A 72,089-nucleotide genomic window follows, 5' to 3' on the forward strand; every position below is an offset into this window, starting at 1 on the left:
TTTGGTAGTAGAGCTGTTGGATGGTGACAGGTATCTGCTGAAGGCTCTTAACTCTAATAGAACATACAAATACGCACATGATCGCGTGCGGGCCATGCCTGAGTGCTATGTTCCTTTAGAGTTAAACGCTGGGTTAGAAATCCCTATTGACCAAGTTGAGACAGAATGTGCCGATGACGGCGATGGTGAGTAACTTTATTACGTACAATATCTTTGCTTACTATGATTTCACTAATGGTCTCTGTAATGACAATGACTCGCCTGTGTGGCATTGGTGCGCCTGTGTGGCATTGACGAGCCTGTGTGGCATTGACGAGCCTGTGTGGCATTGACGAGCCTGTGTGGCATTGACGAGCCTGTGTGGCAATGGTTCGCCTTTGTGGTACTGACTACTTAGCCTGTGTGGCATTAATGACCCTATACTGTGTGTATGCTTATAACTGTGTGTGTCATCCTGATCTCTATATGGTACTCATGATATATGGTACTCATGACCTTGTGTAATGACGGGCCTGTGTGGCACGAGTTTAACTTTATTTCTTGTGTGGCATATGATGGTCAGGGTGACCGAGTAGATCGTAGTGTAAACCACTATTTATTACTCGTTTGCAGATACTGAAGATGAGACAGCTGCAGCACACGAGGACGTGTGAATATGCAGGACGGCCGTGACGGCGCGCCGTTTGATATTGCGCCAGCACTTGTCCCTATCTTTGAATTACTTGCAAATGATTGTTATTTAGTTGTTTGTTTTGATTAATAATAGCACGTAAAATCATGGTAAACGATGTTAGTAGTTAAATGTTGGTATTAATGGTGGGTATTCTCTAAACTAACTTGTTGTGATTGGTTAAACGTCAAAATATCGTGGTTGATTGAGTGTCATATTGACAGTTGACAGCTAATTGTTTGTTTTGATTGCTTAAACGTCAAAATGTCAAGATTGTTGATTATTATAAAAATTAGGGTACCTTTGAAATTATGTTGACATTGATAGTTATGAAAAGTTGAAGGTAGCATTAAAATAGGAGCGGGTTTCCCCCCGAATAGGGTAGCAAGATGGCGCCGACCGGTCGGCAGCCGTCATTCTGTTGATAGCTGCGCACGGCGGTGCACGTGTTCTAACCTATTGGCTCCTAATCTAATTTTATCGTGTCAATGGTATTGTAGTTTAATCTAAAGTTTATTTAAATAAAATCAGTGATCCGTAAACGTGTAGAACGTGCTTTTATTTCCGCGTTTTCTCCATCCTTATACGACAATGGCTGATAACGATGAAAGCGATGATGCCAACACTCGTGATGTGTCACTAAATGTTGACAAACGTTCCGCCGAGCCTCCTGATGCTTCTTCATATATATATAATTGGTTAATAGTACCTATGTAGTACTAGCTAGTAGCAACGCCCACAATCTTTCTGCTTTATCTTAAGGTTGACTGGCAGAGAATGCCTTTTGGCATTAAGTCCGTCTTTTGTACGATTACTTTTCCTTTGTGCAATATGGTTTAAATAAATGCCTTCCCGTTTTTTTGACAGATAGATGGACAAAGGAGTGACCCTATAAGTGTACCTTAGACTTTAGAGGTCTTTATTATTTTTGAGGTATGAACTTCAAAATAATATTTTTGAAAACCCGAATTCATTTTTAAATGCCTATCCTACGACACTGCGCGGGTTGCAGTAAAATAACTCATCTCCAAGCACGTGTACGGTGTTTTTTATTTAACAATTGTATTCACCCAACAGATTACAGCATCCAAATAACACTGAGTTAAGCCGAGGATAAACAAACAAGATTCAAGATTCAAAATGTTCTTTATTCAAGTAGGCTTAGCAGCAAGCACTTATGAATTGTCATAAATACATAAGTAAGATAAGTGAGGTATATAAGGCCCATCTTAATTTAAACTGAAATGTAAAACTTACTCAATTACCTAAATTAAGTAAGCGGAAATTTTGAAAAGTTGTACCGCTATTTTAGACCACAATACGGCTGCCAAAAATTTAGTTAGCAATCTTGAGGCCTTACTGGGACCCTATAGATGTAAATCCTGAGTGACTATCGCTCGATAGAAAAAAGCCACAAACATAGGTCTAAATTGCGCTTTAAAAATTTGTAACTAATTTGCACAGAGAAAATAAGGCTTCTAATAATCGTCAATATTAAGGGAAGGGAAGGGAATGTAGGAAAGGAATTTAAGGGAACTTATTGATTACTTTTTAGGTTTCCGTACATTAAAATGAAAAAGCGGAACCCGTATAGGATCACTTTCTTGTCCGTCCGTCCGTCTGTCTGTCTGTCAAGACCCTTTTTCTCAGGAACGCGTAGAGGTATCAAGCTGGAATTTATATCAAATACTTAGGTCTACTGTCCCTTGGAGCTGTGAAAAAATCAAACTTCTAAGCCGACGAAATCAAAAGATACAGCAGTTTATGCCACAAATTTCCGCAAATGTTCGATACTCGCAACGGAATCAAAACCTACAGGGTAATTCCCGTGAACTCAGAATCTTGAAATTTGTTACGAAGCAACGTCTTATAGCACTATATAGGATATTTACTATGTACTCGTATTCATTAAAATTGGTATAATATATGGGTCAGTTGTAATTGTTCCACAATATAACACTGAAAAACATATGACATTCATAGTAATAGAGTTTAAATAATAAAGTAAATGATTATTTCAAATTTCCGTGCCTAGAAAACGAGGAAAATATTATACCAAAAAAATAAACCGTACTATCAACTAAGTAATTTTAATTCCTCTTCCTTCACAATGACGCTCGTTTGCACAAGCAGAGCCTTAAGGTGGGATTCCACACATTATTGGCGGCTGCTCGAACAATTTTTCTTTGCATATAGCGATATTATTTTCAGGAAACAATACCTGTTGGCTATTGAAGCTATAAAAATATTTAAAAATAATGTAGTAAAGCCTATTATTGGAAAACCTGGTTGACTACGAAACCCCGTAAAATAAAAGACCTTGAGCTCTAATTTATAATTAATTGGTGCCGTTGCCACCGTGACTGTGGCCAAAAAATTATGGCGCCTGTCGTCAGTGCTGGAGATGTGGGTTTCATCTAGGAAACATGAGATTTTATTTATTTACTTATTAGAAATTCTGCCGTCTCGGACAGAATGAATAAATGTTACGAATACGACTATTATTCATTTTCTGTGCGGTGAGAGATATACTAGGTGCCTAGACCTAACGTAAAAGGGAAGTATAAAATAAAAACGCTATTCAATACTATAATTTTAATAAAGTATAAATCAAATGTACATTTGTAATGTATCATTTAAAATTTGAAAGTCTATGGGTACAACAACGTGTACTTAATGCTTATAATTTTTTTTTTACAATTAATTCTAAATATAGTAATGTACAAATTTCAAAAAGCAAGTAACTATTCATCTACTTAAATGAACTTTACTTTTATCAGGTCCTGTGAATACAAAAAAATTATAAATACAGAAAAATACTATAACCCCGTGAGATTAAAGCGATCCGATCTCCCAATACGGCAACATTGGGCAGCTACTGCATAGTTTTGCCAGTGGGGAGACACTAGAGCGTTCGGACATTCTCGGCTCTGTTCGGCTCAGCATTGCTCCGAGCAATTAAGGTTGCCACAACCACAGATAAGATAATGACTTGAATTTTAACTACCCTAAATAGCCATAAGGCATAGTGTCATATATTAGAAAGAGACAGCATGATTTGTCCCTGAATCGCTGTCAAACTTCGGTTTTTAGGAAGTGTCATCTCTGTACGGTAGTATTATTATTTATTCTGTGATTTTGCCAGAGAAACTGGGTTCCTATCCTTATTTTCTTGGATAAAAACAAAAGTGTCGGTCACTGGTGCCACTACGTTAGGTGGCAAATAAAATGGATACTTAATTAATTGCCATTATAATTAGCCTTGTTTATGGGCATTTTAAGTACCTAGATGTATGTACCTAGAGTCGAACCAACTCTGTATGATACTTGCAATGACAAAGTTAGCTCAGACCGAGTATAGATTTTTTTTCATAAATATCCACTCCTTTTGCGTTATACTCGTATTGTAGGGAAGAAAAGCTTCGCGATCCTAATGAAATAACGGTACTACCTTTCTATAAAATTTCCAATTCGGGAGAAAACGGTTTCCACTAACAAAATTTTAACAAATCACTTTTTGATTTTGATGTCGATCGCTTCAGCATAATATATTCTAGTATTATAGGTTTCGCTTTAAAAAATTACAAATTTTGAAAAAAAAAAGAAAAGTCTATAAACCTAGTGCTTCATTGTGTTAATAACATACAACAAAAAAAACATGGAGAATGGAAAATATTTAGAAGTGAAAAAACATTTTCTCTTTTTGTATAGACGAGTACGTGGTATAATTCTCTCTTACCTCAGAATCACGAGGAATACTGATATAAAAAGAAATGATAAAAATATCCAAAAAGAAATCGTTAGGCCAGACTGTCATAAAATTGATTATATTTTTGTTTGAAAAACTAGGTATATAATTTTTTATTCATTAGAACCGTGTTTTTGAGTCAAACAACCCAAAAGTTGATATTTTTGCGAAAATAGTAATTGATACAGTGTATTTGGAAATCCTCCTTATTTCGTATCAGTAACAATTAAGCGTCTAACTTAATCTTTGTTACTGAATTTTGCCACATAAATAAAAAATGGAGAATTAAAAACGCTTGCGAATAACTAAATCTTGCATTTGCAATTATTAATTACATAGATATTTGTTTCGGCTCGCGAAAGTCTATATTGATTAAAGCTCACGATTTACACATTATTACAACCCAGCGACGTAACAGCAAATGTTGCACGATATAACAAAAGTAATTCTCAAATTAATATTATATTAGACACGATTAGATGCCGTTAGTCGTAACAACCACCTACTTAAAATAGTTCTTGATTAGTGACCTTTTTGTATAATCATTACTATGTATATTAAAATCTAGTAAATGACACTTTTATGTTTATGTTTGATAATTAATAGCAGAGGTATTTCTTGTAATGAGATCCGAGGACCGAAACGGCGTCAGGGATTGTTTGCTGGATGTAACTCTGAAACAACGGATTAGTAATTTTAATACATTAGACGACCAATAGAATGTTTTATACTGTCTTGATAACTTTTTCTTTCATTCTGTCTTTACAAAAACTCTACTCGTTGTACTAACTTATGATAGTTATGATTCCTAATAAAAAAACTGTCAAAAAATATTAAAGTCTAAATCCATAGACTATATGTTTTAGTAAAGAATACTATGATAAATTGCAGGTGTATACGTGTAGAGTGAGTTGATAGATACATCATTCAGTTAAAAATAATAGATACCCTCAGGAGCAACCCTCGAGTCCTGTGAAAGTAAAATCGGTCCTAAAAGAGTCGTTAGCCCCGACCCTAAAGTCGACGTTATTAGTATTGCAATAACGATGATATTTGAATGTTGCTCCGCAATCCTCCTGTCTTGGGCGCTGCTATCCTCCCACAGAGAATCTGTAGCGACGCGAACCAATACAGCCTGAAAAAATATTATCGTTCAGGGTATATCATTAATTTACAATATTATATACATTTGAATGTATTTGAATCTTAATATTAACAGCCTGTAGGCACGGAAACGGAAGAATACAACAAGTTTTTATGACCGATTGCTGTATAGGGTCACCTGTTCAACAGTTAACCACCTAATATTCAAAGCATCACACCGCGTAATAGGTCAATCAGAGCCAACTTTTTTCTACTTTTACCGAAAGGTAAGTTATCTGACTACAATTTGGCATTTAAGAATATTTCGTATACTTAACAGTTCATGAAAAAGTCATGTTTTAAAAAAAAATGGGAAATGGCTAACTGTGTCCACCCCCTAGTACACTATTAACCGGGGGGGTATGCTACAATTAACCATGGCGTACACAGTTAATCACTCAATATGAATAATTATTTATTTTGAAATAATAACCCCATTCGTTATAATATTTGGCTTTTATTTTGAAATAAAGGGTACATTCGACAAAATCAACAAAAAAACATAATCTTCTTACGTTAGTTAGGAACAAAATAAAGTGTTTATGAATTCAACAATTTAACTTAAAGTTTTGAAACATTAATGATATCAAAAGCGTTTTTTATTATAATTATATCAATATGAGTGAGTTTTGACTTCTTAAATATAAAATTAGAACTAACTTATACGCTTAATAGGACATACGACTATGGAGATCCATTTAGTTTCATTATAATCTTCTTATTAATTATTGGCACGTAATCAGTCTCAAATCAGTGTTTTAAAACACTAATAAGCCTCATATTTATAATAATTGGCCTTTATAAACTTATTAATCAAGAAACATATAGCACTGACAGCTGAAGAGATCCAATAGTTTCATTATAATCTAACTACTAATTATTTATTGGCACAAAGTTCACTTTGATATGTCGTAATTGAATTTGCGTTAAAGATTTAGGTTGAAGTAGCCTGCAATACTATGTTTTGTTGATTCTTAAGGTCTAGTCCGTCCGTAAGTAGGACTTTTTTCTATGACACTGATTTGAGACTGACTTTGTGCCAATAAATAATTAGTAGTTAGATTATAATGAAACTATTTGGATCTCTTTAGCTGTCAGTGCTATATGTTTGTTGATTAATAAGTTTATAAAGGCCAATTATTATAAATATGAGGCTTATTAGTATTTTAAAACACTGATTTGAGACTGATTACGTGCCAATAATTAATAAGAAGATTATAATGAAACTAAATGGATTAAATGAAAAGGACATTTGTCTGCGGCTGCTGCCCATAATTTTTAGATCAGGCAATATATATTTAATATCCCGTACTCGAATACCCGCATTGTCAGGTACCAAAGGCTCGCAAAATGTTTGGTGCGTCTTATTTTTAAGCCTCAAAAAGCTTACAAAGAAATCGGAATCATCATCGTTGTCATCGATTTTTTCTAAAATTTTTGCCACGTAATAGACAAAGGTTTTCTTCAATGGAAATAAGACTAGCACGAATTCATTTTCCTTTGGATCTCGAGGTATTGGTTCAAAGTTCCCATCCAGTACTACTTCCCCCGCATTCTATAGCCTTTTTCATGTCATCTGCGGAATGGCCTCCTTTCTTTCGTTCTGGTTGCTTACTACGCCCCATCTAAAAAATAAATTAAATCAAAATTGAAAAACGCAGCAAACAAATAAAGCTTTACAAATAATTGGGGTATGGTACACAATTAATCTCATGCGGTACACAATTAACCATAGTTAGTACACAGTTAACCATGGTCAACTGTAGAACGTACCGTTTTGGTTAATTGTAGACCACCCCACTCCCGAAGCCGTTACGCAAACCTCATTTTTAAATGAGCGTCACTACGCACACAAGTACTTTACCAGATGGAACATATTTAGTTAGTCTACACAACGAACATATAAGCATCTATGTGATGCTAAGCTAAAACGAGTAAAGAGAAAAAGTACTCACGTTGTTTTTCACGTGTCTTCATTAAAAAAACACAAAATCGTTCTTCACACAACCGGCGCGCACGCTAGCTCGCGGCAAACTGGGGACGGGGGAGAGGGGCTATTCCGTCATTCATCGCGCGGCGCTGCACGAAGTGGCAACATCGCGTTTGCAAATTATAGCGATGGTTAACTGTGTCCACATGGTTAACTGTTGAACAGGAGACCCTACTTTGTATCATTGATAAGTACGGAAGTCAATCTGACAGACTATTACATTCGGGAGTAAAAAATGAGGTGATATCTTTATAGTTTATTGTTGCTTACACAATTTCTAAGATAGATAGATAGAAGATAGAATAAGTACTCTTAAAGAAAAAAAACAATTGATAAAGATATTAGTTTCTCTTAAAACATACTTTTTATTGAAAAAATAAAATTTAATGTTAATAAGATCATGTTCGTTCTTTAAAAGTGGAAGAGATTATAATCGCCTTATTTCGCTAGAGAAATATGCATTAGCAATGTGGATTCTAGATTAGGTAACTATACTAAAGTTTACTGGTCTTGGTTGGTATAAGAATAGTATATTTTCTAAAAAAAACTAAACTTTTATCTTGGGCCCAACCCCGAAATCGCGAAAAAAAATTTGTCTGTTTCATACATTTTGGCTGTCTGACCTTGGTATTTTGTATGGGAGAGTAAATTTTTTTCGCCATTTCGGGGTTGGTTCCATAGTAAAAGTTGCTCAGTATGACCTATATTCACCCCGTAAATCATTGCAGGTGACTAAATAAGCACCCTGTATATGTGGCTCTGGCAGGTTTAAAAAAGACAATTTAAAATTTGGGACTTGAAGTCGCTCAAATATTTTGTGACCAAAATTTAAGCTTGTAAGACTTATTTTATTAGACGTGTTTCGATTTTGATATCAGTTGATCGGTTAGAGAATTTATGACGGAATGGCATTTTAAGCAATATTACCATTAGTGCAGAGCTATTACAGGAAATACCTGACCACAAGCATATCAGTATGTCTCAGGCTTCTAATGCTGCATAGTTGTTATGGATTGAAAGGTCAAATTATATTATTAGCGTACTTGCAGACGTGGATAAACCGTTTTGCAAAAGGCTGAGCTCCGAGTAAGGAGCCGGTGCCGCATTTAGGGAACCGCGACGATAACGCCGAGGCGCTGTCTTAAGTCCGTCCTCAACCCTGCGCAATGCGGTTGTAGTTACGCGTCCTCATCTTTCCTTATACAATTTACACAGCTTACACTTGAGGCCTCCTATACAAAATTGGTTTTTATAGTTTAAGCGAGAAAATGAAAGATGTTATTGCTGCTGCTGCTGCATGCAGTTTTTGTTATTTCTTGCCCAACAACACCTACCGTCAAACTAGCCAGTTTTGTCTCCAGAGGTATCTTTGGCCTACATTTTTTTTAAATAGGTTTATGACAACTTTACAAATGTATAACATTATAATTATCCGTATAAAAAATATATTAGTGACATCATTTTCAACAAACATATAACTTAACTCGAGAATTTTTTGTGAGTTCAAATGAAGGGTGAATTTTGAAGCATGTATAAAAAATGGAGAACCCATTGATTAATATTTCCGGGTTTCTGTTATTTATAATACATGAAGCGTAAATTATTCATATTATGGTTTACTAAAAAGGCCTAAAATCACAACGGTGGGCAATTTAACCCAGTAATTTACAAACCAACAAACAAACATGTTTGAAGGGAACGCTAAGATTAGGAACGCGAAGATTACCCTTGTAAGGTCCGACCGAGAACGCTTTTTCTGTCTCGGCCGAGACCGAGACCGAGAGTGAGATTCAATGGGATTCTCGGTCGAGACCGAGACCGAGACCTATATTATAGAAAAAAAAATACGAATTTTGCACTAAAAATGTTTTTTATGATCAAAATTCGACGATTTATCAGAAAAAAGTTATCATAATCAATTCGTAGCGCTATTGAATAGTATTTTTAGGGTTCCGTGGCCATAATGGCAAAAATGGAACCCTTATAGTTGTGCGTTGTGCGTATGTTACAGCGATTTTACTCATAAATTATACGACATATTGGCAAATTTGGAACGTAGGTGTAGATTTATTATGCTAGTCACTTTTTAGTTTAGAAAAAAAAATGTAAAATATATTTTCAAATATAATAATATACTCCATATAAAAGTAAATAAAAGTTAAAAAAAAAAACATATGGGTCATCATTAGATAAGTCTTTAAAATGCATAAAGGTGGCTAAAAAGGTTTTATTATTAAGTAAATACTTTTGGAAATAATCGCTCCAAAAAAATAGTGTGATCCCCTCTAACTTTTGAACCGGGAGAGCAAAATCATTTAAAAATAGCTTAACAATAAAGCTTAATAAGCAAATATTTTTTCAGGATAATTATTTATTTTGAATGTGTTCAATTAAAGAGTTATAAAAAAGCTGATCTTTTTATTAAAACGACGAAAGTGCCTCTAACATACGTTATTTTGCTTGTACGGCTTTTTTGTATTATGTGAAGGTCCGGAACCTTCCATTATGCGTGGTCCATCATGCACTTAGCCGGTTTTTTCAGTAATAATCAAAATAAAGAATTCTATATTGTAACCCAAAAATCCGTCACAGGTGTCGTTTTGTACTTACCTACTGCTTTGCTTCTTTTTCCCGTTAACACAAATATATTTTTTAAACCAATTAAAATCATAAAAAACGTCACACCAACCGGGCGATGCAACCAACCAAGGCTTAAACCCCGGATTTCGTGCGCGAAAAATTCAAATTCACCAATGATAACTCATTGCCTAGTCTCGGTCTCGGCAAGAATCTCGGCCCATTTTAGCCGAGAGCCGAGACCGAGATTTCGGCTCGATTTTTGACCGAGAATGCCGAGACCGAGACCGCGACCGAGATCTCGGTCGGACCTTATACCCTTGTCTTAAAATGACTCTTGTTTCAATGTCTTACGAGTTGCATTTCCTTAGAAAATAGGAAACTTGGTTAAAAGTAGGTAAAACCCAGCAAAAGGAAGTTCGAAGTGAATTAAACTGAAGTCCGTTGGACGCTCGGCGGTTTAACCCGCACTAGTTAATGAATAAGATCGCTTAAAAGTTATATTAGGATGGTGACAAGGCCGGCGCGGCGGCGGCGGCGGCGGCGGGAGCGGGCGGGGCATCACTTGACTATGATTAATGACTTGCACATGTAACTAACGGACCGTTTACCATGCAAATATTGGCCGATCGATTTCCTGAAAACACCCGATTATTGTTAAATATTTATAGGAACATTATCCGTCATGTTTTAGAAGGAAAGTCAAAAGAACTATACTTTTTGTGTCTATTATACGAGTATTAAAGCCGCTTTTAAAAGGATAAACAACATTTTTCAATTTTTTATTAGTCTTGCACCAATACTTTTACTCAAAAATATATTAACGCGTCACGTGAAAGAGAAATAAGGACATGTAAATATATTTTTGGGACGTTGGCTTGTAAAGATGTTTGTGCTCTCAATCTCGACCGTACTGTTACTTTGTACTTCCTTATAAATTGTTAAGTTAACAGGGGTGTTAAACTAGAAGTAATTGTAGTTTAATTACATCCGACTTATATAAACCCACCTCAAAGATATCTAAAGAAATTGTACGACTTCAAATAGATGAAACATGAGAAAGCAAAGATCCTGGTTATCTCTTAATTCGTAAAACACTTAATAAATGTTAAATAAATATATATTTCAACATACATAGTATGCGGGTGGAGCGATGAGTAATAAGTACGATATTTGATAGTTATATTAATGAATATATTATATCACCTCAACGATAGCTTTGGGTATCCAAGTGACCGCCACAAACAGGCTCTCCTTCACTGACAACTCTCCGGCAAGGGCTACCAGGAATGCCGTCAGTAACCGCAAAAACAGAGCCAAGAAAATGCAGGAAACTATTCGCCCGAATTCTTCTATGGTTATTTGTGACACCTGCATCAAATATCTTAATTAGATCAAGTACAAATTTTTTTTTTGAATAACATTACTTATATGTATTATGACCGCCGTTCGAATATATGAATGTGGCAAAAAGCAAGGCCTGAAAATAACTCGACGTAATGTATTGATTAATGATTTTCACACATGGGGCGGAATGTGACCCATTAAAAGCAAAGAGAGGCAGCGCTCCATGGATGCTTTCGAGATGTGGTGTTTGAAGTGTACTTATTGCTGGAAAAACCATGTTCTAAAATAAGTACTGATAGGGCTGTCTTCAATCTACGAGCCACGTTTCTTGAGCTACTTCAGCTGTTTACTGGGAATATGAGATAAAAGTTGGAAAGTTTATTGAAGATTTATTGGAAAAAAAAGTATTAAATAACCTATATGTATGATGCTCATTTATACAACGATCACCATTATGAGTGGTGTTCTAAATAAAACAGCAAGTATTCCGTTCTATTCAAGTTACTGTTATCTAAATTTGTGTTATCCAATCAGTAAGCGTAAACTGAAAGTTTTTAGAATACTAGTTCGGAGAGAAAACTGTTATTTATTAAAATCCGGATTAAAATACGTGCTCATTCAGACCACGTGTATAAATTTTTATAAAAATTGAATTACCCTGAAACGCATACGGCTTATTCTTCGAAACGGCCCGATTCAAACATTACATATGATGTATTAAGGTACGTCAAATATAAGGTCTAAATACGATATGGATCGGATATCTTAGTGTCAAAAGTGATATTTCTTCAAACAAAAACGCCTTAAAGTGCTTAAAATAAATTAAAATTCGAATCGGGTCGTAAGTCTTTTTGGTATGGCGATGTTGGATCCTTAGAAGATTTTCATGGAATTCGTGCAGTACCCATCGAGATAAAAGTTGTAATTTTTATCGATTAACATAATATATATGTACCTAGTGCTGAATTGTCAATTGAAGATTCATAACCGTAGGTGTAATAATTAAGTAACCAATACTTGTTTTATTGTGACATTTTCGCAAATCTTTAAAAAAAAGTGTCATTTATTATTGTACGTGTGCAAGTGTTATTATATACTTCTCTTGTGTACACTTGAAATTTTATTGTATTATGAAATAGAGATGTGGCCTCGCTCTGCATTTTCTATTGCATGTACAACGGGGACTGCTCCGAGGAATTGTTCGGATTAATCCCTGCCGCTTCTTTTTGCCATCGCCTTACGCGACAACATTTCCATCAACTGTGCGTTTTTCCAGGAACTTTCTGCCTCGCACTGCTAAACTATGGAATGAACTGTCGCCTGCTGTATTTCCGGACCGATACGACCTTCAAACCTTCGAGAAAAGAGCGTACTCCCATCTTAAAACCCGGCAACGCACTTACAACCCCTCTGGTGTTGCAGGTGTCCATGGGCGGCGGTAATCGCTTACCATCAGGTGATTCGTCTGCTCGTTTGTCTCCTCTACCATAAAAAAATCATCGAGAAGTAACACACTGACTGCTTTGATTTTTTTAATGGCCAAGTTGATCAATTTACTTTTTTTGTTTGATATTTTTATTAGTTAGGTATTTTTTATGCTTATTCATGATTTTAAGACGATATGGTATTTTTAAATTCAAAAAGAAGTATGGAAGTTAGCACAACAGAACAATATACAGGGTGTTTATTTAGTCACCTGCAATAATTTACGGGGGTCATATTGTGACCATATTTTACTATGGGACCAAAGGGAGAAAAAAAAATACTTTACCATAGAAAATGTCAAGGTCAGACAGCCAAAATGTATGAAACAGCCATTTTTTTTCTCGATTTCGGGGTTGGTTCCATTGTAAAAGTTGCTCAGTATGACCTATATATTCACCCCGTAAATTATTGCGGGTGACTAAATAAAAACCCTGTATGTGTCTCCAGAATAGGACATACAATGAATTATTTGTGAGATTTCCTAGACAACTTAAATATTTCAACCAGTTTTTCAATTTGTGTTTCTAAAATCAAACTGTAGTAGGTAATTTTTTTCATGATGTTAAATGCGGTAACCCGCAAGCAACGCAGTTGGTGCTGCCATTGAATAGGATCCAACTGATGGTGGTGGTTACAGATAAAAATAAACCTTATAGGACTTAAATTAACATCCATATGATGTATTAAATTGTTGTCCATAATATTTGCAGAACAAGGATTGCAGCTTGTGGCTAGTTTTGGTTGGTAACCATTTTTTTTTTTCATTAAAAACTGATCGGCGATTGGCTCAAGTCACACCTGATGGAAAGTGAAGATAGGGCCTAAAATGGAGCTCACCGGTTCAGTAGGCTACTAATATAATATTCACTCTTGGTTTAAAGAGACCGAGGTCATATTTATCAGGGAATACAGAAGGTGGGAGCGCATTCCATTCTTTAGCTGTACGTACCAAAAAAGAGGAGGCAAACCGTTTAGTGCGAACAAATGGAATGTTTACCACGAACGGGTGCATTCGCTCCCCACGCCTGGATGCCCGATGATGGAAAGGGGAAGGTGGGATCAGATCATGCAGTTCCTGTGCGCACTCCCCGAAATGTATCCTATAGAACACCGATAGGCTAGCGACTCGACGGCGATGCTCAAGACTCTGTAATTTTGACTTGATAGATGGGTTATCGCCAAAAAGTCTATGAGCCCGGTGCTCTATCGACTCCAGGGCCGCCAGCTGATATTTGGCGGAACCGTCCCATAGGTATCAGCAGTATTCCATGCTCGAGCGGACCTGTGCTTGGTATAGGGAGAGAAGCTGATTCGGCGTGAAATACCGCCTCACCTTAAATAGGACACCAAGTTTTTTGGCGGCAGTTTTTGCCCTGGACTCAATAGTCAACCCGAATTTAAGTTCGATTTTAGACTTAGACCAAGAAGCTCTAAAATGTTAGTCACGGGAAGGGACACATTTCGGAAAGTGGGAGCCAAGGTGAACTGGCTCCGTTTTGCGGTGAAAAGACACGCCTGGGTTTTGGTGGCGTTGAATCCGACCAAGTTGGCTTCGCCCCATTCAGCCACGGCGTCCAAGGACAGATTCAATCGTTCCACCATGGTCTCCTTGAGGATCTTGATGTCACCTTCACTGGCCCTCGCATCAGAGAGGTATCTCTCCGCAACCGTGCTGTCATCTGCGTACCCAAAGATGCCGGGCTTGAGCAGATCGTTGATGTGCAGCGGAAAGAGAGTTGCGGAGAGGACTGAGCCCTGAGGTACCCCGGCATTAATAGCCAAAATATCAGACGAGCATCCGTCTAGGACAACTCGAATAGATCGGTCCCTCAGGTAGTCAGTGATCCAGGAGCGCAGGCCAGACGAGATCCCATACGCGGAGAGCTTGCTTATTAGGCTGTCGTGCCAAACTCTGTCAAAGGCCTTGGAAATGTCGAGGGACACGGCGATAGCCTCACCCTGTCTCTAGATGGCCTTGCCCCATAGGTGGGTGGCATAAATCAGAAGGTCCCCAGTTGTCCTGTTCCGACGAAAGCCGTATTGCCGATCACTGAGGAGATCGTTACCTTCGAGATATGTCAGGAGCTTGGTGTTCACGTTCAGTACACGCTCCATAATCTTGCAGAGTATGGAGGTGATCGCGATAGGCCGATAATTAGACGGGTCAGCACGACTACCTTTCTTAGGTACAGGCTGTACGTTTGCAAGCTTCCACGACTCGGGGACTTGACCCGACCTCAGGGAAAGACGATACAGGCGTGTGTTTTAATGACTGAAAGACAACACGTATTTTCCTATTAAGCTTAGAATAAATTTAAAAGTGGAAAAATTACTGTCTTGGGTGAGACTTGAACTCACGGCCTCTGGATCGATACTCCAGCGCTCTGCCATCTGAGCCACCAAGACCTGATCCAGAGGAAAAATTTTCCACCATATGGGTCTAGGGAACCCTAGCGACATCTACCGTAAGAACGTTATACTTCTTAGACGGCTACCGGAGTTCCAAGTCATATTGGAAATTCACGAGTAACGATGTGCTACCCATACTAAATTAATTTTTAACAAGCAGAAACGTCTGCGAACGATGCTATTAAGCTTAAAATAAATAAAATAAAATATATAAATATATGAATATTTTCCTATTTCTAATAATAATAACATTTTTTGTTAGTGGATAAATTCTTTGTTTGTGTAGGCCTCTATTTGCATATTCAAATACCCCTACTTTGCAATCAAAATAGATACAGGGACAGAGAATGTGTTAATACCCGCCCAGGGTGCTTTTCTTACATTGTCTCCGGATAGTCTTTGAGAGGACACGACAAGACCGACGTAAAAAATTTGGATAACAATATCGCAAAACCCCATAGTCTCGAGATTTGAGGAGTCGTATAAGTAGAATATTGCCGTTTCATTGAAAAATCTGTAATTATCAGCAAGATACTAGAATGCAAAGCAATCCTTATTTCAAAATATTATAAAATCCGTCTAAGTGCGAGTTGGACTTTTACCTCGAATATTCCATACCAACACACAATTTCTTATATGTTGTTGTGCACTTTATTTTTTTATTATAATTCTTTCCTACCGTTGTCCCGGCATATTGCCGCGGCTCATGGGAGCCTGAGGTCCGCTTGATAACTAATCCCAAGATTTGGCGTAGGCACTAGTTTTTACGAAAGCGACAGCCATCTATCTGACCTTCCAACCCAGAGGGTAAAACTAGGCCTTGTTGGCATTAGTCCGGTTTCCTCACGATGTTTTCCTTCATCGAAATGCGACTGGTAAATATCAAATGATATTTCGTACGTAAGTTCCGAAAAACTCATTGGTACGAGCCGGGGTTTGAACCCGCGACTTCCGGATTGAAAGTCGCACGCTCTTACCGCTAGGCCACCAGCGCTTATTTTTTTATTATAATTATGACGATTTTATTGTTTCACCATCATATACGCAAAATAAAAACAACAATAAAATCAGTAACTTTTATGGGGCTCCCTATTGTTTTTAATTTAATTTATTTGTTGTTATAGTGACAATAGATAAAATAAGGGTTTCCTTGTACCTTTTTGGTACGGAACCCTAAAAATACGCTCGAGTTATAGTGCTCACTGACATACAGAGAGATGGACGGACAGACGGATCTCGTAAGGTTAGTAATAGAGTTCAGATTGTGTGTATTAAAAACGATATAGCCACTCTGACGCACCGTATTGCTATGATGGTGGCATATAAACACCAAGAGCGCCAATCCATCTACGAGGATATTTATGATTAAATAAGTTATAATTAGTAAAGAATATTACCTCCAAGTAGTAGCCACTGAGAGTGAAGAGCATTGGCTCGAGGACTCGCCAGAGGAGCTTGTATACTTCCGATACGGGGTTGTTGTTGATTGGCCAGCCGCGCCGATTCCACCGTGTTGCTGCGGTGACGGCGCATACCATGATGGCCACTCCAGCTAGAGAATATTTATAAGGGTAAAATTAACGTATAAAGATTCTAAAACAGATAAGTAATTCCTGATTTATACATTCACGATTTTAGCTCATTATTATACTACATTATATAAATACGACGTAATACATCGTTTAAAAATAAGTTTTAAACGTCGGAGGTAAATTTAAAACTTATTTTTATCATTAAGCCCCGTTGTAGTGAATAATAATGATTAGGGCTGCGTATGAAATCATTCCTAACATTAAAAAAAAAATGTAAAACGTGTTACACGTTCACACGTGCTTGCACTAATTCCTAAATTTTACTCAAAGTGCTACGTCGTTATTCGAGCTGATGAATTTCAATTCCATTTAAAACACTACAACGCCACATAAAACAGTAATAGCAAATACATTTCTCAATAGTCATCCAAGTGAATGTACAGTCGGGGTCAAAGATATATTTACAATTGAAAATTACAAAAATACCTTTACATTTAAATAAATTTACACACAGCATGTATTTGTCAACATGCTTACAACGCACATGTCAATGTGCCATAAACAATATTGTCAATGTGCCATAAATATGTTTACATTAAAAGTGACACATGAAACTTAACATTCAAGAGTAAATTTTTTTATGTACCTACACAATTTTGCTTTGTTATAATTTTATGGTTAATATACAATAAATTGTGTAGAAATATTTTTCATAATGTTCCAGGAAAGAAAATTGATACTACGTTTGTATGTAAAAGCGGTCGTCCATTATCCTATTTAACATTTTGATTTGTGATTTTAAGTAGTCATATTGCGTGTATTATTGATATAACCACTAACTTAAATGAGACGTAGTTTTAGTGATATGAAATGATTATGATAGAAAATTTAAATGTAACCAAATATTTGTCACAATATTTGTCATAACTTTTCTATGGGTGAAAGATTGCAAACATAACTTTGATACATTAAATGATAACATGAAACTGAAATGTGCGCTGTAAGGCCTGTAAGTATGTATGCCATCAAAATAAAAACTGTAACAAAAAACAATCTCCGTCAAAAAAAATTGGGATCTTGAAATTTTACACTTGGGGTGTAATTAAAGTTCTGGATTTGACTTTTAGTTTGTACGTACAGGCGATTTACTTTTCCAAAATTTTGTATGTTGGTAAATTTAATTCACGTGTGTAAATTTATTTATATGTAAAGATATTTTTGTAACTTTCAATTTTAAATACTATATCTTTGACCTTGACTCTACATATTCGCTATTCATGTATCCTGGTAATATTAATTAATCAAACTGCAATTGCTAAAGGAAGATCTATTGTAATTGCCATTTAATCCGATGCGGAAACGGCGTATTTATCGTTAAAACTAAGTTACACGAAAGTCTCATTATTATTATTTTTCTGTTAGAGTAGGTAAAGTAGCGGCAAATAATTTTTTTTTTCATTAACATTTGTATATTTTTTCTTACAATTAAAAAAAAAACGATTCTAGCGATTACAATGAAATTTATAAAACGCGTGTTAATCCAATACGGGCGAATATTTAAACGGTGGTTAATATAGGACCTAAAAGTATATTAAGATAAATATTGCTTTAATATACAAAGAAAATATTAACCATACAAAATAATTCGGCCCGCAATGTAAAGCAACACACAAGTTACGAGATACGAGGTTTTTATAGTACATTACGATACAAGTGCGAAAAATAGGAAATTCGAAACGAGTGGCGATAAATTAAAACACGACCGAAGGGAGTGTTTTAAATCGACACGAGTTGCGAATTACCTATTCGCACATGTATCGTACAACGTTTTACAGTACATATGGCCCTTTAAATGTTCGACACAGTAACGTAATATGCTACTTCTCGCACTAGTGCTATAAAGTAGCCCCATATGTGCTGTAAAAGCTTTTTACAGTAAGTAACTGCTACCAAGCGTTGACAGTAACTATGAAAAGCTCACATTTCGAAATGTCATGACATTTTATGTCTCGTAATGTTTGCAATAAACTGTTCGGTAAATTTTCTAAAAATATTTACGAGGTCATAATTCTTAACCAATGATTACACGGGTAAATTATATATCTGGTTTAATTTATCGTCCGTATTGGATTTACACACTGTATAGGGGCGTATGAAAAGGCAATTTTGATCAAATTAGGGTTCTTTTTTTTTCGTTTTCGCGGTAGCCCAATGGATATTAATATGGAAGTGATGCAATTTAATTTTTAAACCAAGGGCTTATGAGGGTGTAAATTCGATCCAAATTGGTTTTATTGTTAGTAAATTTGCTTTCGAGTGTTTTCAAATAAATAAATAAAATCGGCCAAGGGCATGTCGGGTCGTGCTCGGTGTAGGGTTTCGTAGTTACCATTCTATTAGAACAGGCCAAACGGTAGGTACATTATAAGCATAAGGGAGTACCTTCGCAGCGCTTTGTACGTATTTTTACTAAAGCTGGCCATACACACTAGTATGCCTTCATAGTTTTATCTGCTGCACAGGTAAAACGGAGCGTGTGTGGTATTCAACTGTGCAGTTTCCTATACAGTTTTACCTGTGCAGTTATACCCTAGTTAATACAATATCTTGACAAAACATCAGCAGAGAGTTCATTCCACAGCGAGAGCAAAAGACTAATTTTGCGCGTTCGAAATATTAAGATCGTTGCGTCTAGGCATAAGGTTGCCAGAGAGAGAAGAAATAAAGAGAAAGACGAAGAAATTTATAATGTAGGTAACTAGCAACCATACAAGTCGTTAAAAATTTCAACCCATTTTTGGAGCTTTAAATTTCTAGGTCCTATCTACAACGATTTGGGATGCACGTGAAAGTCATTGGAGACAGTTTGCCCTTCGGGCACCTGAAGAAACCTAATATAACGAACTTATCTTACCTATCTATTGGTTTAATGTTACGATAGGCCGCCGACATCTGTTTTGTATATTTGTTTTTTTTTTTTATATTGTCAAAAACTCTTTATCGCTAACTGTAATTGTCTTTGAGCAGCCATATTCTGCTCATCGTTGGAAATAAAATTCATAATTTGCATTATTAAATCACAGAGTTACTATGGCCATCTCCAGTCTTTCCTCCTCCAGGCCTTTTCAAGTTCAACAAAAGATTACTTATACAGGGTGTAATCGTAAATATAACAGATATCAGAAAATTTCCAACTGATATCGAAAGTGCGTTACCCAATGAGTAAAATTACATTAAAAACTTTTTTTGAATAGATGAAGTAATATTAAAAATACTAAGTTAAAACACTCCCATACATTTAGTATGACGACTTACAGCCTCAAAGAATGTCGAGTGTCGTAAGAGGTAAAACTGTTTGAGATTCGTTATTTGTACGAATACATTGTAATAAAATAATAAAACTACCGTTTATGAAATAATTACTCAAACATTTATTTTGAAATGAATAATTATTTTATTTACAACAGTTGCTCGATGTGACGTCCTTCTTGTGCGATACATACACGGGCCCTCCTAACTGTTTCTAAATGATGAAGAAATGATAATTAATTGATATGGAGTAAGTGGTTAACATAAGAAAATTCATGAATCATTTATTGATAACGGTGAAATGCCTCGGCCGTATAAACTAGTATTTGAATGAACGGCTTACCTACTAAATGTATGGAAGGGTTTGAAGTTTATATTTGGGATATTTCTGCTTTTATTTAAAAAAAGTGATGAATGTAATTTTACTCATTGGGTAACGCACTTTCGATATCAGTTGGAAGTTTTCTGATATCTGATATATTTACGGAATTATGGCCTGGCCACACTTAACGATTACACCCTGTATATAGTAATCTCCGCCATATTGACAATAAAAACTATTTACTTAACTATAGAACTTATTCGCAAAATTTCACGAGGATGGGTTGAGAAATGCGATTTGCAGAGAACATCCGGATATACGAAAACATTTATGCCCAAGCTAAACCACAGACCTTCGCTAACACTCGGTCAAAAAGTAGTGAGGTAAATTAAGTTCACATATGATGTCTTGAAGCAATGTTTGAAGTTTGGAATTCCCATATCTTATATAGGTATAATACTTACTCATTGTACATCCCGCGTGCACTAAAGTAAGCCTTTATATTATGGTTTTTTTAAATATTTAGGATGTCCTACCATGTTATAAACATGTAAATCTATAGGCCGACTTTTATATATTAATCTGTTTAAGGCAAAACAAGAATAATACTTGCTTTTATTATTCTTTTCTTGCAAAGCAAAATAAGCAAGCACGCAGGAGTACATACGTTTATCAGTACATGCAGTATCTAATGCATTTAAATAGATAGCAACTTGGAGCCGCCTTTTTCTTTTTATTTCTAGTAAAATGACTGCGACGTCGGTATCCTTTTAGCCCTCGGGCGCAAGGAAAGTGGAGAGATGCAGTTATCTTGCGGATAACGTACATAGATGTATAGTTGTACAGGGCGAAACCTGTAATAGGCGCAAATAATTGAAAGGAACTTAAAGCACGCACTTAATAAATAAATTATAGAAAAAATAAACACTGATCCATTTAGTCCATCCGTAAGCTCAATAAGGCTTGTGTTGTAAGTAGATACTTGACGACTATATTATTGAACGAGCGAAAGCGGAGGTCTCCGTATCAACTTGTCTACAGGTCGTATTTCTCAACCGATTTTCCTGAAACTTGGTGAGCAGGCCGCGTAGCCAACGTGAAAATCGCTTACGCTTCGTACGCGATCGAAACGCAACTGTCACTGCCGCACAAATATGGAAGAGTGATAGAGAGACATAAAGCATTTCGTTATCGAAGCGATAGCGATTGTCACCTTGGTTAGGCCGGCTGGTCCTATAATTACCTATATAGAATTATAGGGTTCGCTAGGTCTACAGCTTTACCCTCCCATAGAAAATGGATCAGCTGAAATGTATAAACAGCCAAGAATTTTTTTTCGCGATTTCGGGGTTGGTCCCAGAGTAAAAGTTGCTCAGTATAAGCCCAAAACCTCCCTGGCAACGGGAATGCACATGTTATTTGGCCACCTTGTATACATAGAGAACATCCTTAACTTAGGAACAAAGCTCTTATTACCAGGATTTGACCCTGGGAGTGTCATAATGCTTCGTAAATAGGGTAATTACCGACTAGGCTAGAAAACCGTTAAGGTGGTTCGATTAGGTTACCCAAAGCTTAAACCTCACTAGATGGCGCCACAATTGCAAATTTTGAGTTTTAATTTTTTTGTGGAGTAGTCTTGGTATTTCTATACTGTAAATTATGTTTAGCGCACTCATTAAATAAATATTGAACTATTACAACAAACATTGAACACTTCATTGTACAAAAACTACCCCTTAATGTCGACAGAATGTTTCTTGACTCTATTTCTAAGTATCACTCACACATTCAAACAGTCTTACTGGGATCCTTGTAGTAGACAATTTGGCACAGCGTGAGTAGGCTTCAATAGCGTTGCGGTATGTACGTGGAAATACATGCAAGAGGATGTGGGTTCGAAACTCATAATTTTTTTTTGTTATCAGTATTATCAAGTAGGTACCTATTATTAATAAATTATTTTATGAGAAATATGAGCGTTTTCCATAAAAATATTAAAAATCTGATTCTCACACATCATGATATTTTTGGGTTCTTCCAACTCAGAATCACTAGCATAATCAATCCTCGTGTTAAAAAAACCCGAAAATTTGTATTGAAATTTTAGTTTTACATTGAAATTTCTTTCACACTAAAATGTGACGTAATGGTATGGATATTTTAGGATATCTTTCTTTAATGCTAGGGTGGAGAAGAGTCTAAGTAGAATGAACCTAAGAAAGTCCAAATTTGTAAGTCAGATTTTCCGGTATTTTTTTCAAAAAAAAAACGCTGTTTTGTTCTAAAATTAAAGCAATCCCTTACTGCCCAGCCTTTAAAAAAGTAGGTACTATTTTACAGTAGAATTAAAACATTTTTTTTACGATACATTTAATTAAATTACAGTGAGTTACAAAATTGCATGGCCTTCTATTTATAACCATTATAAAAAGAAATAAGATATTTACCATGTTTGTTTATATTATTGATTTCCCGATATTTTGTCACAACTAGAAGTTTCACACAATGCCTAGAGATAGAAAATTATTTATTTATTTTATTTATTGACAATTTCATTCAACGGATCACATCATATCCAATTTATGTGTTTATGTATTGCATTGTTTTCTACCTAGTTGGTTATTAAATTCTGTTACTTCAATAATCTTTATCTACATAAAATATACCAACGAAAGTTTAATAAAGTATATATTAAAATGAAGTACACAAAATCAGGAATTACATATGACAATATCATTCAAAATCGCCTCCTCTGGCTTTGACACAGGCCCTCAAACGACGAGGCCAGTTATCAATAGCGGCACGCACGATTGTCATGTCTAATTCCGTCACTGTCTTAACTATGGCCCGTTTGAGGGAGTTAAGATTTGTGTGGGGTTTAGCACAGGCTTTCTCCTCAATAACCTGCTATATGGCATAATCCAGGGGGTTAAGGTCCGGGCTGGAGGACGGCCAGTCTTCGTGGGCAATAAAGTCAATTTTGTTCCTTCGAAACCAGGCTTGAGTTGTTTTTGCCTTATGTGCAGGAGCTGAGTCCTGTTCAAAGATCCATGGCTGGTTTTGAAATAGGGTGTGGCTTAAGGGCTTCACTATTGGTTCGAGAACGGTTTCCAGTTTCCGGTTTTCACACCTTTTTCACAGAAATGAATCTGTGTTAGCCCTGAGTATGACACACCCAAAATCATGTTTGGCGGGTGCCCACATTTGTGCAACGCAATAGGGTTGTTTCCATCTACAAATCTTAGGGCATAATTGTATCCCAAAAATTTTTTTGGATTATAAGAACATGTTAAACTACTTTTAGGGGACAATTTCATCAAACAATTTAAAATATCTTTTGGCACACGTCACGTGACCAAACTCGAAACGTCATTGAAGATTCTGATGACGTCACAACTCTCGGATTGACACTGTTGACAGTTAGGCGATTAACAACAAATGACAAATATCAGTTGACAGTTCGTATCTTCTATGTGTGTATGTAGTTATGTGTCAAACCATAAACTGTGACGTCACACAATTTTCAAAGAGCGTTTTGGGCGCGACACCATCTTTCAAAATATATTTTGTTAATTTAACATATTTAAAGTCGTTTTTAGTATAAAAGCTGAATTTTGAGGCAACTTTTAGTTAATATAGAAAGTAATACAAGCGTTTCAAAAAATTGGAATACGATTCTCTTTTAGGCCCCAATTCATTATAGATACGACGAGATAAGCGTTATGTGTGGTATATAATTATAACTCACAAATCCACCACATTATGTCATTTTTTATTTTTTCGGTAGCATTTGTTTTAACGGAAATAAAGAGGTTGCAAATCGAGTAACAGAACTTCAGAACAGATATCATTTGATATTTACCAGTCGCTTTTCGGTGAAGGAAAACATCGTGAGGAAACTGGATAAATCCCAACAAGGCTTAGTTTTACCCTCTGGGTCGGAAGGTCAGATGGCAGTGGCTTTCGTAAAAACTAGTGCCTACGCCAAATCTTGGGATTAGTTGTCAAAGCGGACCCCAAGCTCCATTGAGCCGTGGCAATATGCTGGGCAACGCTAGGAAGAAAGAAAGAAATCGAGTAACAGAACTTAGTAACCAACTAGGTATAATAGTTATGATGTAAATGTCCATATCATGTTGGAGTCCTATATGTATTAGCCAACTAATTATTCAAGATCAATACACTTAGCTCCCTTAGGTATTCGCCTAAGTACAATCTCGGACAAAATTGAGTTTTATAAAAGTGAACTAGTTTCTAGGTCATATTTTCTATGAATTGGTCATTTTTGTAGACTCCAATTACAGTTACACTTTTCCTGGTTTTTCGCGGACCAGAATATCGATGATTTTTGTAACTTGATTTAGACGTTGCTATCATTTTCAATCCAAAAACACATAAAATCACAATTCAGAACATGCGGCAGCTTTGTTTTCTATCAAGTACCTCAAGCACCAGGGCGGCTACCGGGAAAATCGAAATTCGTCAATTTCGGGCATTTTTCTCTGTCACTCTAATTACGTCTTAGTGAGAGTAAAAGAGAAAGATCCCCACAATTTGCGAATTTAGGTTTTCGCGGTAGGCCCCCAGGTCCTGTCAAGTTTCAGCAGTGTTGCCAGGTGAGCGGAAGAGAATTATCGTACTTGAGTGTCAATATTATTGTACCGTTGAAAAAAATATCGTACGCCAATCAAAAAGGCAGCCCCTAAAAATGTCTTGCAAAATAAGCTTAAACTTCCAATTAATAATAAAAAAAAAGACAATTTTCGTCTAAACTGCGCCAAAAATCTGTTTATGTTTGTGTATTTTTGGGATAGACTCAAACGGTATACAGGAAATTGTGACATTTTAAACTTTAAACTTACACCAAGGAGCCGAACACCCAAAAGATACTAATTTTAGCCTATTTCTGAGAGAAAGTGTCATATTTTGCTTCAAATTACTAGACTTTTAAGGTGGCATCATCCAAGGGCTGAAATTATAGTACTTTAGTGTACGATAATGCTCTTTGGAACATTACGTCATACCGGGGCCCAAATTATCGTACATGTACGACAATTATCGTACGCCTGGTCACACTGAGTGTCAGTGTCGACAGAGTCAGCTAAAAACGCGTCAAACATCGCAACGTCGCGCCGATGCATGGAGTGGCAACGCCGCAATGTATTTGTACACGACATTTGTCACACACACATGAGTAAAATTTATAAAAATATAACGTTGATTATTGCATGATTTCTGTATGAAACAAAGTTTTTCTATTAATTTAGCGCAAATGAATATTCGAAAGTAGATAGATGCGCAACTATTTATGTAATAATATTGTGTAATTAATTAATAAATAGCGATTGTTTTTTGTATGAAAATCGAACCACCTTAACGTTACGTCTCAATATTAAATACCGTCATCACAGCAGACAATTTATTTTCCAAATACAACGTGTAGAAGATTTGCAAGTAAAACTTCAAAGCACTTGCTCCATTTTCTTTGTATTTTTTTATACTACGTCGGTGGCAAACAAGCATACGGCCCGCCAGATGGTAAGCAGTTTCCGTAGCCTTGCGCGTTGCCGACCCTACCCCCCCCCGCTCGTTGAGCTCTGGCAACCTTACTCACCGGCAGGAACACAACACTATGAGTAGGGTCTAGTGTTATTTAGCTGCTGTTTTCTGTAAGGTGGAGGTACTTCCCCAGTTGGGCTCTGCTCTAGATCTGGAATGACATCCACTGGCTATACCACACAAAGTGAGATAAAATTCACAATGCCCATACCTCTCTTTTGGACGTAGTTTAAGGACGTACCCGGGTCCTAGGATTGTATTATACAATTGTAACATAGCAACCAAAATTAAGAGAGCCACTCCACACTAGCGTGTCCCGAGCATCGGCGTCTAGCTAACTCTATGGAAAATGTGCTGTCACTGCACCGTTGCGCCAACGTTGCGTCGAGCAGCAGCCATAGAGTTGACTGGACGTTAGCCTATCTTGCATTTTTTTTTCTTGGGCAGTACGAGGTAATAACGCTTCATTCCTGGAGTAATATGCTTGATTGAATTCAATTGAAATGAAGGTTGACTAATTATTAAAGTGGCTCTTGGTGCGATGGCACGATTGTCCTTATTTAACAATTTTGACGTTTTACAACATCAGTATATTTTTTATGTATATATGTAAAATTGAGGGAATAAAAATAAACTAACAGGAAAGAAAATGGTAAGGTATTCGAATCTGGGTATTTGCTCTTTGCTCTGTGGATGGCTAAGGGATGGATGATGTCATTGTCACTGAATTGTTAACCGTCAACTTTGAGTTACAGCATAATAAACGGAACCGCACAGTGCCATCCAAAGAGTAAAGTAAGTATATAGGAAAAGAGATACTTCTTGAAGGATGCAAAAAAAATGGTGTTGGCGCAAGATGTTGGGGATTTCTTGGACGGCGCGCGGGACTAATGCGGCATGCATCCTGACGGAATTAAAATCGAGTGCCGGTTGTCATTCATTTTTTCTCCATCGGATCCATAGTTACTTTGAAAACGTAGACAGACGGGAGCCGGACAACTTCGAAAAGCGCATTATGTTTAGCATGGTGGATGGAGCAATGCAGAATGGAGAGCCTTGGTGCACAAAATAACGATTTCATGTGGTCTTGAACTTCAGTCATGAGGAAACGAAGAAGAAAAAAGTAATGTTTGTCAAGCTGGTATGAAATTATATCGGTGTTTTTTAGTCGAAGTGAAATAAAAAATCAAAAGTGCTATCAAACTTAATCTTTGCCACTACAAGAAGTGTGATAGTTTATGGAAGATATTCCTTCCTTACGATATAATACCGCCTTTAATGGTTGTTTGTGTAACTGTACATTAAAAATCAAAAATGCTATCAACCTGAGTTTATGCCCAAACGAGAAGTGTGATAGTTTGCAAATATATGGATGGAAAAATTCAATTTCTCATTTTTCCAAATCATATCATTATTGAGAAATTTGTGAACTCCTTATTCATAAAACTTAGTAAACCTCTGTTATATTTTCCCACTTTCTAACAAACACAAATGTAAATATTGCAGACAGGGACTAACGATCATCAACGGCATTTTAAGTTCAACAGACTTTTATAAATAACGCCATAAATACCTATATAACTGTTACAAATTATAAGTATCATAAAACTGTTAATCTTAGTTTTTATAACCTTCTGAATTCAAAGGTAAATTCATATTATATTCATTCAAAAAATAAAGAGCCTTCAAAGAAATAAAGAGATATTCCTAACTTTGTGGCAATTGTGGCAATGTATCTTTATCGCCTCTAAATATCAAGCTTTAATCAATATTATATAAAGAGAAAGTTAGTTATATCTATCTCCTGGAAAGTCATGCCCAATGGAGTATACAAACATCCCTTCAATTATACTTTAAATAATAAGGCTGGTACGCGTATTTAAACATAAGACAAACTCTTTATCTTATTTACGCGAGTGGAGCTGCGGGAACGTCTAGTCTATGTATAACGATTAATAAGTAAATATTAAATAAATAAAAATATGATTGAGGACTTAAAACAAATAAAATAATAAATATTGTAGGACATTCTTACACAGATTGAATGAGTCCCACGGTAGGCTTGTATTGTGGATAATCAGACAACGATATCTAATAATATACAAATACTTAAATACATAGAAAACGCCCATGACTCAGGAACAAATATCTGTGCTCATCACAAAAATAATGCCCTTACTGGTTAAAGTAACAAACTAACAACACAAATGTGCTCAACTTCCAAAAAAATATTTAGAAATTCTAGAAACGTGATAGTTACTCTATATAAAAATGAAAGGGACCATTATTCAACGCGGGAGAATGAATATGAATTTAACGACAGGATGATGCCATGTGCTTTTAAGGTGGACGTCCACAGCATCGGCAAATATGTATGAGGTCGGTGATTAAGGTTACAGGTTACTTTCTGTCCAAGTCTGGTTAATTATTTTTACATATTATGTAGAGGATATTTAGATTCCTTTGGTATGTATTTTGGAATAATCCATTTAGTTGTTTTCAATCTAGAGCAGTTCAAATTTACCTCTGAATTGTGAATTTTTCTGACGTTTTCTAATAATTCGTTAAACCAAGTGAAAATGCTATAGTGTGTTAAATATTTGTAATTTACTTACAAAGCCTTTTCATTTGATACTTCATATGATATGTTTAAAATGAAATAAAATGTTTTCTTTGTACCCGACTATATGATATATAGTTACTACCCTCTCATTTTCACGTTTGTCATCTCATATATTTGTGTTCAACACATCATAGTGAATGCAGTGATGAAAAATAATGCCCTTACTGGTTAAAGTAACAAACTAACAACATAAATGTGCTCAACTTCCAAAAAAATATTTAGAAATTCTAGAAACGTGATAGTTACTCTATATAAAAATGAAAGGGACCATTATTCAACGCGGGAGAATGAATATGAATTTAACGACAGGATGATGCCATGTGCTTTTAAGGTGGACGTCCACAGCATCGGCAAATATGTATGAGGTCGGTGATTAAGGTTACAGGTTACTTTCTGTCCAAGTCTGGTTAATTATTTTTACATATTATGTAGAGGATATTTAGATTCCTTTGGTATGTATTTTGGAATAATCCATTTAGTTGTTTTCAATCTAGAGCAGTTCAAATTTACCTCTGAATTGTGAATTTTTCTGACGTTTTCTAATAATTCGTTAAACCAAGTGAAAATGCTATAGTGTGTTAAATATTTGTAATTTACTTACAAAGCCTTTTCATTTGATACTTCATATGATATGTTTAAAATGAAATAAAATGTTTTCTTTGTACCCGACTATATGATATATAGTTACTACCCTCTCATTTTCACGTTTGTCATCTCATATATTTGTGTTCAACACATCATAGTGAATGCAGTGATACTCATATAGGAGATGACTTGTGCCACAATTGATTTCTAGGAGACTTTGGGACCAATTCATTTCCGATATAATCAATTAATTAGCTTGACAGAGAAATACCTTTAAGTGCCTATGTACCATTAAGGATACTAATTTTAATTAGTTAAATATATTCATACCTATCCATTGTCTCATGTCTTATAATGTTAATAAAAACCATGTCAAGGTGTAAATTAGTCCCTATAGTGGATCATATATGCCAACGTAATGCACACGAACTACTTTCCCCTGCCATTCTTATAAGTCGGATAATATTATCCAAATATCCGCCTATACTTACACGTGCCGCCCCATCCAATATATCCTCCTACGTAGCTGAGTAGAAGACCGCCAGTAAAAATTAACAGACTGCGGATGGTTGGTGCGTAAACATCTTTCTGGTCCGGCAGCCAATCCACCAAAATACCCCACGATACGCCTAGTCCGATACCAACGAATATTGCTAGAAGCGCCTGAAACGAAGAGAAATTATTGACCATACAATGCAAAACGTTTACTTTATTTGTTATTACTTCCATCTGGATCTTAAAGAAATTTCAAGATAAAATAACATGCAAACACGATTAAATTTTGAAAACTGCTTCAAAAATGATTTTTGTTGATAAAAAAATATTCAAGATGCTATAAAGCATAAAAATATGTATACACCAATTTCAAATTTTTATTCCATCGTGTTTTATATTTTTATACTAACCATATTTCAAAACACGGGTTGTAAATGAGCATCAAATGAAACTTAACGGCCCTTCTTTCTCTTGAAGTCACTGGTCGATCTTTCACTTGAAAAGGGGCTTTACTTTTTTTTCTTACCTAGTTACCTACATAGGCTACATGCACGCCAAGTTTCATGCTTCATTTTATACATCACCTTTACAACTCTGTACGCAAGAGGGGATGCGACGAATATGGCACTATTTATGACGCCAAAAAGTCCTTCAGTGACAGCGGTGTCCAGTCCACCCGCATTGGCCACGAGACTCGCCACCTGGTTCTTTGTGCCTAAGCCTCGCCCGTGAAATGCCATGGCAGTGGGTACTATTACAGCTGGAGATACAGACGATAGTATGGCACCTAGGTGGAGACCTAGAAGAGAACATTTGATTTTATTTGATCTCTGTTTTTTTTTTTTTTATAAATATTTCCGATATTCGATTGACAAATAGATGTCCAACGAATTCTGTGAAAGTCTTATAAAATCATTAAATATGTTAAAATTATTGTGCCCAAAATGACACTGTAAGTACTTAACATTATATTGGTTTAAACTTTTAGGTACTGTTACTTACGTAGCCCCCAGGCAACCATTCGGGATTGAGGACGCACACAATTAAGCCTGTATATATTATGACCTCTTTAGAAAAACGACTACGTATACTAAGTATCACCTAGAGGTTGAAGGTTACCCTTATATGAATTAGTTTTAACACACGCCAATCATATATATTTAGATACATACAGAATATAGTACGTAGACGTATTAAGTAGATAAATTGTTTGTATTTCCTTTATACACGAACTCACCCCAATACCAAGGATATTTGAGAAGCACATGGACAAAGACGGCCGTAGACAAACACTCCACAATCCAGGGAAGGGTTGCCAATGAGAAAACTTTTACCGAATTATATTTAATATATTCCCAGTTCCAGCTGAGAGGCCCCTTCGACAAGATAATCACGGGATAAATCCGCCTGAAACAAAAGAATCTCCTGAAGCACTCCTACTCGCAGCATAAACCCCGAAAATTGATTCCTAGCGGCGGTTATCGAGACACGGATTAATTGTTTAAGCATTCGAGAAAATAAAACCTTTTCTCTTCTTTTATGGGGAAATTAAAAGTACTTTTGTTGATTGAAATTTTCATTAGCGCTGTTAAGTACCTATTCCTTAAAGTGGAATTGTTTTCCTGACGTAAACAAATTCGGAGAAAATATAATTGGGTATGAATAAAAATTACGAGATAAGTAAGCTGTGAGTATAATATTAACAGGTACTTTTTGATTCGATTATATTTAAAGTCCATTAATAAGCTTATCATTACCATTCTTAAGTATATAGGTACGTATTCCTTCAACCTTACCTTAAATGATAATCCAATGCATCCGCGGCAGGATTTTGTAAATAGTTCTCCGTTCCCAAGTTTCTATACAATGCGCCGATTAATGTCATTCCTACGACGGGGTTCAGGGTGGTGTATCTCTCCAGAGTATGGCCAGTGATGTACCCCGCCGCCGCCAGGCCAGCCATCTTGAACAGATACCCGCTCGGGAGTACGGCATCTCGCAATAAAAACCATGAGCTCCCCCACAATGTCACTCCTGAAATATTTAATTTAATATACATTCTACTAATGCCGCTACTGGAGTTATTTATTACAAATCTTGGATGTTTTTGTTACGCACTAGGTTTATTCCAACATTCCTATAGCGGTCCGAAAACTATTAGTATTTATTACATTACCTTCAATATGATAATATCTTATACCTTTAAACGAGCAATTCTTGTATATATATATGTATATATATTTCCGGGATCTCGGAAACGGCTCTAACAATTTTGCTGAAATTTGGTATATGGGGGTTTTTGGGGGTAAACAATCGATCTAGATTAGTCTTATGTTTGGGAAAACGCGTGTTTTCGAGTTTTCATGCGTTTTTCTTTCGACGCAGAATATGGTCGCTAATTTCGTGTTGCCGGCCACTGTCCGTCTGGTCCAGCGGCTTAAGACGCGGACTGCTAAACGAGTGTTACGGGTTCCAATCTCGCCCGGTGACTAACTTTTTTTTTTATATGTTCAAGTTTATATATAATTTTTTAATTTTTATTGTTTTAGACAAGTTTAATGTAGTAAAAAAATGTAAGTAGATAAGATTAATACCTATACACCACCATATTATAATAAATAGTTATAACCGAGCAATGCTCGGTCGCCCAGGTACTAACTATTGATAGGGTACAGATTGTATTTCCATATGTGTTATAACACCTTATAAAGGATTAAGGGTCAAAATAGGGCTAAAGATAAAAGTTCCCAGGTTCAGAAATATCCTACATACAATAATATCTGAATTAATGCTACAGTAAAAGTTAAATGAAAATAATGGGTACCAAATAGTAAAATATAGCAAGGTTTTATCATACTAACATATAACGCTACATCATTATATAATATTTTTTCAACGTCAGACGTATGACATCAATTACAAACATGCAAAAACAACACAACTAGTTGTCAGTATGTCACAAAAAACTCTTATATAAGTACTTACCACATATGAAAACACCCAGGTATTGTTTCAGCTCCGTCACGGAAGGGGCCGCATTGACTAGCATTCCAGAACCTCCTTTACTTGCATTGTTAATATGCCCGGTCCTAAAGAATACATATAACATTATAATAGTACATTTCGATGCTAGTGCGGAAGTAAGCGAGTGGCAAGACTCGGGACGAGTGAAGAATGACATTTCCGCACGTGTATCGAATAACGTTTTTTAATACAGTTGCGAAAAAATAAGCAAAACAACAAGTACTTTTTTATGCATGTTCTATAAGACAGAAACAATTGTAAATATAAAACATTATACTATTATTACCTAAGTATTGTTATTTACGATTATTTGTGTATCGTATATTTCAATTGTATGAAAACAATATCGAATGTTGCCTTTGGAAACTTAAAACATTCTTGCAGTTAGAAAACACGCCTGCTTTGACAGGCGTTTCGGCAGCTATTCCGTTCCATTCAGACAGCTTATTAAGAACGGTTTTTCAATATTCAATATAAAAAAATAACGTATTATAATGATGAAGCGGTAAGTAATGAAATATGAAATATGCTTATATATTTATCTGGGGGCACGGCAGTGCCCCCTCCAAGGCGAGCGCGAAGCAAACACTGCCGTACCATCCTTTACTGGAACCATTTCGCCGCATTTTCAGGCCCCTATTTGAGAACCTCTGGATAAGACCAGAACGCAGAAATTTTCGTGATCCAGTAAGCTATAATCACATACTTTAAATCCAAAATTTCAAGTCGCATTGGTCATTTAGTTCCGAAGTTAAGCGAAAGCAAAGTTTCGCATTTATGACACTCACTCACTCACTCACTCATGATCATCAAAATAGAACTAGTACTTCCCATAAACTCAGAGAGCTGAAAATTGGTACAGAGTTAGGGTTTAATGGCCACATACAGGGAAAACTATAAAAACTAGGACAATCCAAGATCTGGAGCTCCTGGTGACCCTGATTAGAAAACAAAATAATAATAAAAAAACTAATTCTAAAAAGAAAAGGACTGTGTCAAATAAGAAAATCTAATAAAATTAATCAATAAGCCCACGTTACTACAAAAGTGGCAATTTTCCATCGTCAATGGGTAGCAGTTCTGGCGACAGATTGGTGCAGTGGTGTCATGGAGCACCTGGTTTTGTACCCTTGTGTACCCTTCAACGGCCAAGTCACACAACATTAACTATAATAATAAAGAAATCGCAGTAAGGAACCTTAGACTTGGCACGACTTTGTCGATTTCATTACTTTTTAGAGATAAACAAGCAGTTCCATTGAGACTTGGTTAGTTTTTTACAGAATGTTTTTGGTGGGATTATTTTTACATTAACAGTAGGTTTTTATGTTGATTACGACTTTTAAAGAAAACTAACATTAACACTCGCCAATAAGTAGTCATGAATTGGAACAAGTGGAAAAGTAAAAAACACTAGTTCGCGAAATCCAACTTTCCGCACGCTAAACAGCTACGTAAAGTAGCACTTTTTGAGCAACTGTATTAAAATATAAATATCCAATGTCTAGTTACTTCAAGACACACCACAGGAAATAATAAGAAATGGGAACCTAACTCAATAAACGATAATAAGTCATTGATATAAATAACTTCAGCGATAATCATAATTTTTGCTATCACAAGGACTAAAGCTGTAAACACTATATACTATTTTAAATATAATACAAATTAATACTTACTCACGTTTTGGAGCGTTCCATCTCAAAACATGTCGCGTTATTACTCCGCGTTACATTGACGTTTCGTTTTCCTGCAAGTTATTTTAGTTATTTGATCTAATATCTAGTACATAAATATATAAGACATTTATTGATACCTGTTTTATATTCGCTCAACATTAACGCATAACAAAACGAATATTTGGACTGTCACTCAGGTACATTAAATTCAATCTCAAAAATAAATATTGATAGGCTTTTTTATGTAGTTATGTTCTACATAATAGTTATAGTGCATAATGCTAAGGAGCCCGTTTCAATTATATTTAACTACCAGTGTTGGCCGAACGTTCATTAGAAATGACCATATTGAAAATTAACCATTACAAATTGAACCGTAAACCGTAACGGACAGTTACAGATTACGGTTCAATTTGTAATGGTCCAACTTTAATATAGATAGATAGAATACTCTTTATTGGCACACCTCAGTAAAAAGATACAAGAAAATAAACAATTGATGAAATGTAGAGGCAGACAACAGGCGGTCTTATCGCAAAAAAGCGATCTCTTCCAGACAACCTTTGGGTAACGGAAATAGAGAAGTAAATATAAAATAAAACATTGATTCCAACACTGATAACTACTTGTTACAGTTTTGATCTTATTTTGATACGACCTTGAAGATCGCTTTCACAACGCTGATAGATGCGTGCGAAATGAAGTGAAAGTCGTTCGTGAGATGTGCGCCAGTCACGAAGACGACCGTCAACGTCGTATCAAAACCCGTTCAAAACCTTAATACTTCATTAAATTTGAATCGGGCTCCAGGTTGTATGGCTCAATTTATATAGTGGGATAAAGTACTTATGTGTTTTAACTTTACAGATAGGTTATAATTACCTACTTGTTTAGGTTCATGTAGGAACTAAAAATTACTTGTCCATATTCATATTTTTTAAATATTTTCTTGTCTAACTAAGCCTTGGCTTATACGAAATTAGAACATTTCAGAAACACTTAGGGTAAGTTCTTGTAATACAGAATATAGATTCTGAGATTATAATCGTATCCCTATTAAAAGTACTTTAGGCCATTAACTAAACCGGATTTCTAATGGATATTCGTTAGCAGTTGTGCATAATGCTAAAGATCTTGGAAACTTGTGCCTCGTGCTATACTCGTGATGAGTTGAAGGCCTCCTCTCTATAAAGCTTACCAATTGTCAAGGAACTATGGATTACTACTTTATCAAGAAGTATCATAGGTGTAGGTTCTATAATGGTATTATTTGGGACATGTGAACAAATAATTAATGCTTGAGATTTGCCTTTATCTTATAGACGTCGATTAACGATTCATCGGGGACATCGCAAATTTGCATAAAGTGGTCATTTTATAATATATCTGTAAGCCATCGTTCATTTAAAGTCTCTGAATTTTCTTCATTTGTTTGAGTTTGAACGAATGCTATGCACAAATCAGCGCAATAAAATATACTTAAATAAGTTTATGGCAAAAATTTCATTTTGGTACAAGCTTTAATCGCTGACTGTACTTTTTTTCCATAGGCAACTAATACTCATCGAGACAATTCTAAAAACCCCAAACACAATTAGATTGCGTTGTTTTATCACAGAGTTCCTATGGCTACCTCCTGTCTCCATCATCAGGTTAGCTTGATGGTACCATAATATTGCATTGTCACCCGACTTATGTATGCAAATTTTCAGCTTCATCGGAAACCGGGAAGTGGGTCAAATTTAACTTGCAAGATTTGTCCTATATATACTAACAGGGTAAGTTAAAAATAATAATAAAAGCTTGTAAAATAAAAAAGGCTATCGCCTCAAAACACACACGACATATTGTGGTTTTATGAAAACGGACTAACTTAAATCGCTTCAATGGATGATTCCAATTATTTTACAGCTCCTAGTCGCAATAAATAAGAACGTAAAAGAGATACTTGCCAGTTTTACGACTATCGCCACTCATCTTTCCATAGCCCAACTACTACCCGTTTCGTACATACTCTATCACTTTGGCGTCACACACACTAACAAGTACCTATTATAATACTTATTAATCACTCAAGATCACAACAAATCAACTCAGTATTGTACGTCTCTAAGCGGTCAGTATAACCGTGTGATCTCGTTTAACGTCCTTCTAATAATAAATTTCGTCGCATGCGCTCTGTGTTCAATTGCCATAATTGAAAATACATTAATCACTTGATGTCGAAGTCATCAGAAGGGAGGCAATACAATTGAAGTAGTTTTGAAAACAGCAAAGAAAGTTATTCAACATGACGTGTAACGACACGGAAGGCGCAAGGTTGATATGTGATGTTGCCTTGTATGACAGAATAATGCAACACTGCACATATAACATAGGTACCTAACTGTTCCTTTACTATTTTTGCTGATGATTTTCTTTTTAACACGTGTAATATTTTATATCATTGTTCGATTACAAATTTTACCCATATGTATAGTATGTCATGGATATTTTCAGTGTTAGTTAAAACTAGTTGTCCGTAAGGCCTCGGTAAAAGGTGGTTTTGAGTAGTATACACATAAATGACATAACACAAAAAAGCTTTTTTTTCTAAGTAAACATTATAAATACAGTCTGTTCCAGTGAAAACGCGTTTTCCCTAGCCAGAACTAGTTTTAACTGAAATTAATTTTGAATAATTATTTAAAAGTAGTTTTCAACGAGGCACTTTGCGAGATAGTTCTGGCATACTAGTGTTTTAACTAATGAAAACGCATTTTCACCAAGGTGATACGGAAAACTAGTTTTAACTAGGGAAAACGCGTTTTCATTTAAAACTACTTTTTACGGCACCGGGGTAACATGAGAAAATAATTAAAACATAGATTGTATTCCTCAAACGATCGATGACTCTTTTGTCTTTAGACAAATTTTTCATACAAATTAAATATATATAATCTTCAATGGACGCTATCATCATTGTAATTTGACATTGCTTGTCATGCTTCAAACACAACAAAATTCTCAACACATTGCGTCTTAGAATAAACTTTAAAGTGTACTAAAAATCAATACACAAGTTATTTTTAAAAGTATTTGCACAAATGTTGGTCTGCAGTTTGAGGAGTAAAGCCTACCTACAGTTTAATTTTTTCTCCTGTCATAGGCCCACCTGGTATAAAATCTAAATACTTTAAAAACATTGAATTCAAACAATATTATAAATTCGAAAGTTACTCTGCCTGTTTGTCGGTCCTTTACCACTTCAGGCTTAAACTGCTCAACTGTTTAGGTGAAATTTGGTCTGGAATCAATTTGAGGCCACGGGGAAGGAGATAAGATAGGCAATACAAAGGCAGACGAATTCGCGATCAGAAACTAGTTATTAATAAATAAAACATTGATGATTGCTTGCTTGACTGATGATAAATAGGCACTCACTAGAAGTATCATTTATAGTGATAACATTAATTCCAGGCCTTATTTTGTGTACTTTTAGCTAGGTATTAATTTGTCCTATTTTACATAGGCACGTAGGTAAGTCGAGCAATAACGTATTAGACTTCTTGTACAAATTTCATTACTTTAATGGTTTTGTGCAATTAATATAACGATGGCAGTTTATAAAAACACAGATGTTATTATACGGTATCGGTAATGTTTGTTCCAATAGAAAATATTTTGTGGCCATTAGTGATATGATATTATTTATTACACATGGCATTTTTACACAAAAAATCTACAAATCCAGAGCACATTTTTTTTTCATTTCGCATGTTATGAAAATGGGTCGTTGTTGTTTTAAAAAACGATGCGTTTCTGCTCTAGAGCACTGTACTTTCAAGTACGTTTTCTGTTATGATACTTCCCAAATATTTGAAGTTCTTGACTTGTTCTATATTTCTACCCCTTATTTTTAGCTTACTCTTTATATTACCTTTCCTAGACACTTCCATGAATTAAATTTTATTGTTATTAATTTTCAGTCTAAATTCTCGAAATATTTTATCCATTGTATTTACCTGCTCTAATAAAAAAAAACTAATTGTATGTTGTTATTAGCTAAGGCAAATAAAGCTGCTAGGGTGTTTAACTCGGGTAAAATGCACTATTTCAGTGTATTGGCGCTCTCACTGCATTCGAGCCTGTGCCAAATGAGTGCCTTTCATCCTATTAAGACCTATTAAGAAATCAGTCTTTTATTGAGACAAAAATATTTTACTCTCGTTTATTTTACTAAACTCAACCTTGGCCCATGTTTGACATGTCTACTTGGCACTATTTCAAATTTGTGTATGTATTATTAGTTTTCAGTGACAAGTGTCTGTTTAAAAATAGAATGTTCTCTCAATTCAAATGTTAGTTCTTTTTAACTGAACTGCTTTTTGACAGATTCAAATATAATGGCAACTTGGAAGGAAGTACAAATTTAAATGTGGAAAAGGCCAATTTCTCCTAACATTTCGATTTCAAAATAATGCCATTTTGTTATCATTGGCGATATCATTATCATATTATTTTGATATCACAATATAAGTTCAAATTGGCCTCCAATTGCAATTGACTCTGCTATAATTGCTCCTTCCAATCTGCAAATTATTTTTACTCGTAATTTTACCTTATTTTTTGATAGGCTCATGAAAACTTAGTAATAGTTGTTAAAATGCTTGTCGGATTTCTAAACGTTCATTGATAATGCTGTTCTTACTTTAACATTGTTCGCAATGTTAATGTCCATAACGAAGTCGATTCTTGTTCAAGATCACCTGCCACCTGGTTGGTATCATCATAATCGTTAAATATATTTTACGTTTGGTAACGATTTCATTTGAAACTAGACATAGCGAATAAAAGCCATATATATGTAGATATATAGGTAGTTTAATTTTCCACTGTTGGAATCACTAATATTATTATAATATCACCCATGAAAATTTAAGCAAAGAAAAGTTAACAAAGTTTTTACGCATTGTATTTGATAGGTTATAAATAAAAAACTAATAAGCACAAACGCTTTGCATGTTCCTACGAGTATATACTTACTTTAAACATAATTCTATATTGTAATTGATACCACGATAATAAACATCAAATATATAAATATAAGTAGTAGATTTTCTATGAGTACAAGCTTAACGATTATACTGTTGGGTAATTCTTATTTTTGTTTGTGTTATCTGTAAGAATACCATATATTTTAAGAAAATAAATAAACTCTAAATCAATATACTTAGCAATTTACCTCTAGTTTTACGTTAACATAAATGCATTACCCTAAGAGTATTAGAAACATAAAAAAGGTAGAAGTTCGAAATATCACACGGAACGTGTAGTGTGACTTCCCCGGATTTTGTGTTTTTTTTAATATGAAGCGATTTTGCAGGATTTATATGAAATGTAAAACACTTATCCCTATTCTACAAAACTGTTTATAAATTGTATGGATATATATTTAAAATTATATAAAGTCGTTAAACAACGAATATTTTGTGATCAGTTTTCGTGTCACCGCCACGCATGGTAAAATAAACATGAGGTTCTAAGTAGAAAATTATTTTTACGTTTAGCAGCCTTTTTAAAGTTTTTTAGAACAGCAACACTGTGTTGTTGTTAGATTTGCAAAACATACCTTATACTTATATTCGAGATTAAGCTAACTGTTTAACATTTGAAAAATCAAAGGTAATTTTTAAGTAATTCCGAACAAGTTCCATATGATCACGACCGTGGTTTCAAAATTCTGTTACCGCCATTGACTTTTGGGTCCACGTTCGTGACATATAGATACGTGGTCGTGACATTGAGGCACATTGATGCATATGCTTTCCTTAGAAATGGATTTTTATTTATCTATAAATCATTTGTTATTATTGCCCGACTGCTAAAGCAGAGAAATGGTTTAGGCGTGTATGTGTATTCAATTCTTTGCGCTCTACAGCCTTTAATAGTTTGACGGATTTCAACGTATGAGCTGTCATTAGATTTGTCGTAGCTATAGGAGTGACTTGGGCTATGTTAAAATTATTATATGAATCAAAATAGTGGAGTTAGCCGCCAAAATACCGAAATTTCACGACTGAGGGACACTTTGTCACAACCGTGATTATGTACTCATTTTATTTACCCTTTCTGAGGATATTAAGCTTGACCATATGCATCAAAAATTTGTAATTTGTATGTACTTTTAATATACGTAACATTATATGAAAAATAAGAAAAACTTTTATAAATAAAATCTGGACACAATTTAAGAATCACCCTGTTGCATATCGTAACTGTACTATAAACTTGTGGATACGGTGCGTACAATGCAAACAGTTGCAAGCTAGGCAGAGAACCTAGATTTCTCAAAAAGCGATAAGCCATTTCGCTCTATATTAATGGGTATTTGTTCGCCAAGGGAAAAAGATAGCTTTCAGCAGTGCAACAACTTGGCGGTCTATAGGTGCACCAGCAAAAGGAAGTCATTCCGGCAGTAAACAATAACGCACGGTCGGAAGCGTCTTTCACGCTAGACCGGCTTCAACCAAGTTGGCAAACGCGAGCCTCTAAAGAGCGGGCAATTTGAGCTGTAACACCGCCGGATACTGGCTGCTCATTAACTATGAACGCCGTCATCAAGATGCTTCTTCAGCAGAAAAAACGGCGTTTAACAGTAGCACTCTCCTCGAATAAACGCTCCGGCTGCGAGGTGCTTTTGAACGCCCACCGCTACAAAGTGCATATAAATTGCACTGCGAAATTGAAGCAGAGATATGAAAAGGGACGCCGGGGTTAAACTTTGAAAGACAAGCTATGGGCACTTTAGAATCCGCAAGCATTTTAAACGGAATAAAAAGAAAGGCGCAGATGTAACTAGTTACTTTTTTCTAAAGCATTTTATAGTGAAAATTAGAATCATGAATTAGGTACAAGATGATAGAACTATGTATTGATAAATGCTTAGGTTTAGGATTAAAGCATGGAATGGAAGTATGTTCGTATATATTAGAACACCAAAGAAAAGATGAAATTAATATATTAGCATAATTTCTTTATAGCAAGCATCGCATAAATTGCTTGAGAAACATTGTGTACACATATGTTTAATATTATAAGCAGGCCTCTGACATCAATAATGAGCTGCCAGTCACTGTAGAGAATTTTTAATCATATCCTCATAAAACAGGATGTACTCGTACAAAGTGAATTTAGAATCCAGTTCCCTTGCATAATATCGCTAGAGTGTACCGGCAAGTACAAATATTTAAATACGCTAAGCTGAATAACAGAATTTGTTATGGAGACAACCCGGTGTCATCTTTGAACGTATACTGATTGATCAAAAGTACCCAAAGAGTCCTCCGGGCGGGTATTTACATAGGCGACCAAGCGGAGCATATGAAATGTTATTGATTTCGAAAGTAGTTTGCCCAGTACTTCGTGAATCTTTTGTAAGCTTTGTTGAGGTGCGTCCTCTATGTTCAACAAGCGATGACATCTGTGATATCGATAAACTTTGAGTGTTTACCTGACCTGTGAGCTTATTTATGTTGCTTATTTAATACGAATATAAGGACGCAAAAAAATAATTTTGGTTTGCTTTTACTGTAACAACTGAATCAAAGCGTGGCATTTAATATTTACATAAATAGTAGTTACTGTTAGTTATTAAGAGGAAATGGGACGGCCACTTCTCCATAAAAACGTAGTCCCGATTTTATTCTCTGGATATTAATATTACGGAAAATCTTTTAAAATAAGTTGATGTAATATTAACTATTGTTATGCCCCTACGTTTGACTTTTTTTCTATTATTTGATTATTGTACAAAATAGGACGAAAATAGGTTGCATACCAATTTTAAATGCTCCTAATTCTTATAATAATTTAAATTCGAAAAATAAAACTTAGGGGCATATCTGTGCTCAATATACAATAAACTGTGTCCAAAATATTTTCAAAAATGTTAATATACTGAGAGAAATAGATGGTCCACTTTCGTTTTAACCAAGTGTAGAAAGTGATCCATTGCACGCAAGATAGAGAGACTACTTTCATTACGACTAGGTATTATTTAGGAAAGTGAAATATATATGCATTCTATAGAATACTAGCTTTTGCCCGCGACTTTGTTTGCCTAAAATTAGAATTAGAAGTAAGTTTGTCGCTTTCTACCATACTTTGCCACTGTAAAGTGGAAACTTAAGTATGTAGCTAAGAATATTCTATAGAGACACAGTCATATGATGCATCTTACTTAAATGGTAATAATGGTATATATTCTGTTCCGTATATGTAATCTAACCTGTTTAAAAGAAAGGGTATTATTTTCTATATTTTATATATTCTGGCAAAATGCCTTTTATACTTATTAAGAGGGAAGTATAGCACCTGATCCATCATACAAAAAGAGAAATCTTGTTTCCACTTCTAAATAGTTTCCATTCTCCAATTTAGATATCGTTTATATGTCGTATAATTGACAGAAGCAGCTCGATTCGGGCAACCAATGTCACTTTGACGTTAGAAATATCGTAGATAGATCTTACTAGGATCACGGCGGAATCGAAATAAACGTCAATTTTGACATGTCTTTTAGTTATAGATCTTTTAAAGATCTTTAAAGAGTCTTAATAATTCTTCGAATCGGGCCGGTAATCAAAAATATAGTTAACAAGATCGATTAAGCCATTTTTGAGTTATCGCGAAACGTCTTCTCTTCTTAGTAAAACGACGTACTTACCTAAAGGTTATTACGACATTAATTGGGATTTTTAAAAGTTATTCTTTGTGTAAATAAAGAAAAATATAAGATAAAAATCTTCAATTGTCATTTAATATTAACATTTTCTAAAACCGCCGTGGACTATTGGCAGATTTAAAACGAAAAATCGTCATTTTTGGCCAGACATGCAGTCTTTCAATGCAAGTAATTTCTAAGGAAAATATCATGGTCATATGTCTATTACTTTAATTACTGATTAATGATTATACAGCCTTGTCTATTTGGTTTCCTCGCATTCTATATAAAAATTAGAGTGTTTAACTTGGATGAAAGGCACCATTTCACCCCTTAGTCAACAATCTACTATACTAATAGCCCGATATGCTATTGACCTCCTTTTTTAAGTTCTGTTTAATCGACACATCGATTTTTTGCATAAAATAAGAAGAAAAAATGGCGCAATGCAATTTGGATTATTTGTACACGTAAGTCTTTCTCTTATTCCTACTGGCGGCTGCTTTGAATACAGGCTCTTATGAAATAGGCACCAACTTACAACATGCATAATCATGCGTAACAATTACTTACCTATTTGTTCTATTCGTTATAATGTCCATTATAGCTACCTGTTAATGGCAGGCTGCGGGTAATCTTTAAATGTTTAAAGAATGTGCCGTACGGGGGTGCGCGAGTCGCAGGGTCAGTGGGAACGGAACCGCCAATTAAAGGTGCTTCCGGTGGTCGCTCATTGTTTCCGCCCTGCGTTGCGTCGAGCACACGAAATAGCCTGGAAATATTCATTTACCTTATCGTAGGATAAATAAACCTTAGAAAATTACTATTTGAATAAGCACATCTTATTTTCGCCGATGCTTGGCTAGTTAGGATTTGTCTCAAAGATATAGCAATGAAAATCACAATACTCATTGTATCTGTACCTGGCAAATTACGTATGCCAGAGTTTCGTCAATTTGTGACGAATCACCTATATAGTTATCATCAATTGGACTACGGCACAACTAGGCGGGTCTAATAAAAACCTACTGATACAACTATATAACTAAACATTAAGAATGAAGACATGTTGATCGCATGTCTGCTGTTGCTGTTGTTGCTGAAATTGAGTTGTGACCGCATATTCTTAGATTCCTCCCGCACAATTATTATGTATTTAAAACACTATGCCGTTTGCAAATACATCATATTTACGATCGGATGAGTACCTACCTAAGCTGTAGAAGGCGTCAATGCTTAAAAAGGGGAAAAGCATATATCACATTTTTGAATAATGAATTAAGTACCATACTTAACACATTTCTTACATATAAATTAAAATATAATTATGTGAATGTACACTCTGAGAGCCCTTAAATCAAAACTATGCAAATTCAGCGCTACCACGTTTTGCTGAGTTAAAGAAATGCTAAGTGTTGAAGGGCAAATTTGAGGCTACGCTACAAGCATTAACATGGGTAGGGTTCACCTGACGCGGCATCGCCCGATTTAACTTTGGCATACTTTATAATAAGTTGCTGAAAAATGTTAGACCTGTTTATTTCCCACTTTTGATATTTACTTCCTTCTTTTATTCATGTAGGAATTGCGTCCTATCCATCCCTAACAATTATTTAATCCCTAACAAGACATTTTCTCCTTAATTTTTTTTATTTTATGCTTACATTTAACTATACAACGTTAAGTAAATTTACAAAGCATGCTAAAGAAGTAATTCAAGTAATCTATCAGTTTTCTTACTCCATGTAGTAATTCAGAATAAGCATAACTTTAAGCTCGAGCTAAAAATGTTAACATAATACAGTTAATGTATTTTTAATCTTCACACACATACTAGAGACAAGTGTAGGTTATTTTGAGGGGTGGAAAGTTAAATAAAGTATATAGTGTTCATGGAGTTCATACTCACTGCCTGTCATTACTGGACGGTAAATAAATAACTAGTCAGCGGTATTACGGCTAATTTAGTCGAATAAATAGTTACCGAAATTTTCAAGCAAACATGTAAATCAATAAAGAACCTACTTAAAAATCTTTATCCTCTCTCATTTTTATCAAAGATATTAACAAATAAACCAAATATACCTTGGTTGTATTCATTTGAAGAAGTTTGCATTGTGAATGTACCTTACGGGGTTATAGATCGAATATGAATAGAGGCATTTCTATTACAGCTTATAAATATTCTCAAAAATCCTTCGGGGTATCGGCGACTCGCAGGACCGTCAGGGGTTGGGTAAAAGGCATTCATATTAGAGCTTCGTCATTTTTCACATTCCTGGTTTCGTTAGGTAGATTAAAAACTATTTTGAAGACGTGTGTAATGTGTGTATCTACCGTAATTAATATAAATACTAAAATACTTTTCAAATAAATAGGTTTATGTTATAAGTGTCAACACAATCCCTACTTAATTAATATATACCAAATAACTCTGTCTTTACCCGTTATCCGTTTTACCCTTAAACTGATCAAACGATTTAGATGAAATTTGGTATGGAGATAGGTATAGGCCCAGGAAAGGAGATGGGATAGTTTTTATCAATCATCATCATTATTCCACGCAGATGAAGTCGCAGACAGGGGCTAGTGAAACATATAACTGTCATTATAATTAAAACAGTAATACATTAAATCTGACTTTGCATAGAATGTGATTTTTTGCTCCTCTTGTACCTTTTCTCCAGGTATTACAAAAACATATCAAAATGAATATAAAAAAAACTTTTCAATATATCCAGGTGCGTTTTTGGATTTCGTTTATTTTAGTGGATGTGTTAAATAACGTTAGTATTTTTAAGAAAGCGGTAATCTAATTCGCACTATTTTCCTAAAAAATAATACGTTATGAGTGTTTGATGAGTAAGTACTCTTTAGTTTATTAAAAATGAACGTAATAGTAAGGTGCTTACATCATGAGTAATACCTGGCAGTCCGAGCTTTGCTCGAAAAACATACAAATACTAAAAAAATGTGCGTTTTCTCAGAGATAAGAGCTTGCTAGATCGGTTTTTCGCTCCCGAAAATCGAAATCGTTAGAGCCGTTTCCGAAATCCCCGAAATATATAAATGTATATAAATACAAGAATTGCGCGTTTAAAGATATAATAATTGCTCGTTTAAAGATATAAGATAAGAATATCATTTTAACGTAAAATTAGTTAACTAAATAAAAAAAGGAAACTATTGATGGCCTACAATGCTCGTTAATCTAAGTGAAGTTTACGATATTTTGGATCAGGCCGGCTGTAAATCGTGGCGCTCGGAACGTGCCGTCTACAGTCGCAGCATCCGAACCGGCAAACATACTAAATTCGTAGATTATTCAGAGCTCGCTTTCACGTAAGCAAACGCTGGTCTTTTTAGTACAGAATGTAAAGAACAAGTTAACTTTTTGAACTGGCGTTGTTAGCTTACAAAACACTAAACAATAGGTAATGTATTAACAATTTTTATTCTTCATTTGTAGGTACGTAACGTATCGTAATCATAACGTTATGTGCGGATCTGAGTATTATCAACGTTTCTTTTCTTTACTTAAATGATTTGCGTGTCACTAAGATAAAATATTTCTTCAATAATTCTTAAACGGCCCAATTCGAACAATGATTATAATGTACTCAGTGTCAAAGTGATTTTTTTTTCACCCAAAAATGTCACTTTTGATACTGATAGATCGATATCGTATCGCTGTGACATCTTATAAGCATTGTTCGAATTGGGCAGTTTAAGAATGATACAAATACTCTTTATTGCATACCTCACATAGTTTACAACACAAGTACAAAATCAAATAATAGTATTTTATACAATCGTGATATAATAGAGAGTTTTTCAGTCGAGTACCGGGTTTAGGCAACGAAGGTTGCTGAGTTGCCTAATAAAGTAAGATACGAGAATGAAAAGCTTGATTATATCACTATTGTATACGATAATTGTTCCACGAGTCATCTAAATAATACGTTTTTTACTATAAAACTTAAATAATTAATGAAAATTGGTAAGTATTTCAGTAGACAAAAATGTAGTAGAAAAGACAACAACGCGCGAAGTCCTCCGCTCCGCCCGCCCCCCGCCCGTCTCTTCCGTTTAGTCTTTTCTATGGGAGCGCGGTGGTACGTGATTTGTAATTTTTTTTATAGTTGAATACAGCGTATCGAAATGAATATTATAGTTGATTTGGGAGTCTATACAAGAAATGTACACAATTATAGTTTGGTTGACGAAATCTTAATTCAACCATTACAGTCGACGAGTAGAAAAAGACGATTAATATAATATTATATTTTATCTTAGTGACACGCAAATCATTTAAGTAAAGAAACGTAGATATACTCAGATCAGCACATTGGAAATAATAATAAAAAATTGAATTAAACCAATAGGTATGCCGAGGACGATATATCATGTCAGCACAAAAGTTATACTTTGGTAATCATTAATTAGTTACTGCATTTGCCAAATTCTAAGATTTAAGCACATAGCAGTATAAAAAGTTTTATTATTCATAAAACTATTTTTTAAGTTTTTGTTTTCGACTAAAAGCAATTTAAAAAGGAGAGTTTAGGTGAACGATTGCAAACACAACTATATAGAATAGGTAATAATTGCAAATAAATAGGTAGTGAATGAACAAATTAGTGAATCTGATTTAAGTGTACGATATTTAAGCTCAATAAATACTTTAAAAACTATGTTGTTGTCTACTATGTTGTCAATGTTGAAGTTGGCTGTTGAATTTGCCATTAAAAAACCCTCGTTTTTTTAATCCTGCTGTCATTAGGTTCATCATGACCTTTTGCTTTTTACAAAATTTGATGATCTGCTGAGCGAAACGCAGGCAAACTTTTAGTTTGAAGTTTTGATGATTTCTCATGCAGTTTATTTCTGAATTGAATCATAAAAGCATTAGGTAACTATGATGATATGGTCTCCCTCATAGCTAACTTGCCTAAAACTAAGTTGAAGGTTAAGGTCAAGGCAAGTAATTAAATTCAAACAAGTCTGAAACAGAGATCTAAACCAAGTCCCGCCACGCCTGAAAGTCTTCACTCTAATTTTAAAATAAGTGCTATATCTAACTTGCAAACTGTTTGAAACCCGCAGTGCAGCTAAATACGTGAATAGCTACGCTAGAATTCAACTTTATAAACCAGACTTAACCAAAAGTTGAACCGCAGCATTGTGACGGCATAAGTATGAAGATTTATTGTCATTTTTTATTACATATTTAAGCTGGTTAGTAACCGTTAACTAACACCATGCCAAAATTTCGTTTATTGATTTTATTTAATGTGGTCGATAAAAAATACACTTATAAGTAAAGATAGCTGGGTCCAGATATTCAGAAACAAGAACGCACTTGTCATACGCGTTTACGAATTATTACGAATACAAATTGGCTCTGGAGGGAAAATGCCTTAAAGCCTTATACTAGCTCATTTTACTTAAATGCCATTCTTTTATTTTTTAAAAGAAAAAAACTGCTTTTGTATTTTATTCACAATTTACTTGTCTATAAATATTCTTGTGTACTAGATATTCAATTTAATGGATATTTTGTACGACATACGAGTGTAAGACCTAATGTTTCTTGGAGAAATTTTAACATTATTACGTAACTGTATCGACTAGCGGAATAAAATAGTGTTTATATTTTGGAAATTTTGGTCGATTCAATTCCCGGGCGAGACAAACATATTTAAAAAATACAGTTTATATTCTTTGTAAAAAAATAAAAAAAATATCAGCAATAAAATATTTTTTTAGTTAAACAAATATAAAAGCACTATGACAAATAGCGAAAAAATACCTATCATGATGGAAACAAGTCAAATAGAGTATCTGGACCAATATATATATTTAGGAAAAATTATATCATTTACTCAGGCATTTAGGCAATAGGATTATTGTGATTGAAATAGCTAATTTATTCGTAAAAAATGAAAACAGGTAAAATACACAATCCTCTTACAGCGCACGAAAGAAGGTAAAGGAAAGGGTTCGAATTAAATGGACCTTTCCTAATTGGGCTTGCAATTTTGATGAGTCAAGCAGGTCTCCGTTTAACGATAATAGGTTTTGGATTCAACACAATATACCTATATAATAAATACGCATTGCTTGTAGGGTTCCATGCTCAACTAGGCACACGTTGTCCCGGCATTTTGCCACGGCTCACGGGCCTGGTGTCCACTTGGCAACTAACCCCAAGTATTGGCATAGGCTCTAGTTTTTACGAAAGCATCTGCCATCTGACCTTCCAACCTAGCAGGTAAACAAGGCCTTAATGGGATTAGTCGGGTACCTCACGATGTGTCCCTTCACCGAAAAGCGACTGGTAAATATCAAATGATAATTCGTACATAAGTTCCGAAAACCTCATTGGAACGAGCCGGTGTTTGAGCCCGCTACCTCCTGATTGCAAGTCGCGTGCTCTTACCGCTAGGCCACCAGCGCTTCTATCTCAGTAACAGTTATAAATCACATATTATAATCATGCCAAGAAAGTGTTAAAATAAAATCAAGAAAAAATAGCTGGTTTCCTTATAGGGCAAACTATTATTTTAAATAGTAATGTGCGAATTATGGTTTGTGATGTCACTTCGTAGGTCTTCTCTTTCCTATGTAACGTTTCAACCAACAACAGCCGTTCTTATGTAGATATCATATCAAATTAAATATTATTTATATTCAGGCAACACAGACCCATAGATACATACCTTACAAACTAACCTACGTACAATACTAAAAATCTTAAATACTAAATATAGTAGATAAATAGTGTTCATGTTCCAATACTGGCTTCAGGCTTCTTAGCCTTGTAGTCATATGTCACTGGATTCGACATCGAGAGGCTGTTAAAAAGTTTCGTTCTATTGTAGTTCTCTTCACGGACTGCATGCGGGCAGTGCATCACGTTTAGCAAGATTAAAGCAGGAGGCGTGCTCGGTGAGAAGGACTTTCCTGGAAACCCATTAATTTTGTTCAACGCCTCACTACTTACAACGGGCGCTAAGCTGCTTGCCTTACCGGGCTGGAAAAAGTATATTCAGTAGCCGAAGTTAGATTACAGTTCAGCACAACAGCTCACAAATCATATCTGATGAAATAATACCTCTTACAGGTCAATAATTTGCTAAAAGGCTTAAGTACATTAAGTGACACTCAACTAGCGAAATAGTGCGGAGAATTATATGTTGTATAATGTATATGTATAACATGTATGTCTTATTGATACTACTTTACTAATAGTTTTGCGAATTGAAGGGGATATAAATGCTTACAAAAGATTACCATGATAAACATATGTATGTATATATAATGTAATATCTGTTGTCCCTTTTAAAAACCATACCACAACCAATCTATTATGTTTTTTATATGAAATGTGTTATATACCTAAGCACGAAGGATCAATTTCGCATACTTATTTTGACAATAGGTATGATTAAAGTAATACCTACTTATTTTGGATTAGATCAGTACCTTAAGCTCATTTTTATATGAAATACGAACACCGTCCCTCCTGAGCTATTAAAATAAACTTGATAACTTAAGTGCAAAAAAGTGCATGCAAAGATTGCGGGTTTATCATGCAGCAAACGCGGGAATACTTGGCGTCGAGACGAGGAGTGTTTTAGAGGAATTTAATTTTTCCGAGACATGCCAACAACCTGACACTCGCTGCATTTAATTTCCTTCCATTTTTAGCTACATTATGTGTCTCGAAAACTATTACCTGCATACAAACCATTCTTATCTAGCCTTACAGTCGCTATATATATAACTAGTTATAATTTTATTGCATACTTTTCTGCGAGTGGTGCTTGAAATATCTATTGTGCTTGACGATAATAAGCACGATAAGAAACAACGTACGGTGGACAATCTATGGATCCAAACTGAGCGGATTGGTTCCACTTATGTTAAAAGTAGGGACGTAGCTTCCTTCATGGATTTTGTCTTGATTTAGCTAAGAAATTGAACAAAAAGATGACAGTCGCCGCGCCAAGGGAAAAGAGTAGTACATTATGCATTAAGGGATGTAAAAGTATTGGCAAAATTCTTAACGAGGGTTAAAAGAAGGATTTTAAGACTTGATTTACAATTTGAATACCTCCCGTGTTAGAGAAGGGCCCCACTGGTGCGTCGCGTTCTATCGTATCGTCGCTAACGTCGTTGCAGCATCAACACTGCGTCGTTTTACATAATACGTAGGTAGATATTTTTATGACATGCCACATTAAATGCGTTGCGATGACGCAACGCAATTCAGCTCAATGCACCAGTGGCACCTAGCCCTTACACACAATGTTTTTCATCACACTTGCAAGAAAAAAATAACACAAAATGTTACGAGTAAATACGGTAAAATTACATTTAGTCCGCAAAGTAAAAAAAAAATTTGGAACATTTATCAAAATAGTCAAATTTAACTTTCTAAATCATAAATGAAATAAGTTACATCAGCATTTTAAAAGTAAAACCTATTTATAGCTTGATTTAAAATAAATGTTTGACTTATAATCTTCTGGCTTCGTATGAAATAGTGATATAATAAAAAAAAATCCTTGAATAATATACCTAGGCGATTACTCTCGCTAAACCTGCGTGAAATACCACGCTTTATGAGTGTAATAAAAATAATTTTTTAACGATTTCTCATACGATAAAATAAAAATTCTGTAACAATTCATCACATTTGTGAAAGCACGAAATCAGCGCGCGTCGTTAGTTTATCAATAGGCTTAATCCACACACTGACTGACCGCAGACCTAGTGAATCTGACGCTCGCGGCTATATGCGCGTCGATTTGTAAACAATAATAGTACGCAGTAATTGAAACCGCAAAATTTATTTATATTTGACGATCGGTCTGGCCTAGTCGAATCCTAGTGCTCATCACACAAATAAATGTCCTTACCAACATTTATTTGTGTGATGAGCACAGATATTTGTTCCTGAGTCATGGATGTTTTATATATGTATTTGTATATTATATATATCGTTGGCATTCTTTGCTTACAGTGGGACTTAGTCAATTTGTATAAGAATGTCCCTACAATATATATTTTTTTATACATATAAAAACCTTTAATATAACCATAGCGGTTTACATAAGTTAACTTCCTATGAAAACTATGTCCATCAGTTGAGTTTTTGAGTTTTCGCAAATGTTTCCGTGTAAGTTTTTGTTGTAAACAAATTACTAAATTTTTGCCTGTTACGTCCATATAATGTGCGAAAATCTGACCTCCCCCCCCTTTTAAGTTCACCTATTGTGACCCAGAGACAACTACGGAATTCTACACTAAGCATAACATGACATTATTGGTGTATGTATGATTCAATTTTCGGGTTCGCTTGGCTTGTGACTGCCCCGAGCACTAAAGCGTAAACCATACATAAGACAGTCGCGTCGCGGGCTAGGAGCGAGTCGGGTCAGGAGTATGGCGAGCCTGTTTATGGCGGTCATCACACTGTCGCCGCATTTCGTTGCGAAATTGCGGAGCGACGAATTCGCGTGCGACGCACCACCGTACCGATTTGCTCCGTATCCCCGTCCGGAGCGGTGCCGCACCGTACCATTTGTTGTTGTTTTTCTTATTTTTTCGCAACTGTATTAAAAAACGTCGTTCGATACACGTGCGGAAATGTCATTCTTCACTCGTTCCAAGTGCCATGTGAATGCCATGCGAGTGACGAATGACATTTCCGCACGTGTAACGAACGACGTTTTTTAATACAGTTGCATAAAAATATGAAAAAGAACAAGTACTGTTTTATGCATGTCTTAAAGACAGAAACAGTTGTAAATATAAAATATTATACTATTATTACCTAAGTATCGTTATTTACGATTATTTGTGTATCGTTTATTTAAATTGTATGAAAACAATATCGAATGTTGCCTTTGGAAACTTAAAATATTCTTGCAGTAAGAAAAACGCCCCTGCAGTTTTGGCGTTTTGGCAGCTATTCCGTTCCATTCAGACAACTTATTAAGAACGGTTTTTCAATAGTAAATATTAAAAAAATAAACGTGTTATAATGATGAAGAGGTAAGTAATATAATATGAAATATGCTTATATTTATTATTTTTACATTAACAGTAGGTTTTTATGTTGATTACGACTTTTTGAAACGAATGGCGATAAATTAAAACACGACCGAAGGGAGTGTTTTAAATCGACACGAGTTGCGAATTACCTAATCGCACATGTATCGTACAACGTTTTACAGTACATACGGCCCTTTAAATGTTCGACATAGTAACGTAATATGCTAATTTTCGCACTAGTGCGGTAAAGTAGCACCATATGTACTGTAAATACTTATACGTTTTACCATAAATAGGTACTAATATACCTCCCATACACCTAAATATTTATTAAGTAACGAAACTGACGTATGTACCTAGTATAAGTTCTATTTGTCGCTAAAATGAAAACGGATCTTGTTCAAAACGCTGTAGTAATATTTTCAGATTGAAATTTCTGCGTAAGTTTGTACATACAATCAAGTCATGAAACGCAGAAGATACTGGGTACATTGTATTGCTTTTTGCAGATACGAGTAATGCACACGATCATTGTATGGCTCGCATTTCATATTCCAAATTGCTGAACAGGTTTCTGTTTCTAAAATAAATTTATCTATGCCGATATCCATTCCGCCTACGTCCTTTTTTCACAGTTATCCGTACGAAACTAACTCCAGAGTTTGGTGTGGCATACCCTGCGGCCCGCACCGTAACTCAGTCCGAGAGCGTGAACCGTCGTGCGATCCGCGACTTCGCACGGAGAGGCGGAGCCACTGTATTATATTATACCATACGGTTTTTTTCATACAAATCAAGATTTTACAAATTTAAAAACCGCTGCACTGTACACCGCTTCGAAGTGCACAGCAGTGTGATTACCGCCATTAGTTGTATATATTATGAGCAATCGGGGGCTCGTATCGAGTGCGGGGCGGGTGATGCGCGGGCGCCGCGCCGTGCCCGCCGCCCGCCGCCCGCCGCCATAGGCAGCGTGCCTGTAGAGCGCTGCGGATAACAACAACATCAGGATTTTTAATATTCTTCTGTCTAACATCGGTTTTGTTAGAATTCTGTATGTAGTACAGTTAGCATGAAAATTAATGAATCAGCCCACATGTCAAAAGTGCCTATCTACCATTATTTGATACCTTAACAAAAATATTGCACGATAAGACTATTTCAAATACTTTAGAACGTGAATTGCAGAGAGATATTTAAGAAAAATAATTCTAGGAGGGGAGCGTTGTTTCATCTGTATTTATATTGTGACGACATGCTCTTCGCCGTTTGTTTTTTATTAAATATATGAAAATAAATTTATATTCACTAACAAAAACACACAACCGATTAGGTAAACTAAACAAGTACAAAAAATGTTTTGCCAACGACCAAAGTCGGCAGCTTTCAAACCTGAAAAGTAATAGTGAAAGCTGCAAAATATTATAGAGTTCGAGCTTGAAGTACTTATCCAATTATTAAACCACCTTCTTTGCACGCGGCTTAGAATTTCGATTGTTCAAAATTTGAAAAATTAATCAATGACGCAAGATTTTTTGTAAGTTAATAATTTAATTTATCAGCAAGTACGTTTTATTACGTAATTGGACATCATCTTTAAAATATATCTAACCTAAATACCCACCATTACAAAAACACGTACAGACACGTAGATATTTAACATTACGTAAGTGATAAGCTGGTACTTAATTGAAATATCAATATCGCGAGTACCTACTGACTCAGCCGCTTAAATCAGACAGGTTTATTGCCAATTTAATCTATTGGTTAATTCCGTTATGTGTACTCGTAGGTACTTAATTTGAATACATATATACCTACGCACCTACGTGTTAATGTGTTGTGCTTACTCTATTGTTCGTGTCATTTACGAAGACGCGTGTTTCTAGTCGTATTGTCATGTTTTTAAAGGTTAGATTTGACAAATCTGCGCGTCATCGTGGATGAGACGAACTATAAAAATAATGCGTCTAATTTTATAGTACATAGCTAGATTGTACTAGGTAGTAGCAGCAAGGATTTTGTTTAGTTTTCTTTGTACAAAACCTACAAACCTTAAATCGACCCTATTCCTATTAACTAGATACTCTGCAAATACCAGAAAGGTACTTACAAGAACCTAATTTTTCAGTACCCAATTAAACGGATCCTACGATGATTTATCCCCATTCCCCATATTACATTGCCAAGTCAATCTATTTATTTAAAACATAAAAGATTTTTAATATTGTTATGGTCACTATAAGATGATATTAGGTTAGCTAATTACGTAATTATTTAAGGCAGAAGGTCCCTTAAGTAGAGACTGAATATATTAACTGACTTGGTATTACATGGATCTCACAACTTTTTACGGTAGGAGAACTGAGTTGATGGACTTGTTTTTTTTACAAGTTGTGTTTTTGATGGTATCTGATTTATTTTTGTAGATAGTCCTACTTTTTCCTTTCTATTACCTTATACTATTTGTATTTTTTCATTCCATCGACCATTCTACAAGTTACCTTTGAACTTACTTATCTAGGTACCTATTATTCCATTATATTATACATATACAGATACACTGATTCATTCACAGCAAATGTAATCCTATACATTTATACGGGATTACAAAGTTATTTATGCCGTTGGTGTATCTAGAAAACGGAACCGAAATTGCAAAATATTTAAGTTTTTCCTTTAGATATGCACTAAACACTAAATGTATTCGAAATTTGAAGCTTCTATGTCTGCTAGACGTGCTTTAGAGTTTTGATGATCGGTCAGTCAGTGAGTGACAAAATTAAGAAACTTTGACTAGTTATAATTCATAAACTACTGGTTAAAATTGAATGAATTTAGAAATATACTGTGTTTATACAAGGCCTGCTTGGTTACTGAAAATTCAGGCCTCTCATTTATCCACAACGAAGTTATAGGGGGGTCGAAAATGGCCTGAACTGCTTCGAGAAAAGGATGATGCGGCCGTGCCGCTTTTATGCTCGACTTGGCGGGCGTACTGCCGCACCTCCAGATCATAGCCCTTAGCCTATATAGCCTCTACTACTCCTACTGAAAGTTCCATAAGAGCATCTCGTTCGATCATCTACCGGCTCCACCATTTCATAACTATACTTATTGTACCTCTATGTAGTACGTACTCGTATATCGTATTTTAATAGTAAACACAGTAACTATAGAAACGTTAATTTGCAAGTACATAGGTACCTAGTTAAACTTTGCGTTTGCTGTGCTCATCAACTTACAATCAACTCCAAATACAAACACAGTTCACCTGTAAAGGTACGATACGGAAATTACTTGGTTTAGTTTTACTTAGTTCCGAAGCTATTTGCGGGAAATTTGCTTTCACAGCACAATTACCTGGCGGTGATTTTCTTGGAGCGGTGATTAAACAAGCTGTTGGATACTAATTTTGTAGAGAAGAAATGAAAGGATACGCATTTAGATTCTGTGATTTTAAAAACATTATTATTGAGGATTGGCCTACCTAACATGTTAATAGACGTTTGATAGCTAGTGTAAACTCTTTCTATTCACGATTTTGGTTTCTTTTCATGTTTGTTTTAACAGCCCCATTAAACTTTAGTCGCATTTGTCGTAGTCACTACTTTTATGAACATTAGCGATTACATTAATTCCCGTCAATTTACCGTCTTATCGGGATCGACAAGCCATTCATTACGGGCGAGTGCGGGCTACGGGATCTGTCAGCAATTTGACGCAGCCACAAGAAATTAGGTTATGCAAATTGGACGGTTATTGAGCCTCCCGTGCTGTCATTCGAGTAAAGCCAATAGATATCACTGTTAGATAAATACACAATTTTCTTCGCGATAGCTGAAATTGGCATACGCTTGATCGACAGATAAATTCGCCAAGTTTTCTTCTGATCAATTCCATTTTATTGTGCCTGTGTTTAACAATCATTGATATAAGGTATTCTAGCTTCAGCCTGTGACGTCGTCGACGTGGAATGATGATGATGATTGATAAAAACTATCCTATGTCCTTCCCCGGGCTTTCAAACTATCTCATCAAAATTCATCCAAATTGGTTCAGCGGTTTAAGCGTGAAGAGTTAGTTCCGCATTGATAATATTAGTAGTGATTTTAAGAGGGAAGTAATAGCACATGATGGTCCATATAAAAAGAGAAAACGTTTTTCCACTTCTAAATATTTTCCATGCTCCATGATTTTTTTTGTATGTACTGACACAATGAATAAAGTTTTCCTTCTTTTCAAAATTTGCAAACCAAAAAAATATTTTTTTTTTCAAGAAATCGAAGCCTAGAACATTAAAATCAAAGTAATTTGTAAAGATTTTTTTTTGTTAGATAATATTTTTATTTACAATAACGATATACATAATGGATATATATAGAGGCTTACTATAACTAGGTTAAATCTAAAATAAGCAATTGAGGCATTGTACCAAAGATGGCGGCATTTCCCCTTTGTATCGCAATACTGATACGATGTGCGAGGAAGTCGCCAGCTCTTCCTTCTTCCTCGCGTTGTCCCGGCATATTGCCACGGCTCATGGGAGCCTGGGGTCCGCTTGACAACTAATCCCAAGATTTGGCGTAGGCACTAGTTTTTACGAAAGCGACTGCCATCTGACCTTCCAACCCAGAGGGTAAACTAGGCCTGGTTGGGATTAGTCCGGTTTCCTCACGATGTTTTCCTTCACCGAAAAGCGACTGGTAAATATCAAATGATATTTCGTACATAAGTTCCGAAAAACTCATTGGTACGAGCCGGGGTTTGAACCCGCGACCTACGGATTGCAAGTCGCACACTCTTACCGCTAGGCCACCAGCGCTTTCCACCTCTTCCGTCACCAGTTATGTTAGCCAGACGCTTCGCGATTTCTGCAAAAATAATCTTTGTTAAGATTTAGTTTGTGGAAACCGTTTTCTCCTGAAATGGAATTTCATAGAAAAAGTACCGTTATTTCGTTAGGATCGCAAAGCTATTCTTCCCTCTTAACTTAAAGTCAATATAAAAATTGACATGGATTTACTTAATTAATAGCTTGCAGTATCGAGTATATAGGTTCATAATTATCTTACAACAGCCGATTAAACAGTATTCAATTTTCACCGGCTTAATGTCTCTCGTACGATACGTTAGCATGAGTAATTTTAATTAAATTTAATTAGTATGAAATAATGAAGTTCTACTCGAAACTTGTCTTTAAAATTCACCCTAACAGGAAGCACTTTCATGTGTAAACACTTCCCCTGTTGTTTATAAATTAGATAATTATTAGTTCGCAGCTTAATAATGTAATGTGTGTTGTGCTACCAGGTAAAGACTAAACCTTTCAGCTTTGTCTGCACAAGTTTACGGACCATGGCTCAGATTGCAGGTGAGCAACTTCTCTAACCACCCTAACTGAATTGTGTTTCCTGGTGATAATTATACGGCAGTAATAGCGCTAGTGGAAGCGAACTTCAAATACTTAAATAGGAGTGGCAGCTGGTACTAGCTACTCGTAAATAATTTTAATATCACTTGTATGGATCTACGTCATTTTATTGCACATAAGCAAGTTTACACAAAAAATATAGGTATACAAATATATATATATATTTAATATATTTTGACCGAGTAAAGATAAAGATGGACGAACATGGTGTTATTTTAGTCATTTATTATTGATAATGTGTGTAAGTTAATTATAGCATGCGTATTTTACTTACTTAATGTAATTTAATATTATAATTATATGTCCTATTTTTAGAAAGTCAATCTTACATTGACAAAATCATTTATGTATTTATTCAATATCGACATGAATAATAATGTGTAATAATCAGGCTTCGGAGTTTTCATAGCACGTTAAGACTAAAGTGACACATGGAGTCGATATAACATTAAAATTAAAATCATACTCATTAATTTATTTTAAAATATTTTGCCCTGCAAAAATGTTGAGTAGATGACATCTATTATTTAAAAAGCTCATCAAAAAATTGTGTAATATTGTAAATTGAAATTATTATAATTATTTATTAAAAACTTAGCTTGATAGCTACAGATAGTTATATCACAACAATATAGTATGATCAACTTGCAACTAGCTGTGTAACTCTCCTAGGATAGCTTATACTTAGAATGTTTATAAAAGCATTTTAGGGCGAAATTACTCAATGAGAATGAGGATGAGACTATGACTTTAATTTTGATGTTAATCAACTCCATAGCTTTCTTTAGTCTTCTTACCGTGCTATAAAAACTCCGAAGACTGAACTTGAAAAAATAATATTTAAATAGTGACAGAAATAACTGTCATAGGTTTTCTTATAAAAAGCCGCACAATGTGACCGCACGTTGTATGACAAACCAAGTATCTAAACTGAATACAATTTTATTCGCGGTGCTTACTCGTAAAATCGAGTGGTTCTCTATCGACTGATTTTACCATTCCCTGCAATTTAGGCACGAACAAATTTTTGCCTAAGTATTTATATCTACAATTTTCACACTTTAAAATAAGTCTTTTAAATTAGTTGATTTTATAAATTAAATAGGTGTGAAATTACATAAATATCGAAAAAGTAGTGTGAAAAACTGTCTCTTCTTATTACGCCGGTCGTATGTAACATTGAAATATTTTGCCATAAAGTACCTAACGGTTAGGTTCGCTTAAATGATAAGTGCTCCATAAATGTGTTTATTCAGAGATCGGAAACTACGCTTTACGATGTCAATTTATGGTTTTAATTTCAATGCCTAGATTTCCCGCTTGTTTTGTCAGCTAATAATTGTGTTCATATTCAGTTATAACATTTTCATATATCAAAATTATAATAAAACATCTAAAAACTTTTACGTTATAATTTACTGTCTACAAGAGAATATTTTTAGGGAGGCCTTAAACGGGCAAGGTAACGTAGGAGGCCTAATAGATTTCGTTTTATTTTACAATCGGATTTTATTCAATTCGTCAGAAGAATTATCGAACTTCAGTATATAAAATAGCGGTGTTATTGTATACTTAATAATGATTTATTAAACAACATTTTACTTTAGTTGTGTGTATATTTAAGCAAATAATAATATACCTATATTTATATTTATTAATTTAATAATTTTATCAATTTGTAAAAAAATATATTTCTAGATATTTCTATGAAACTTTACAATAACATCTCAGTCAAGACTGTATTTCCCTGTTTTTCCTATATTTGTTGGCCATTCAATAACATTTTATAAAAAAATAAGTATAGAATTTTATCAAAGCAGAACCCGTTTTCAGTAAAGTAATAATAAAATCAAAAGCGTAAATATTAAGAACACCCAAATTGTTATCGTCTTTTGGGGTTAAATAATACAATGTATATTCCAAAGGGTCTCTACGTCTTGGATCTATAATCTATATCCCCAAGCAAGCCTATCAAAAGACCGTGAAATCCAAAATGGAGATACATGCATCTCTCTCGTGCCAATACATTGTTTATTGTATATTTACTTGAGTTTACAATTGTACCTTAGCAGCTAGAGCCACAGCGCCAGCGGCACAAATTGGGAGACAGTAATACTTATACATTGAGTACAAAAGCATCTACATAACCACACTATTGTATATATATACATGTACAAGCAAGTATGAGGGCACATTTCGCTTATTAGCGCGAACGAAATTCAGGGGTGACTGACATTATTTGGATGTCACAATGTAAGTTTGAATTCACCTCTAGGTGTAAATTAGCCTCAGGCCCAACATGTACATGTTTGCTTCGATTCCGCGCATGCCTCCCAAATGTCCGGTACACCATTGTCCCGTGTACTGAAAATATGTACCTACCCACAAGTACTTTTTCTGTGCGAGATTAGATTCGATCACTAAATAGTATTTCCACCACGGAGAAGGAAATTGAACCACTATAATGTGCGGAAAAGCAATTTGTTGCTCCTTGCATACACAAGGCATTGTGATCAAAAGTAATATGCTCAGAGCTCATACATGCAACGACAATCTTGATTCCAAGGTACACTGGATGATGTCGTTAGTTTAAATTGTCGAATTACTGCAACATCAGAGTTTTATACAGCGTGGCCTTTTTGCGAAATGGACTTTGAGACTTCGGGTGGATTCTGTCCACAGTGTTTTTTTGCGAAATAGACTTTGAGACTTTAGATCGTGTGTGTCCACAAAGTGGATTTAAGTCAAAGTATATTCTATAAATTCTATAAGTATATTGTAAGTCACAAACCTTAACTAATTTTAAGGATTGTTGTACTAATAAAACTATATACATTTGGATCTCCTAGATTCCATCTAAATAAATAATTTAATTGAAATCGAATAAAAAATCTGCCCCTTTTTGAACGACCTTTAATCTTCTAAAGTTGTAGATTAGTGGCGATTTGGGGAGCCCAACACGGGATTTTTTGAAGTTACTTGAGCATGTCAGGTTAAGATATATAAGTGATATCTTTCTATTCGTATATACATTAACCACTTTCAGCTGCCTATTGGTAGGTTGGTTGGTGGAGCGTTGGTGCTCTTGGGCTCCCCTACTATTACCCTAAACTCATTCTATAAAACTTAAATTAAATGATATATCAATATTGAAAAATATATTATGAAAATGTTCTGATATTGCCAAACAAAAAGGGCAGGGAGTGAAGTCAAAAAATTAAAAACAAAATGTTAATTTTATGTGAATGGTCATCTTATTTATTCGACAACAATATAAACTGAAAAAAAATCGAGCATGATGATTGATGACTATTTCTTGTAGGCCTATTCTGTGTACGAACGTCTTGTATTGTCATAAAAGGTTCATCATATAAATAAAATAAATAAATATTATAGGACATTATTACACAAATTGACTAAGTCCCACAGTAAGCTCAATAAGGCTAAGGCTTAGGTCATCATATAATGTTATACTTACTTTGACTTTGAATCGTTGGCATCTGAATAGAAGACCGTATGTGCCACCAACATAGTCCCTTTTGCTGTTAAACCAGGAAACACGAAAATAGTATTCTAAGTTGCCATTTCAATTTTATTAAGTACACTAGCCAAATAGTTGTGCAGCTTATTATTCAAATGCAGGTACGGTTGTAGCGAATTTATGTAAAGTCATTCTAATCATCGCATCCTCTCAGCACACTGCCTGCCGGCGTTGGAGGCGAACTGGCTGCAGCATTCACAATATGCATTGCACTGGGATTCACTATTCAACTCCGAAGTGCATTGGAAGATTCAAGCTGCGTTATGTACGCAAACTTTCTGTCCCAAGGAGACTACATACAAAATAGACCTTGCGTCTAACCTTTATGAGAATATTGAAATACCTTTTCTAAAGCGGTCTTTAAAGAACGTACGTAAATTAAAACTATATGAAATATCATCATTTTACTAATATATTTTGTATTGTAAACTATTTAAATTATCCAAATATTTTTTATATTTTTATACAATTGCTCAAAAATTATACTTTACGTAGGTAGCAAATTAGTTTGCGCAAAATTAGTGAACAGTACAGTACAGTTTTTTGTGAACAGTTGCTTTCCAAAATTTTCATCAACAGTCGGACAAAGTTGAGGACAAAAGCTAGTTGAACATAATTTTAAATATAAAGTTTTTGCGACGTGGGCGTATATTAATTATTAACTCCGTTTAATATAGTTATTAATTAACTAACTAAAGTAAATCATTATACTCCATAATCATACAAATCGGAATATTCTCAACTTCGTTAGATACCTACGCTATCTACCGGCACGAATATACCAAGCGCTATGCATATAAATGTTAATGTTTCCGTCCTTGCTGACTAGTATTGATTTATCTTTACAGTCAGCCGTAGAAATTGCTAAGCAGGCGAGGTGTTCAAAATGAGCTAAGCGCAACTTTATTCAAATAAGAACGTGTGCAGATAATTTTGACCAGCGCACTGGATGCAGAATTGCAAGGAGTGATAATACTATGTTTAATCATGCGGTGTTATAATGTATTAACTAATTTATAAACATATCAAAAATCTTGTAACTATTAATTTCCTAGGTAGATTAGACAAGCGTCTAAAGTAGCAGTTTGCATCCATAGAAGCATAGTAGTTTACATAAGAATATACCTAAGTGGCACGGACTCGTAATATTTCCTCTTAGTAAAATCTACAATCATTATTCTTCGTCATAAATACGTAGGTACCTAATAGTTTTATGAATAGTGATCTACCATTTCCATTTCTACTGAAACTTTCCATAAAATATGGATTCAGTTTGATTTAATCTAATTCGACTGCCCGTTATGAAAATGTCAAGAAACATCAGAGATGGTAAAAGGGTCGCCTAGACGGAAATGGCATTGGTTTTTATTAACGTCCGCTCCCGAAACTAACTCACGGTGATTTATTTTGTTCTAATCTTCGGTTTTTGCAAAATGATACTTCGTGCTCGACTAACTTTTTTCCCTTGTCCCTTGTATATGTACCTTGTCTTGTTCTATCGTTGGTATATTCGTGATGACAACTCAATGTGGCAATTCAAGACGTTCGAATATTATGCCAGAGGCTGATTTTTGTGGCGTTATCATTGAGTGCGAGGATTTTATAAGTTTCACTTGATTGAGATCACGTAATTTTTATTTTTTATTTGGTACTAATGTCACAAACGTGCAATGTGGTGCAACGAGGCCTTCGTAAATACCGTACATATAGGTAGCCTTCAACACCTAAAAGACAAAATAAGATTAACCCATTTGATATTTGGAGCTTGCTCGTACTATTAATATACTGGTCGAGCGTGAAGCGCTGTGATATTATTTTTATTAGATACATATTAATAACAGATTTTGAATGCTGCTTCAAATTTTTGCCAGTGCTTTATCCATTACATTAACTTCTGCCTGTAGCTTCCTGTCCAAAAATTTGATAAAGATGTAAAATATGTTTAGTATTTTAAATACTTCAGGTTCATAAAAAATTGACGTTTAAAATAACGCTTGCATGTCTGGGCTATAAAAATCGCTGCAAAGTTATCTTGGTCTGACTCTAGGGACCTATTCAAATTGAAACTAACGCATATATATTTCTGAGTTTTTTGTTGGACAGTTGTTAAAATTCCATTATATTAGAATTATTTAAAAATATATCGTTAAATAGAATTTGTAGAAATGTGAGAGGATAAGGTACGGAATTTAATTTCGGCACCGATGCGTCCGTAAAGTGCCTTCTTCGCCCCACCTGCCTCCATACACCTGTTAACGTGTCGCTACACGAAACTGTAATAACATTGTCAAACACGTATTTTATTTATACTACGAAGTAGGTTGTTAGTTAAGGGAGGGGGGGCGGGGGGGTTTGTCAAAACAATCACTCTTCACAAAACGTCATTAAAACGATTAGTATAGTATGATTTTAGTAAGCATTGAATTGCAGCAAGTATCTACTTAATAAACACACCTCCTTTTAATGAATTTTGGTGATTTCAAATAAAATAATTTAAAGCGAAAAAACAACAAAACCATGTTTTTCCGATTCAAGTATTTCGTCAATTTCACTTGATCACTGCTGTAAAATACTTAAAGTTTATATATATAGGAAATATGTGTAATGCTAATGATCGGTTTAAGTAGATTCTCTATATATATATAAATATTTTAGCCTCATATTCAAATTAGTATTACCCGATACTACACTCTATAGCCAGCATTCCAAATATCCTGTAGCGATCAAGTAACATGCAAATTCACATCGTATAACCATACCAGATAACTTTAAACTTAAGCTAGGAAGGTGCATCGCCATAACTACTACACGAATTAGATATGTGATATCGAACTAGGTATCTAGTATAAGTGAAACTTGGTTCCATCTGCAAACTGTTCAAACATATTGAAATCCACTCGAGAGCTTAGCACCTTACTTAAGCAGATAGCTTTAGCGTCGAACTGAAGCGTATAAAATTGGAAATACTATTTTCTAAATCTCAAAGCCTGTATGAGCAAGTTTCATACATCTGTGTCTGGGAATGGAGTTTTTAACTTCGCCACATTTTAAATCTACCGTTTGAGGCGGTTGTTCAGAAGATATTATGGTATGGTTAAAGATGTGGCTGCAAAAAGTTGAGCTATATTATGTTATATAAGCAAACAAATTGAATAAATATTATAAATTAGTTTCAGTTCCAAAACAGACCGGTCTGTCTGTGAGTCCCAAAGAACAGATATCTTGTAAGTACTTGAAAATTACTGCGCTAATTCTTTACCAAACGCTTTAGATAAAATTGCACTTAGACCTATAGTAGCTAATCTGCCTAGAAACGTTAAGTCTGACTATATTCTCTCTGACTGATTGACTGACTATAGTCTGACTCCACTCGGAGAGAGTCATAGCAAAATAAAAAGTTTTTATTTTATTTTAATTTATTTAATAAAGTTCATCCACATCATATATGCTTATTATAATTTACACTATGTGGCTGTATAAACCAATGCTGGACCCGAATTTGCATCCGCATTTATGGCACCTGAAGTAGAATACTAAACACTGATATAGGTAATACGACTGTAACGGAGTACGTACCTTACATTGACTAACTACGTGTATCGCAGTGGGATCAAAACAACTGTTTGACGTTTTGTCATATTATGGTAAGGTGGAAAATCGATTCGCCACATCACAACTCCCGGGACTCGACGATCTCGACGTCTCTTGTTAGATAACTGGCAACGATTATTTGAATTCAGAACTATCGCCCTGCTGAAGGAATAAAGATCTGCAGGCGATTTCATTCTGAAAGTTGCAAGCATCTGTGTTAGTCGACATTATTGTATTTCGTTTATGAAGAAAAAATATATAAATATCATCAGAATCTACCTGGAGTGTTTACATTCCCCACCTCAGCTAGACCGTATCTCTTTTACAGTACCTATTCCGAACACTTTAAGAGGATAAATAAATGGGAACGCAATGGTTTCAGTGAAAGTGAAAGCTTGTACTTATAGGGGAATAATGACTCTCATTAATGAGGTATATGATACCACGAGAAATTTGTAAATATATATGATTTCAAAGTTTTGTACAGTAGGTACTTAAGATTTGCCTCGAGCATTAGATACCTATGAATAAGTGGAATGGAATGGTGGAATAGGCGTAGGCATGTTATTTTCTTAGGATTTCATTAGGATGAGCTGTGAGGAAAAATCACCAAAAGTAAGGAGTAAGGATAAGGCTCAACAACTCAAACCGGTGACGCGATAAAATTGGACTGGAAATCAGTGGCAGCATTTGGACATCCATTTACTCGTAACGTTATTTAAAAAAAAACCATTCATATTTGTAAAAAATGATTTGCCTGTTTACGTATCTACCTATGTTGCCACCACTGTAGTACCTACTTATTGTTAATTTAATTATATCTTATCATTCTTATCTTTGTACAAACTTTACAAAAATGTTCCAATATAAAGTTCATGTGGAGAAATGAAAACCGCACCATAAATGTAAAAAACATTAAATTTTCCACAGGCGTTTCTATTTAAAGCAAACTCCCCATTAAAATGGCGGTTGCAGTGACAAAGTAGATTAACTAACGAGATACTCAGATTAATATTTTCAGGCATAATTATGTTCCACTAACTAAAGTAGCGGGAAATAAGGCTCTAATTATTAAGCTCAGACTGCCGTGCCGTCTCTAATAGGGTCATTTGTTGCTGTCAGTAGAACCCGGGCAAGATATTGTCGAAGCCAGTGCACGTCGTTTAGTAACACGGATGCAACAGCGCTCACTGACTGGAAAAAATTACAGCAAAACGCTGGCTACACTAAAACCCACATCGTTGAAGCAGTGCTTGGATTATGGCTATCCCTGTCACATTGTTAGATTTCCCCGACAAATTAGCTCACTTTGTCGGTTATATTATTTTGTTACTTAGAACACCAGAGCTATGATAGGCGCCGTTTTTATATGACCGGACTATAGGCACAGATTATTTAATAATTCTTACGAACAAAACGCAAAGAAAACGCATATATTTACCTACCTTCAACGCGCCGCTTCCCGCCTCGCGCGCACTGGCACAACGCTCGGGTTGCCGACGCTTGCAAATGATTGTACAAATAAGTACCTACTTAAACTATAGATTCTATAGAAGATACCTAGATTAGGGTGTCCCTTATGTAACGATTTTCAGAAATTAATAAAGCATACCCCCTTATTCAGTTTGAAGCGCTGGTGGCCTAGCGGTAAGATCGTACAACTTGCAATCCGGAGGTCGCGAGTTCAAACCCCGGCTCGTACCAATGAGTTTTTCGGAACTTATGTACGAAATATCATTTGATATTTACCAGTCGCTTTTTGGTGAAGGGACACATCGTGAGGTACCCAACTAATCCCATTAAGGCCTAGTTTACCTTCTAGGTTGGAAGGTCAGATGCCAGATGCTTTCGTAAAATCTTGGGATTAGTTGTCAAGCGGACCCCAGGCTCCCATGTGCCGAGGCAAAATGCCGGGACAACGCGAGGAAGAAGAAGACCTAAGGGGGTCTTGACCTGACCTGAAATTTATTTTCAGAGCGTTTTGGGATAAAATAAACCGATTTAGGGGGTATGCGTTATTAATTTCTGAAAATCGGTAAATAAGGGACACCCTAACCTAGATACCTATCTCCTTAAGTAGGTACAAATATGTTTTAATTGTCAAACTAGTATTAGAACTTGCCATTAGGTGTATAAAAGGATAGCGTAAAATAACTATGAGCTAATTTGTCGTACAAAATATTACATCTTGAAAGAAATTCAATACCACCTATGTAGCTTGCAAAATAATAACAATAGATGTTCTTATATTGAGAATGTCTAATTACTTTTCCTATCTATCGCGAGAGCCAAAACGATTTTATTAGTTATGTTGTTTTTGCATCCATCCACACTACAAACTATGTTATTTGTTCGTGACGAAGACATCTCTTTCGCATACATTTTGCCATATTAAAGTGCGCGGCGACGCGACGTGCGTACGTGAGCGCGTGTGACAACCAACTGGCTTGCTTTTGTACCGTGAACGGGACGAGATTCGTAGGCATAAATCCGAGCTTGCGCGGAGAGTTCCATAGCAGGGATCGGAACCGGTTTTTTGCAAAAACATCGAAATAACCATATATTTCGGTTTATTTTATACTCAAAATGTAAGACTTAGTTGTGTTTTTAGATAACGACTTCGTATTATTAGATTGCCCGATTAGGAATGAAATAATTAACAAAGAACGAAAAAATACCGTTTTCGTTCCCATACAAAAAATACCGGTTTCCGATCCCTGTTCCATAGGCCTGCTATAGGACAAGCCAATCCATACCTATACATTATTGTGAACGTTAGCTTTAAAAAAATATTTTCATGCTCATTAAAAATAACTGCCTTCGACGATTTTGTAAAACAGTTGCATACTTGTAGTACGCGGACATTAACTTGCAATAAAATTAGTAAAAAATGCATAATAGTTACAAACAGGGATCGGAACCGGTTTTTTGCAAAAACATCGAAATAACCATATATTTCGGTTTATTTTATACTCTAAATGTAGGACTCAGTTGTGTTTTCAGATAACGACTTCGTATTATTAGATTGCCTAATTAGACATGAAGTAATTAACAAAGAACGAAAAAATACCGTTTTCGTTCCCATACAAAAAATACCGGTTTCCGATCCCTGGTTACAAAGTGTCATTATGTTCCATATTTATCAGTTCACTTCAAATTAAATGAGTGAGAGAGAGACAAATAGTGAGAATAGGTAATGTACAAAGCAGTCCTCAAATTATAACCTGCGGCGTCCCGCAGGGATCGATTGTTGGCCCTCTCTTGTTCTTAATTTACATCAATAGCATCTGTCAAGTACCTTTGAACGGAGAGATAAGCCTATACGCAGATGACACTTGTATTTTTTATTTTGGCCAGTCCATAAAGGATATTAAAAAATTAGCACAGGAAGACCTGAATAACCTTAATGAATGGTTCCAGTTCAATTTACTTACTATTAAGTTAATAGTTCCAGTTCAATTTACTTACTATTAAGTTAATAGTAAGTAAATTGAACTGGAACCATTCATTAAGGTTATTCAGGTCTTCCTGTGCTAATTTTTTAATATCCTTTATGGACTGGCCAAAATAAAAAATACAAGTGTCATCTTAACGTAGTATTAACGTAATAATATTAACGTATTACTTAATAGTAATAAACTTATTAATAATATTACTTAATAGTATTAACGTAGCCAAGACCAGTTATATAATATTTAAGTCAAAAAATAAAAAAAATACTGAAGACATAGAACTGCAAATTAACCAAACACAATTAAAACAATCCAGTGAGGAAAAATATCTTGGCCTAATATTGGACTGTGACCTATCCTGGAAACAACACATAAATAAAATCCGATCAAAACTCACATCTTTAAGAGCCTGCCTCTACAACACAGTACAATGTCTTCCCCGCCGGCTACGATACACGATTTATAATTCATTAGTAAAATCTCATTTAAACTATCTAATTGAAATATGGGGCAGTGCCACTAAAACTACTCTTAAAAATCTCCAAATCGCTCAAAATAAAATTATTAAAACACTTTTCAATTATGATTACTTAACTTCTAGTCGCAAAATTTATTTAGAAACAAAAATCTTAAATCTTAACCAACTGTACGTCAATAATACCTGTCTACTGATTCGAAAAATATTAGATAACAAAATCCACTCACAACTAAGTTTTACAACTAAATTACAAAAAGGCTTACGACCTCTACGTAATTCTAACGATCTTTGTCTTCAGCCAGCTAGAACGAAATGTGGCAAAAAAAATATTGGTTATGAAGGGGCACAATTTTACAACAGCCTACCTAAAGAAATTAAACAGTGCAAAAATTACAATGTTTACAAGCGAAAACTATTGGACTACGTAATTCATAATATCTAAATACGGCCCTGGCAAACATTCCACATGGGAACAAAAGATATTGCACTATTAAGTAAAATATTGTCACTCAACTCAACGAGTATGTGTTTAGAGTTCAAAGTGCAATACGGCTAAAGTATAAGTGATAACATTACTTAGCAACAGTTTTTAGTTAGTGAAAAATAAGCAGCTTGTATTTAATTTGGACATACCCACATGTTTATTTTATATTCAGTACATATTATACAGCTTTACTTTATTGAGCATGTTCGTGTGCCTATTTCTGGATGTAATACTCGTAAATGACATGTTCTAGTTTTAGTTATTAGTTATTTTAATTTGTTAATTACCTGCATGCTCACTCATATTTTGTATTATCTTGTATTTTCTCTATTTAAGTGAAATGTTAAATTTCTTTTGAGAAAATAAATTTCTTTAACCACAAATGTATATATTTACTTACCTACCTTTATTTGGTACTGTTAAAGTACCACTACTTTTCACACATTTAGGCAGTTTAATTCCTAGATAAAGCAAGCAGTAAAAAAAATGTAGTTTAATATAATGTACGGCCAGCTGCAGAGAAAAAGTACCGCCTGCATACAAAATTTCTATGCAGGGGAGTACCTTTTCTCTGCAGCAAACTGTACTGTATTTAGTACTTGGCATGGCCATGAGAGTATATATGTACTCATACACGGCTTCATATATTAATACGTGATATTCGTAGCTTCCAAGAGGGCCCCTAAAGGCCCTACCGATTAACCTTAATCGTTATTGCCGGCAAGGAGGTTAGTTACTCAAACGATTATTGCTGTTACTAAAGCAACAAGTAAGCGGTTCTGCCTCTGGTGACGATGACCACTGCAGTAATTCCAACACTAAATATTACGCAATATTATACGTACCTATGAACATTGTTAGATGAAATAAATTGAGATAAAAGCATCAATACCGTAAGCTATGTTTACATAGCCTTGTTGGAGGCTTCCCCCAACGCCAGAGTAGCCACATTGGCGTTTTTGACCCTTTAGAAACATTATACATTATTTTTTGAAGAACCCCCATATTGTAGTCCCTAGAGAAAACCTCACTCAACCTCAGGGCTCGAAAACACTCCAGAAAGTCACAGGAGGTAATGCGATTATCAAACTTTGCAATTAAATACATCTAACAATTTAAACAGTCCAGCTATAGGTGAACCATCACCAGTATCCCCGCTTATCACGAAAGTAGCGATATGTTAGCCACATAACTTTATTTCAAATTGGGAATTATACAATAAAATTTAATAGTACATTATTGCAGAGGCCGGGAAAGGGCAATTCGTGGATGAGTTTATATATTTATAGGCATATATAGTGCTTTTCTCCAAACATGCCAGGATAAAATAATCATGGATGTTTGCGACAGTGAGCTCCCTTAGAAGATTGCGAAATTTTCTCCCTATTCCGACCAAAATTGCGCTTGCTCAAACTCTCCTTCTCCCAATTTTAGACTTTTCTGACGTTTCGTATCTTGACCTTACAGAGGAGCAACTTCATAAACTTGAGCGCATTCAAAATATTGGCATTCGGTTCATATTTGGGTAACGCAAGTATTATCATGTTTCTCATTTTCTTTCACAACTCAAGTGGCTGCCAATTCGTTATTGTCGTAACTTTCATATCTTGTTCCTCTTGTATTGTATTCTATTTCTTCCTACAACTCCCCGCTATCTTAAGGATCGTTTCAGTTGTCTTCATTCTGTGAGGTTGTCACGCAGCCTTCTTCTTTCTTTCCCATCATCTTTTTCAAAATGTTACAACAAATCTTTTACCTTTCAAGCAGTTCGACTCTGGAACTCCTTACCTCCAAACATTAGACGCGCTCAGTCTCTTGCTGTATTCAAAAAATTACTTAA

At 35.2% G+C, this 72,089-nt stretch overlaps 1 protein-coding gene and 1 non-coding gene across 6 annotated transcripts; both read right to left on the reverse strand.

The window, feature by feature from the left end:
• Positions 1-3,250: 3,250 nt before the first annotated feature.
• On the reverse strand, positions 3,251-37,821 carry LOC133518274 (sodium/hydrogen exchanger 9B2-like). Of its 5 annotated transcripts, XR_009799454.1 has the most exons (12): positions 36,453-37,820; positions 34,505-34,571; positions 32,783-32,886; positions 31,594-31,831; positions 31,035-31,204; positions 30,382-30,596; positions 29,794-29,965; positions 16,767-16,921; positions 11,335-11,499; positions 10,740-10,765; positions 5,367-5,553; positions 3,251-5,092 (listed from the first exon to the last, which is right to left on the reverse strand). XR_009799454.1 is itself a non-coding variant. In XM_061851927.1 (11 exons), the coding sequence occupies exons 1-11, from the start codon at positions 36,475-36,477 to the stop codon at positions 5,067-5,069; spliced, it is 1,524 nt and encodes a 507-aa protein (XP_061707911.1). In that variant the 5' UTR covers positions 36,478-37,816; the 3' UTR covers positions 3,251-5,066. The 5 variants fall into 5 exon arrangements, 3 of the variants coding, with proteins under 3 accessions (XP_061707911.1, XP_061707912.1, XP_061707913.1); XM_061851927.1 differs by lacking the exon at positions 10,740-10,765 and having other exon boundaries at positions 36,453-37,816; XM_061851928.1 differs by lacking the exon at positions 10,740-10,765 and having other exon boundaries at positions 34,501-34,571; positions 36,453-37,815.
• Positions 15,294-15,366, reverse strand: Trnad-auc (transfer RNA aspartic acid (anticodon AUC)). Its single transcript has one exon. It is a non-coding gene; the product is annotated as a tRNA-Asp (tRNA).
• Positions 37,822-72,089: the final 34,268 nt, after the last annotated feature.

Source organism: Cydia pomonella, chromosome 5 (assembly GCF_033807575.1).
Source record: "Cydia pomonella isolate Wapato2018A chromosome 5, ilCydPomo1, whole genome shotgun sequence".
In the NCBI taxonomy this organism is placed as follows: Eukaryota; Metazoa; Arthropoda; class Insecta; order Lepidoptera; family Tortricidae; genus Cydia; species Cydia pomonella.

Excerpts from the sequence above, each read along its gene's own strand:
- LOC133518274 (XM_061851927.1), bottom strand. The coding sequence starts at position 36,477 with ATGAGTGGCGATAGTCGTAAAACTG. Across the intron at positions 32,887-34,504 it reads GAGATGGAACGCTCCAAAAC|GACCGGGCATATTAACAATG; the intron begins GTGAGTAAGTAT and ends TGTATTCTTTAG. Across the intron at positions 16,922-29,793 it reads TATTGGATGGGGCGGCACGT|CTGGAGTGGCCATCATGGTA; the intron begins GTAAGTATAGGC and ends AATATTCTCTAG.